Source organism: Cotesia glomerata, linkage group LG5 (assembly GCF_020080835.1).
Source record: "Cotesia glomerata isolate CgM1 linkage group LG5, MPM_Cglom_v2.3, whole genome shotgun sequence".
NCBI lineage: Eukaryota > Metazoa > Arthropoda > Insecta > Hymenoptera > Braconidae > Cotesia > Cotesia glomerata.
In genome coordinates, this window is record NC_058162.1 from 12398452 (window position 1) to 12459399 (window position 60948).

Here is a 60948-nt window from a genome sequence, read left to right on the forward strand (position 1 = left end):
ATTCACTAGTAGAAGCAATGTTGTCATCAGAAGCTGCCTGGAACGCTACCAACACGTTTGCAACAGAAGTCCTTAAAGACTTGCGTTCCACCGAAAGAAAAAGAGCAAATAGCAGAAGATAGAAGGAAGATAGTTAACACCTTAGCCACCAGAAGGAAGAGCAGTAGCTAGATCCTCCCTTCACGAAGTAATGCCTGACGGCGGTTTCCATGAGGGATTAGAGGAAAGAAGGAAAAGGGGTTTAGGGTTTAGTGGGTAGGGGCGTTAGTGTCGAATTAGTATGACGCTGCGTCGAGTCGCCACATATCCAGGCCAAACAGCTATGCCTAGAATCCGTAAAAGGATTCCCCTACAAAAAAACACACACACACACACACACACACACACACACACACACACACACACACACACACACACACACACACACACACACACACACACACACACACACCCTCGCGGGAATAGTCAGGGAATCTTCCTAGGACCTCAAAACGTCGAGATCTGATGAAAACTCGATTTTCGAAAAACGGGGTAAAACCAATAACTTCCAGATTTTTGAAAATTTTCAATTTTTTTAGCTGGAAGTTAAAAAGTTATGAATTTTTCAAAAAAATGGCTTTTTTATTTTCAAATAACCATAACTTTTTGTTTTTGATTGAACTATTTGAAAAAATACACAAAAAAATTAAATATGATCAATTCTATAAAATTATCGGTTTTTTTAAGAAAAATCTTTATTTTTTCAAAGTTCGTCACTTTTTTGAAGTAAAACTTTTTTAGGCGCGACCAGGGACTAACTCAGATTTTTTTTCTGACGGAAGTATTAGGATTATTTATTTTCAATATTTTAAAACGGATCAATTGTGAATAGCAAAGTGATTAAAAATTCAACAGTTTTAAAAAAAAATTATTTTAAATCGCAAAGTTTTTTGAAAATCTCTAGGTATATTTGTTTATTTATTACTTTTGTAATAAATAAATTATTGATAAATTTTCTGACGATTGCGACATTCTATAAAATTCAATTTTGAAAATCAAAAGTTCACGACTCATAATGCTCATTTAATTATGAAATATTAAAAAAAAAAAAACATAAGTCGTTCAAAATTAGTTGCCGAAAAAACAGCTGTACTAGGAAGGTAATGCACAGGCGCCCCTGGTGGAATAAATGTACATAATTTGTATAGATATATCACCATCCATGTAAATTTTACATATATATATATATATACATATATATATATATATATATATATATATATATATATATATATATATATATATATATATCCGCGTAAAAGCTGGATTACAGCTGGTATTATCAAGTCATGCGGAACCAAAGAAAAACTTTATAACAACTGGAAAAAAAATATAAATAATTTAGAACTAAAAATTAAGTATAATAACTATCGTAAGGCTTTAGATAAACTGATAAAAATTGCTAAATGTATTTTTGAAAGAACAGAGGTCAAAAATAGATGTAGTGATAGTAAAAAAATGTGGCAATACATCAATCAAAAAATAGGAAAGCGTATAAATAATAATAATAATAATATTGAATTTTTAACAACTGAAGACAGAAAGATATCTGATCCTCGGGAAATTACTAATGAGTTTGTCGAGTATTTTACCAATATTGGTACTAACTTAGCTTCTAAAATTGATAACAGTAAAGTAGGTATAGACAATAAAATTAACCAGAATACAAAATCTATTTTTTTCAATCCGACTGATACCAATGAAATAGAGGAGATAATAAATAAACTAAAAAATAAAACTGGAGGCACAGATGGCATAAATGCCAAAGTTTTAAAAAGCAATTAGTCATAATATTAGCAAACCACTAGAATATATTTTTAATGTATGTATGCGTGAAGGCATTTGGCCTAATGCTTTAAAATGTGCTGAAATTATTCCTATCTATAAATCGGGGGATAGACATCTCACGACGAACTATCGCCCGATTTCACTTATTTCCAATATTGCAAAAATACTTGAGAAACTCATACATAAACGAATGTATAATTTTATTTCAGGATGTAAAATTATAGCGGAGGAACAATTCGGTTTTATTAAAAACAAATCTACTAAAGATGCACTTGCATCAATAACGGATTTTATATATTCGAATCTGGATAAAAATAATCCAACCGTTATAGTTTTCTTAGATTTGGCAAAGGCTTTCGATACTGTTGACCATAAAATATTACTGGATAAACTACAGAATTACGGTATCAGAGGAGTAGCGAATAATTTAATTAAAGATTACTTAACAAATAGATATCAGGATGTTAAAATGAACATAATCAGAAGTAAAAAGAGAATAGTAAAAATTGGAGTCCCTCAAGGGACGATATTAGGACCTTTGCTATTTGTCCTTTATATTAATGATATATTTAACATTTTTCCATCGAAAACAATTGCGGCATATGCTGATGATACTGTTATCAAATGTGCGGGCAAATCCTGGGCTGAAGTTGAGGGTAATTTAAATAGATATCTAGACAATATTGGAAACTGGTTAAGAGACAATTACTTGTCTCTAAACGTTGACAAAACAACATACATAACATTTGGCTGCAATAGTAATAGCATTCCTGCTGTTTTTGAGTTATCAATTTATAATAAAAAAATAAAAAGAGTTAACAGTTGTAAATACCTAGGGGTAATCTTTGACTGTCATGCAAGATGGAATAGTCACATCACAGACCTTATTAAAAAAACAAAATTTTTCTATTTTTTATTTCACAAATTAAAATGGACTCTTGATAAAAAAACACTAAAAATAATATATCACACTTTGTTTGAAAGTATCATAAACTATGGTATAATTGCGTGGGGAGGATGTTATAAAAACGTATTAACTAAATTAGCTAGTATACAAAATAAACTAATTGATATAATTAAAGACAGAAATTATGAGAATCCCATACCAACAGTTAAAGATACTTTTATCATCGAGTCTATCTGCTACCATTTTAATACATGCAGAGAGTCTTATATAAACTATCAAGGCAAAACTAGAACTAAGCCAATAATCCAACCGAAAATTAACAAAAGCATAGCCTTTAAAAACTCATATGTGGTAGCGGTAAAAAATTATAATTTATTACCAAACATCCTTAAATCCTTACACCTCAATAAAAAATTAATAAGAAAAAAAATAATGAATTGGAAGATGGGTAAATATAATGAACTATGTTAGTATTGAATAAGTGCAATATAGAATGTAGTAACTCTTTTTTGCTATATTATGTACATTGATATAATATGATATCTACTATTTATATCTTTTATATAAGAAGTAAAAATTACTAAATTCTATAATCTTTTCTTTTCTCAGGAAATTGTTATCTTTAAATATATATTTTTTTTTTTTTTTGTCTGTCTATTTAGGGTGACAGGACATAATTATAAATATAATATACTTAAGTTAAAACTAAACCAGGCCTATGCACAGATGATTAATTTTCATCTCTATAGGTGCATACTATATATGTGTATTTTGAGTATTATATGTATGTATGAATGTATATTATCCTGGCAATAAATAAATAAAAATAAAAAATAAAAAATATATATATATATATATATATATATATATATATATATATATATATATATATATATATATATATATATATATATATATATGTAATATATATATATTAGGGTGTGCCAAAATGTAACTTCCGTGGAGAACCTTTTAAAATTGGAATTTTGAGTTCCACTTTTAACAGCAGCTGTGTTTGGGCATTTCCTGAGATATTTCGAGGTGAGAGGATTCATTTGATTAGTTATAGGATTTTTAACAGGAGATTTAATTGGGCACTTCTGGCCAAATTTTGAATTTTCACCGGAAATGTCATAACTAAGCTTCTGTTAAAAATTTCTATGAAAATCAAATACATCGTCTCACTCCAAAATATCTCAGGAAATGCCCAAACGCAGCCCCTGTTAAAAGCGGAACTCAAAATTCCAATTTTAAAAGGTTCTCCACGGAAGTTACATTTTGGCACACCCTAATATATATATATATATATATAAATATATATATATATATATATATATATATATATATATATATATATATATTAGGGTGTTTCAAAAAAAAAAAAAAAAATTTTTTTTTTTAATGGTGTTGAAAAGTTGAAAGTACATTTAAAAACAAAAATTTTGGCGCCTATTAGAGCCCTTAATATTAATATTAAGGTTTGCCTCAATTCATTTGTAATTTTTCTATTTAAATAATACGAGAAAACTTTTTTTTTATGTTTGAATTTTAATTACTTCAGAATGGCTTGTTTACGCAGTATCCCAGAGAGAAGTCTTATAGGAAATTTCACGCTCTACAAAAAACGTTTAAAGATCAAAGTTCCTCAGATCAACCGTTTCAAAGATATTTGCAATAAAAAATAACACTAATCAAAAATTTCAAATATTTTCCAATAAAATTGCAAAAAAAAAATCATACTTTATATTGATATTGTTTTTTTTTGTAAAATCAATTGAATTCTGTTAATTTGAGATTTTAGTTTTTTTTTTTTTTATTTACTCCATACGTAACTCACAAAAGTACAAATACATAAATATAAAGGTTAAAATTATCAAACAAATGATTTTTGGGTCTCTTTTATAACAAATTTATTTTATTTTCTACCAAATACTAATAAATTCTATTAAACAATCAATTCTTTATAACAAAAAACAATATTTAACAACAATTCATAAAATTTTTTCTAACTTGAAAATATTACAGTTTTATAAAATTATTTTTATTGCAATTAGGATATCGTTTTCTGTGTTCTGTCACTACTTGCAATAAATACTGAAGCTGTTCTTCATTTTTCGTTAAGCATCGATTATACTGCTCTATCAATGCCACGCCGCGTTCTGCTACATCATTTACAACTTGAAGTTTCTCAAAATACTCCAAGTTTCTTTTGTAATTTAGATTCTGAGGCCACAAAGTTACATCCTCATCAATGAAATCATACGACAAATCAAACGATTTAAACAGATTTATCGATCTCATAGATACAAATTGACTAAGATCTTTATTTAATAATGACTCTAAATTTTTCTTATCGATTATAAAACGACTCGTTGTAGTTTCATTGGTTTCACAGTTTTTAAAGCATGAACTATTCTTCTTTTTGTTTCAACTGAAACAGTTTCGTCAAAGAGAGATAAAACAGACAACTCGTTATTTAAATACCACAAGTGATCGGCTAATTTTTCTGAGCATGCCCGTGAAATAGTATTATTAAATTTTTATATGAAATTAATTCTTTAATTAAAGTTAAATCATTATTAGGTGCTGCTATAGCGCACGGCGCAGTATACCAAGCTTTTAAATAGAATATTATGATAAATAAACTAAGTTCTCGTAATCCAGCTATTTCTGATTTAGTAAGATGAAATTCATTTCTAAATAAAAAATTTTTAAACTATATATTGCTTTAGCCATCCACCTTGCATGATGGACGGCTCCAGGACGCTTAAATGTAATATTTGTGGTAGTAGCACTCAAAAATATCGATGATAATTGCAGGAGTTCACGGTAATCGTCACGACAATGATCCATCTACAAAAAAAGTTCAAAGTCAAAATAAAATTAATTACATTGCAACCTCAAAGTAAAGAACATTAATTATTATCAACTGATGTGAAGTAAAAGTTACAAAATATTTTACAAATGCAATTGTAATCGTTAATGATGATTAAGAGTGTAATAATCATGTGAAATTGATTTCCAATATTTTTATTTACAACGGGGTTAATTATTAAGTGTAAAATGGATGATTATACGGAACTTCATAAATTTTCATGTTTCACTTTAACATCAGTTGATAATTCTTTAGCGCTGGATTAAAAAATTTTACTTCTATTTGATTATTAACGAATTTCAAAATTTCATCTTTGATTGGTGTTATAACTTCCAAAATACTACAGCGTATTTGACGCTGTAGTATCAGAACACAATGCTTTGATGTTATCAGTATTAATATTCCATTGTTTTACTGTTGTAATAATAGCTGAAGCTTGATTTTGTCCAGTTCCAGATTCTAGTTTGGGGACTCCTAACAGTTGAAATTTACCTGATGATGATAAAATAATAGGAAGCCGGTCAACTTGTTCTATACCTGTAATATCTGACAACAGTTTTCCATCAAAATGTAGCACATAATTATCAGTTTCCAAATTAGTTTTCAGATTTAACGTCGCTTCTTTGCGAAATTTTTCCCGTGCTCGGTGAATAGTCAAATGACTGAAGTTTACGCTTGCACAATCAATATTTAGGCTAGATAATAAAGCAGCAAAAATGTAAGTCGCCGACCTACTACTCACATTAGCTCTATCCAAAGCCGCAGCAAGTTCTGGTGTCATTAGATCAATTTTAGGAACTTGTTGTTTTGGAATTTCATCTTCATAATCAGAGATTATACGAGAAGTATTACTTTCCAAAGATTTCTGGGATAACTTAGATGTTTGACTTGATATTTCATGATTAACAACATTATCAGTCTCAACTGTACAAGAATAGTCAACATTGTCATTACCGAACTCTCCGACATCAAATGTACCACTATCATTATTGTTATTATAATTGATATCAATGTTCTCTTCATTATTGTTATCACTATTACTGTAGTTATTATTTTCATCGCTTACATCAACATCCATATCTTCAACATCTTCTGGAATTGGTTGAGAATTATATGAAATAAAACCACGTCGACTGGAAGATTTTTGTCCCAAATAAAATAATCTTTTTTCTTTATCCAGTAAATTTAGCACATCAGCATAAGCTATATCAAATAGTTTATTTAATTCGTTCCGAAAAAGGGATTCATTTTGGTTTGAGATTTTGACTTTTTCCTCTTACAGTTTTTTTGTAAATTCCTCCATCGATTGTGATTTGAGGTTAGTTTTAAAAAAGCAGATCTTTTCTCTCTTGTCGGGATTTGTGCCACACACCAAATTTCGAAAACTTTGTCGACAGTGGTTGATATGCTTTCTTTCACTGAAAAATTTTTCGTTTTGAGATAATAAAATAAAAGTGACATAACCTCTTTCAATGAAGGTAATTTTTTTCCACCAAATTCACTTAATACATCACCAATCAAGTACACTGTTTTCACCATTGTGATCATAAAATTTATAACTTATATATTTTAATTATAAGCAAATTAAATTAATAATATAACGAATTTAAATAACAATCAGTATCAATAAAGAAAGACAATGACGAGAAGATAGAACAAAGCATTGAAAGCAGAGCAACAAAGAGAAATTGGTACTGAACGACCAAGCTTACCAACACAGAGCTTACTAACTACATTACTCAAATCAAACGAATATACTACTTTTATCGACGGAGCTGAATAAAGCTCATTCAATATTTTTTAAATGAAAAAAATTAATCAAATTTTATAGTTGATTGAATTGATTTAATATATTTATAATTTTTTTAACATTTTTAATAAAATACAATGATGAGTGTTTGTTTAGTTAGTGTGATCAGGAACTTTACATTTTCATCTTACAAAAATTTATAAACTTTATGAAATATAAAATTAATTTGTTATAAAAGAGACCCAAAAATCATTTGTTTGATAATTTTAACCTTTATATTTATGTATTTGTACTTTTTGTGAGTTACGTATGGAGTAAATAAGCAAAAAAAAAATTAAAATCTCAAATTAACAGAATTCAATTGATTTTACAAAAAAAAACAATATCAATATAAAGTATGATTTTTTTTTTTGCAATTTTATTGGAAAATATTTGAAATTTTTGATTGGTGTTATTTTTGATTGCAAATATCTTTGAAACGGTTGATCTGAGGAACTTTGACCTTCAAACGTTTTTTGTAGAGCGTGAAATTTCCTATAAGACCTCTCTCTGGGATATTGCGTAAACAAGCCATTCCGAAGTAATTAAAATTCAAAAATAAAAAAAAAGTTTTCTCGTGTTATTTAAATAGAAAAATTACAAATGAATTGAGGCAAACCTTAATATTAATATTAAGGGCTCTAAAAGGTGCCAAAATTTTTGTTTTTAAATGTACTTTCAACTTTTCACCATTAAAAAAAAAAAATTTTTTTTTTTTTTTTCGAAACACCCTAATATATATATATATATATATATATATATATATATATATATATATATATATATATATATATATATATATATATATATGTTTGTCTAATGGGGCATTCGCCGACCAAATTTTGAGGGGTGTAAAATGTGGTATATATAGCAATTTTATACCCTAATAAGCCTATCTATGCATTCATTTTTCGAATGTATAGTTATTTAATTAATTTTTTTGAAAATTGTCGCGTGGGGTATATATTGCCCATACATGTCGCGTGGGGTTTGAGTTTGATCTTCAAAGCTATGAATTTATGAATGAAATTTACGGAATCTTGAACTTCCAATTGTGCTTGAGTTTAAACTAAATGAGTTATAAATTGCAGGAAATTGTCTTTTCTATAAAATTTTTTTTCTTCTTCGCGCTAAAGTATTTTTCATCCTAATACCGATAGTTTGTATTCTATTGAAGACAAAAAAAAAAATGTAAGAAAAAAATTGCGGGAAATTCACTTTTCTACAAAATCTATTTGTAGCAATTTTCCTGTACTTTGATAGTTTAGTAGAAAAATTCGAAAGTCGTATGAAATAAATTGAAAAGGGAAAAAATTGTTTCCTATTACGAACAACTGTAGTTTTCATTGTATAGGAGGAAAAGGAAAATATCCTTCTTAAAAGTTTTAGGAAATTTACTCTGCAAGAAAAAATGATTCTTACAGTTTTCCGATAACTCCAACCGTATCATAAGAAATCGTCAATTTAGTTTAAAGTAAATTAATCCACAAATTCACTTTTTTTTCTTCTTTACGTTACGGTATTGTTTATCCTAGTACCGATACAAGAAAGTTTTTCAGACAAAAATTGTTGGAAATTTTTTATTCTACAAAAGATATCGTATACAAGATTATTATATAGTCAACAGTTCATATAGAAAACCCAAAATAAGATAAATATACACTCGTACTCCACGCGACCATTTTTTTTTTCTTATATAAGCTGCTGTAGTTTATATTCTATTGGAGACAGAAGAAAAAATGTAATAGAAAAATTGCGGGAAATTTACTTTTCTACAAAATCTATTCCCAACAATTTTCCTGTACTCTAATAGTTTAGAAGAAAAATTTGAAATACGTATGAAATAAATTGAAAAGGGAAAAAATTTTTTTTCTTAATAGTCTTATGAACGTGGACTTGGCGCGATTTTTTTACAGTGAAACTGTTTTTGTTCGGATACTTTTTACATAGCAAAGGTAAACAAACGACTTTATAGATTTTGTTACGATTACTAAAAAAAAAAAATAATTTTTCAAAAAAAAAAACCGAATAAATAAATGAGCAAAAATAAATAAATAAATATAAAAAACTTGAACGTATAAAACTGAAGTAAACCATGTGTCGGAAAACCAAAAGTGTGACGTGAGGTATCGGATAATTTCAATATTGTAATTTGTTTGAACAATACAATTCTATTATTTACATTTAGAAATTTATGACTGGATGTTTCTGGAATTTATGATAATTTATCATTAGTTTCTATTTTAAAATTAGATCAAATATAAATAAAAATACCTATTAAAAAATCAAACAAGAATTCCCCAGCAAACGGGGTCGGATTGAGTCGGATTCAACATCCTATCCGCTTTAACACGATTCAATCCAATTTCTGAAATCTTCGGTTTTCAATCCGTCTTAATACGATTCAATTCGATCCGTCAGTGTTCGATAACTATAGTAAAAATTTTACCAACTTCTAAAAGTTCATCTATACCGGCAACTAAATTAACATTTTCTACTTTATTCAACGACACTGATAATACAGTTTGATGTTGTTATTATTGAAAAGTCAATTTTCTTATAAATAATATATATTAACTATGTATTTAAATATTACAAAATAATTTTAAATATTTAAAAATTTTATGATACTAAAATTAGCCGACGTTTATAATTTTTTTGTCTATTTTTGGTTCATTAAATTAGAACAAAAAAAATTTTTTTTTACATTGCATTTACAGTTTTTCTAATTTTTTATGAATGAAAATTAAAAAAAAAATTTTTTTCAATAATTTTTTCAATAAAAAAAAATTGCAAAAATTTGTAGATGTCAAATAATTAAATTTTAATAAATGTTTTTATTCAGGGTCCTATTTAAATCATTACAGTAAAATGTTATTTAAAATATTTAATTTATTAATAGATAATTTTTATTAATAATAATACACACTTTGTTCATAACTATACAATTAAAAGTAACTTATTATAAATATAAACTAGACAAAAAATGTCTGCGGCAAGTAAATAAATAAATACAATCATTTCATTATATTCTACAGTTATAATTATGTTACATTTTTACTATACAATTTAAATAATTAATTAATGTTATTTTAAACTTTGAAATAATTAATTAACGTTATAATTACTAGGTTGTAATGTTATAAAATCAACATTTTCACCTTTAATATAAATGATTTTTCTAAGAACGTTCTCTAAAGACATTGGTACGGCATTAGTTCGTTGTACTTTTACTTTCCATAAATGAGTCATGTTTATACCGTTAATATTTATTTGTTCAGCGTCTATTAATTTGACAGTTAATAAATTTTTATTATCGCTAAAAAATATTTCTTGAATTCGAGCGAATTCACCGCTTTTAAGTTGTATATAACTATCATCCCATTTGATGCTTTTTTTATAGAACATAGTTGTGTAGATAATTTTTTTATAAACACATTTATTATAATATTTTTTATTTAAAGTACTTTTTGATGATACGCAGTCGGCTTGATTATAAAGTACACCATTACACATAGTACCCGTTAAAGACTCTTCAGTAGTAGAAAAAAGATTTTCACAAAAGGTTTTCACATTTCTATTTGTTATTTTAATATTTTCATCGAATTCCGTTTTCAAACTGTTTATATTAATCGATTTTTTAACAATTTGAAGGTCAACACCTTTAGGACCATTGACAAGCATTTTCAAAAAATGAATATTACCTTCGTGAGGGTATGTATAATTTGCCCATAAAGGGCCACTTTTACGCACCGAATCAACCGCATGCAATAGCAGGTGTACGTTTATTTCCATTAGTTAAAAAAAATTTTTTTTTCATAAATTATGATTTCATTTCTGCTATCTCCAAATGCATAATTGTCTAATATGAATCTATACATATGAAATACACAATACCCCCATGAAAAAAAAATTTTATAAATATATGTTCCGAAATATATAAAAATATTTTTTTAATATATTATAAATCTATAAAAAATATATAAATTATGTATAAGAAAAAAAATTTTTAATAACTAACTTTTGGCCGATTTCCATATATATTTTATATATTTAAAATATATTTTAGATACGTTAAAAATATATTTTTTTATATTTCAGCTATATTTTTTTTATGTATTTTAAAATATATCTAAAATATATGTAAAAATCGGCGAGAAGTTAGTTATTATAAAAAAATTTTTTTTGCATATTTTTTATATATTTATATATTGTTTATACATTTCATTTTTAATATATTTTAAATATGTTTTTTACATATTTCGAAATATATATATATTTTTTTTATGGGAGAAAAACTGCAGCTCCGATTATCATTTAAATTCTACTTTAACCACGGATGATAAATGAGCCGACTAAGTCGGTAAATTGAACTCTGCCTCGAATTTATAAATTTTAGAACGTATTTAGTGTGCGTGGTTGCAAAATATTTTACTTTTAATGAAATTCGTAAAATCTATTTACTACCCTGATAGCCATTGCATACTATAAGTTAACGACAAGTTTACTGGTAAACTTGTTTACAAGGTAGTTTCGGAAATATCCATCAACTTAACTAAAAGAACTTGAATGTCAACTTGGCGATAACTTTACCATAACTTGAAGATATTCGAAGTCAATATGGCTGACCTTGCGAAAAAATCCATTTATCCGAGTCAGTTGGTAATTTACTAGAACTTGTAGGTAAGTTATCAATAAATTTTCCTGTTACGTATTTACCACTAGATGACGTTACATAACAAATTAAGCTATGAATGAAATTTAAATAAATAATAATAATAATTTTGTGGAATTTTAGTGGGAAAAAAATTTTAATTTCTTTTCGTATGCCATTGTGGGTCAATAAACCATTTATAAATCGAAATGTCAATGATGAACAGCTGAACAATGTCTTCGTCATAGCTACGTTATAGTGCATAAATAGGTATATAACTTTTTAACTTTACATTAATTGAAATAATAGTTCCATCCGTTTTTTGTTTTACATTCACTGTTAACGAACTAGTTATGAAATTTGCAATTAGTGAACTAATTGTGCTCGTATGTATTTTAGTTTTTAAAAATCAATTAAATATTTTAATGTTATCTAATGAAATAATTAATATTTGTTAATTTAAATACAAAAGGTATTCACGGGAATTTACCAATGCCAAGGATACTGGCCGAAATAACAGTAATATCTGTTGCAACATCTGGACTTTGTACATCACGATATAAAGCAATATTTCCGTTCCTTGTATCAATTACGCAAATACCGCTATTAATGATTGTATTACGAATAGGTAAATTGATATTGATAAAAATATAAACAATAATAATATTTCATTTAATTTAAAATATTAATTACAGATCAGTTGGCGAGCAAGAAAGATCATTTGCATTAGGAATGCAATTTGTAATATTCAGGCTACTTGGTTACATCTCAGTGCTAATACTCTTCGGCAATTTAATCGACTACACGTGTCGATACACTTAATCCAAGGCTCGATAGACATGACAAATCACTTAAAACTTCTCGGTAATTGTTCGGACCCTAAGCAAGTCGACGACGTTGAATTTAAGCTTCTCTACTGTAAATTAAAATTTAACGATCGTCACGTTAAATGATGATTTCACTATAAACAATAGATTAATTGACTATTATTATAATTAATTTTTTAATTTGAATATTTATGGCTAATTTTTCAATCTGCTTAAAATTAAGCTCAATATTTTTTTTCTCTATTTATTATTATAACTTAAAATTAATCACGGTATTTAGTTGCCAATTATATTCGATGATTAAATACAAACACAATCTGAATCCATATCATTATCACGCAGCCATTTTTTGAGCTTATTCATTTCTTTGATACAAATTAACGCCGCCGTATCGATAACATTTATAAAATATAAATATAAATTAATTAAAACTCAATGTAATTTATTGAAGAGGTTTCATCGCTAATTTTTTCTTAAATTATATGTAAATTATCAATTTTAATTTTTAATATTTTCATAAAATTGATATTTTCTTGAATATTTTATCACAATTGACACGGATAAAATTTGTAATGTTTAATTATCGTTATTCATGATTTATTGCTCTGAATTTATTAATGATACTTTATTTAGAATGAATATTTTAAAAATAAATTCATAATAAAGTCCATCTTTTCTATAGTTGATATTTTTCAGAGGTATGTTTAAATACTCAAAACAAAATTTTATTTGTATACAGCAATAAAACCTCTTTAATGACACTCCGTACTATGCAATTATAACTTATAACATAATTTTTTGAAAGTTTGTTTACGAATTATTACTTTGTCTCGGAAATATTGAGTAATAATAATAATAATAATAATAATAATAATAATAATAATAATAATAATAATAATAATAATAATTATAATTATAACTTTAATAATAATTATAATAAAATGTTATAAAACTATACGATCTTCTGCTTATTAATATAATCTGTTATTTTAATATGTACAAAACCTCATTGTTAATACTATTCGAGTAGTCGAGTACTGACTAATGTGAAGATAGAGCAATTACATACCTTCTAAAAAAATTTAAGGCGCGTACTGTTACCACAATTATAATTTTTTTATTTTGAAAATTCGAAAATTAGCGTATTTCCAATGCTTCTTGAAATAACTTATGAACGCATCGAGACAGTTGATTTCTGTAAAATGCAACTGAAAGCTAAGAAAAAAAGCTTTAATTGACATTTTTACATATATTTCGCGGCTAAATATGTCCATCTTAGGGCAATTTCAACGAAATTTTTTTATTGCATTCGTTTTGGCAATTTTTCTTCCGATTTTTAAGCTTTTTATAGTTATTGGATAAAGTTTGCTTCGAATAACTAGCTTTAGGAGTAATCGATAAATTACTTCTAAAAAACAATAGATAAAACTGTTAATTACGATAAAACTGTTGATTTTTCGAAAATTAAAAAAAAATTCATAAGGGAAATTTATTAACAATCAATTTCTATTAGTGAATTATTATATTTATTTTTTGTTATTTACTTATACCCTTCTTGAATGAATAATTAAAAATAGTTTTATATGATGCTCAAAATTTAGCGTTATCAATTATTTAAAAAATTTCTTTAGAAAAATATTGGCTTCGATTTTATTTAAATTTAAGTGAAGCTCCCGTTATAAACATTTAGCCACAATATATAATGCAATTATTCATAATTTCATTACGTTAAATATGAGATTAGAGTGTAATAAGTAACTTATAGTAAAGAATTCACTGTAAAAAAGTTTTTAGTCAAGTTAACAATAACTTCCGATGAGAAAATAATGACATCTTATGGTTAAAATTATGTATACTACGACATTACTGCAACTTGTACATATGATGCGGCACTACCTTTCCGTCAACTTACTGTGTATCTTTCATGCATATTACCGATAAAAGTCTTATAGTTTAGACTTGTCGAAAACTTGGCGATAACTTGTCGATAAGCCGACTAACTACAAGAACTTTAATAGAAAGCCTGGCTATCAGGGTAGGACTTTAAAAAAATTGAAATACACAATGACGCACACCAAGTACGTTCTAAAAATTTTTTTTTAATTTTTAAATTTACAATAAAATTTTTTTTAATTTCCGAAAATCATAAACAATCATATCGGTTACTTAGATTTTTTAATTTTTTTATTTTGTATCTTTTTGTAAAGAAAAAAAAAAATTTTTTTTTCCTAATAGTCTTATGAACGTGGACTTGGCGCGACTTTTTTACAGTGAAACTGTTTTTGTTCGGATTTTAGTATTTTTTGTAATTATAATGAAAATTTACAATTGATAACAACTTAAATCTCGTGTTGACTGCATTTTTTACTGCAAACTATGCCGTTGAAGCTACAGTTTATGTAGATGTAATTCCAGTGCACCCTGGCGGCCATAGATGCAAGCTACGAATCACTTTTTTTTACTGTAGTTGCGTGTCTATAGGAAGGATTACTACACATATTCATTTTATCTAGTCTGTGGCGCTGATATTCCCCATCGAAAAAAAAGTCAGGATCGAAATTTCTGGGCTTACTATAGTTTGTGCTGATAAAATTTAATAATTTTAAGTGAATTAAGTGTTATAATTGATTATAATTAATTAATATCAGTAAAATAAAGTATAAATTACTTTTATAATATATCATTTTGGAAAAAGGAGAACCATATAATTAAATAAAATTTTGCAACCTCGAAATACCGTTCTGCTTACAGTAAACACAGTCGGTAGTCTGGCGCTCCGTTTACAACGGGATTTTTGAACGGAACTTGGCGCCAAATTCTACCGAATCTGTGGATTTATATGTTGTAATTCCACAATATATCAATTTGCAAGTAAATACTATAAAATTTCAACAATTTTTGAAGTAATGCGTATATATATTATTTATTTTTATGCTTAATAACCTGAAGCGTCTATAAATAAAAGTTATAGCTTATAAATTGAAATTGAAGCATGGTAAGAATAAAATTTGTTGATCGCAACGTTGTTTTTTCTTTATAAAAATATAAAATTCGTATAAAATTTTTGTTTTTATGCAGCTCAAATGTTAAATAATAATTCTCTTAAGAGTTTGTTGATTGAAGATATAGCGCCCCTCGCGGTTTCGGAATCACTGTAAAATCACAGTGAAATTTTAGTGAGATTTAGTAAAAAGATAGTGCGACCATGATGAAATTACGGTGAAATCACCATAATTTTGTGCCATTCGGTTACTGTAGTTTTATGGTCATCTCACAGTGGTAATGCTGTGAGTTTAGAGTGGTACCACTGTGAATTTACAATGAATCCACAGTGAATCTACGGTGAATTCACAATGAATCTACAGTGAATTTACGGTGAATTCACAATGAATCCACAGTGAATTTATGGTGAATTCACAGTGAATTCACCGGGGTAAAAATAATTGTATATAATTATTTCCATGAAAAAAAAAAATATCTGTCGGGAGCAGGAATCGAACCGCGAACCTCATACTCGGAAGACTGACTTGCTACCAATTGACCTAAGAGAACATCGCGAGAAAATATGTTCGTGTGAACTACAAGTCCTGCATATGTTATATAAATGACTATTTTTTTTTTCGTTACATATAATTATATAAGAATCATAAATAATTTTTCGAAATTGCAAAAACCATCTCATATTATTACATATAATTATATATTAATCATATATAATTATTCGAAATCGCAAAAACCATTACATATAATTATGTATAATTATACATGATTATATATAGTTATATATAATTATACATGATTATATATAATCACAAAAACCATCATATATAATTATATTTAAATTAGATGTAATTATATATTAATCATATACAATTTTCTTACCCCGGACCCAATGAGTTCACAGTGAAATTACTATGAATTCACAGTGAAACTCTATCATGAACTAACGGTGTTACAACTATCAGATCATTCTGAAGTCACGGTTAAATCATGGTAAAACGACGGTGAAATCACAGTGAAATTACTATGAATTCACTGTGGAACTATTGTGAACTCACGGTGTTATCTCTGTGAGACTACCATGAATCTACAGTGATACCACCACTAAACCATAGTGACGAAATGGCACAAAATCACTGTGAATTCACTATGAAATTACCGTGAACCCACAGTAGATTTACGGTGAAGACGATTTCACTGTGAATTCACTGTGATTTCATAGTAATTCCGAAACTGCGAGGGAGCATTTCGATATGACTGGAGTGATACCGACAGTGAGGGTTATGACGGAGACACTGAAGAATTATTGGATAATTTTCATAAAATTTTAGTCTTCAAATCTACAGCTGATAGAGATGAGAATAATTTGCAGTTCGTTAGTGATGAAAATTCTTTAAATGACGATAGTATTAGCTCTGAACCATTGACGGATGATGTAATCAATCAGAAAAATGTATCAAGTAAAGATGAAAATTCTGTTACGGAATGTTTTTTTAAGTTTTTTACAGAAGACATTTTGAAGGCAATTGTTGAGTGTACAAACACACATATTGCTGAGAGTAAGAATAATTTTTCAAGAGAAAGAGACTGTCAAGATATTAACATTGAAGAATTACGAGTTGTTATAGATCTTCTCATATTAACTGGGCTATTCAAATTAAATTCAAATTTAGATGATTTGTGGGAAAAAGGTGGTATTGGAGTCGAATTGTTCCGGCTAACAATGAACTTAAAAAGATTCAAATTTATACTACGCTATTTACACTTTTCAATCTATAGTAATTGCGAGTCAATAAAACTGGATAATAATCCAAATAAAATGGAAGAAATTATTGAAACGTTTAGGAAAAATTGTAAAGAAAATTTTGATGTCGGAAAATCTATTACTATAAGTCGAAAACTATTGACACATAAAAGTGATTCAGATAGAGCTGAAAATAAAGTTGATTTGTCTTCGGGTTTAATGATATATTATACGATGGACACAGATTACTATTATATTTCGCGACTGGAATTTTACGATAAAAAAAATTTCAATCGTTTAGAGGACAGCTATTCTAATCACCAAGATGCATTGTACTTCTTATTAAAGTTATATAATGAAAACATTAATGTTGTTTTAGATGAGAGTTGCAAAATGCTTGATCTAATTCTGAAAAATTCAGATTTTGTATGCCATGTTGATACTGAAAAGGTTAACTTATTTATGACTGATGATATTTTAAATAAGTATACTGTCTTTGGACAGACAAAAAAACTTGTATTAAAACTGCTGTTTTTTATGATTGATATAGCGTGTTTAGATAGTTTTGTAATCTATCACGTGAACTTTAACAATAACTTGTCTCGAAAGCAATTTTTAAAAAAATTAGGCTTGGCTCTTGTTATTGATCACATTAAAATGCGAGCTACCAGTCAATATTTACCGAGAGAACTACGAGCTGAGGCTTGTATCCCTAGCGGATCCATTTACACGGTGTGCTACGGTGTAAACGCGGTGTAATAATAATTACACTCAGTTTACACCAAAAAAAAGATCAATTAACACCGTGTATTTGTGAAAAATTTACCAGTTATTGACACTTACAATACACTGAAAGTTTAACTCCTTATTTACATCATATGTACACCGACTTTCCCTACCCGGGAAAAAATGATCAGGACTGATCAGACCTGTTCATATCTGATCAGGCCAGAAATTAGACCTGAGCAGACCTGTTCATATCTGATCAGGCCTGAAATTAGACCTGAGCAGGCCTGTTCATGTATGATCAGGCGTGAAATTATACCTGATCAGACCTGTTCATGCCTGTTCATGTCTGAAGCATTAAATACGCTCAGACCTGATCAGACCTGTTCATGCCTGCTCATGTCTGTTCATGTCTGAAGCGTTAAATTCGTTCAGACCTGATCAGACCTGATCAGACCTGTTCATGCCTGCTCATGTCTGTTCATGTCTGAAGCGTTAAATCCGTTCAGACCTGTTCATGCCTGCTCATGCCTGTTCATGTCTGAAGCATTAAATACGCTCAGACCTGATCAGACCTGTTCATGCCTGCTCATGTCTGTTCATGTCTGAAGCGTTAAATACGTTCAGATCTGATCAGACCTGTTCATGCCTGCTCATGTCTGTTCATGTCTGAAGCCTTAAATACGCTCAGACCTGATCAGACCTGTCCATGTCTGATATCTAGCCAACACTGAGAGACAATTTTATTTAATAGTAATGAAATTTTATTACTATTTAATAAAACGTTTATTTGGCTAATCCCAAATAAAAATTTATTAAATATTAATTAAATTTCCTTAAATACTAATAAAAATTTTATTAAATACTAATAAATGTTTCTTAGTATGTAATGAATATTTATCTACATGTAATATAAAGAAAATTCATTAATCAACTAACTAACAAGTATTGATCAGTAATTAATTGAATAAATAATTAAGTAAAATTGAATTTTGTCGGAACTATATTTTGAAATACAAAGTCTACAACTGTTGTTATCCGAGTGGATGTTAATTTTTATGCACTTAAATTTAAAAATTTCACAAATGAATCGATAAGAGTTAGACATTATTTAATAAAATGAAAACAGAAGCAGAAAACCAGACAATGTAGGGACGCATTTGTTAAAAATAAAGACTATGATTTCATAAATTCAATCGAATATTTATTTATTTTTATTATTTAAAATCTCTACATGTGATTCGTCATGAAGTAAACAAATAGGTTAGGTTAGGATGTCTTGTTAAAAATCTTAATACTATTTATTAAAAGACTTTACTGTGAAAATATATTTGAATATATTATAATTAATTGATGAATATTAATTTTTTTTTTTTTTGAGATTATTTCTTTTAATGACTTAATATTCGTATTAATGACAGCAAACGAAAGCGTCGTTCGTGGTTATTTTAATAAACACATATTAGTATTTAAGAAAATTTTATTAAATACTTATGAAATTTTATTAAATACTAATATAATTTTATTTATATGAAATATAATTTTATTAATATTAACTAAATTTTTTTTCAAGTCCAAATAATTTGTTTTATTACTATTGAATAAAATTCTCTCTCAGTGTAGAACCATATGTTAATGGAGCGAAAAAAAATACATAGCCGTTCCGAATAAATCACTGTAATATATGATTAATTATTAATAATTAATAAATTAGGTATAGAACTCCGTTAACTATAAGGATAAATCATGTATAAAATTTGAATTACTTGAAGTAGCTCGAAAGATACTCTCAAGTTAAGATGAATCATTTGGTCAAGAGGTAAAGTGTCAGTCTGAAGAGCGCGAGGTGTACGGTTCGAATCCCCGTCGGCACCGATTTTTTTTTTTTTATGGACCTGATCGAGTCAGACATGAACAGATCTGATCAGACCTGAACATGCCTGGCCAGGTCTGATCAGACCCGGTCATTTTTCATACCTGATCAGACCTGAAGACTCATGCCTGTTCATGTCTGATCAGATCTGATCATTTTTTCCCGGGTATAGAATGATATTGAATGTATCCACGGAGACTACCTTGTGTGTACACTCGTTATGAATATTCTGTACATCTATAGTAAATGCACGGCTTATTCACATTGTAAGCATAACAAGTATTTACGGTAAAAAATAATTTGAAAATAGTTATTCTGTCAAAATTTTAATCAGATGAATATTAATGTAGGTCTCATGAAATATTTTGAATACTGTTCTTACACTGTGTGTACATCGCCTTTACGCCGCATGTGACCATCGTATTTACACTGTGTGTCTACGTTAACTAAAAATGGCAAACGATTTCATGGAATTCTATTAAAAATTGTACACTTTCAATTTCGAACAAAATTTATTGAATATTACTAATTTCAGTAAATTTTCATTGTTTAAAGAAAACCTTACAAATTTTCCTTGAAACAGGTGCACGGAATCATTTCTATATCAGATTACCCGGGAAAAAATGATCAGATCTGATCAGACATGAACAGGCATGAGTCTTCAGGTCTGATCAGGTATGAAAAATGACCGGGTCTGATCAGACCTGGCCAGGCATGTTCAGGTCTGATCAGATCTGTTCATGTCTGACTCGATCAGGTCCATAAAAAAAAAAAAAATCGGTGCCGACGGGGATTCGAACCGTACACCTCGCGCTCTTCAGACTGACACTTTACCTCTTGACCAAATGATTCATCTTAACTTGAGAGTATCTTTCGAGCTACTTCAAGTAATTCAAATTTTATACATGATTTATCCTTATAGTTAACGGAGTTCTATACCTAATTTATTAATTATTAATAATTAATCATATATTACAGTGATTTATTCGGAACGGCTATGTATTTTTTTTCGCTCCATTAACATATGGTTCTACACTGAGAGAGAATTTTATTCAATAGTAATAAAACAAATTATTTGGACTTGAAAAAAAATTTAGTTAATATTAATAAAATTATATTTCATATAAATAAAATTATATTAGTATTTAATAAAATTTCATAAGTATTTAATAAAATTTTCTTAAATACTAATATGTGTTTATTAAAATAACCACGAACGACGCTTTCGTTTGCTGTCATTAATACGAATATTAAGTCATTAAAAGAAATAATCTCAAAAAAAATTAATATTCATCAATTAATTATAATATATTCAAATATATTTTCACAGTAAAGTCTTTTAATAAATAGTATTAAGATTTTTTAACAAGACATCCTAACCTAACCTATTTGTTTACTTCATGACGAATCACATGTAGAGATTTTAAATAATAAAAATAAATAAATATTCGATTGAATTTATGAAATCATAGTCTTTATTTTTAACAAATGCGTCCCTACATTGTCTGGTTTTCTGCTTCTGTTTTCATTTTATTAAATAATGTCTAACTCTTATCGATTCATTTGTGAAATTTTTAAATTTAAGTGCATAAAAATTAACATCCACTCGGATAACAACAGTTGTAGACTTTGTATTTCAAAATATAGTTCCGACAAAATTCAATTTTACTTAATTATTTATTCAATTAATTACTGATCAATACTTGTTAGTTAGTTGATTAATGAATTTTCTTTTATATTACATGTAGATAAATATTCATTACATACTAAGAAACATTTATTAGTATTTAATAAAATTTTTATTAGTATTTAAGGAAATTTAATTAATATTTAATAAATTTTTATTTGGGATTAGCCAAATAAACGTTTTATTAAATAGTAATAAAATTTCATTACTATTAAATAAAATTGTCTCTCAGTGTTGGCTAGATATCAGACATGGACAGGTCTGATCAGGTCTGAGCGTATTTAAGGCTTCAGACATGAACAGACATGAGCAGGCATGAACAGGTCTGATCAGATCTGAACGTATTTAACGCTTCAGACATGAACAGACATGAGCAGGCATGAACAGGTCTGATCAGGTCTGAGCGTATTTAATGCTTCAGACATGAACAGGCATGAGCAGGCATGAACAGGTCTGAACGGATTTAACGCTTCAGACATGAACAGACATGAGCAGGCATGAACAGGTCTGATCAGGTCTGATCAGGTCTGAACGAATTTAACGCTTCAGACATGAACAGACATGAGCAGGCATGAACAGGTCTGATCAGGTCTGAGCGTATTTAATGCTTCAGACATGAACAGGCATGAACAGGTCTGATCAGGTATAATTTCACGCCTGATCATACATGAACAGGCCTGCTCAGGTCTAATTTCAGGCCTGATCAGATATGAACAGGTCTGCTCAGGTCTAATTTCTGGCCTGATCAGATATGAACAGGTCTGATCAGTCCTGATCATTTTTTCCCGGGTAGCTAGAAATTAATTTTTAGGAGTTTATAATTTAGCGAAAAATTCTCAAAGTGACCACTTTTTATATCTGTTTTTGAGAAAATTTTAAAAATAATGACAGATTTAGGTTTGATTGAATATGATGTCATTTGTTTTTTTTTCTTTCTACCTAAATCGAAAGAAGTCGAAGTAAAGAGTAGTCAATTTGGCGTTAAATACTTCCTATGTTAGATAGATATTATTTTGATTTTCACTTCGAGAATATTTGTATGCTAACATAGTTTTTAAGAAACAACACATGTAAGTTATAGAAGAATTTTTGATTATTGCAGTTATAAACTTTAAAGATCTTGAGGAATTCCGAAAAAAAAAAACATTTAAGATAAATTAGAAAATTTTTCTTCGATTTTCTCTAACGATATTTTAAAATATAAATTTTGTAGATAAAAAAAATTTTTTAAATAAAAAAAATGTTTTTTTAATTTATTTTTCAAAATTCATGATGTCTTCGCGAAAAAAGTTATTTAATTTATGAATTCATTACTTTTCTTTAGTTTTGCAGAAAAAATTTAGTAAATAAATTTTGAGAAACATTATTCAATTTAAAATATAAATTAACTTTGAAATTGACTCATTGGATGAGAATAACTTATATTTTTTTTTTTTGTGTTTGATAGTGAATGATCCGATCATGGAAATTTCTTAATTTGTATCTCTGGATTTATTTAGCTTATTTCGACTGTTGTTAGTAGATCAAATGAGTAGTCATATTACGTTAAGATTAAAGTTTTTGGAGAAATTCCTGTATGTATAGACCGATTGATTACGATAGAAAAATATATGAATGTGTTAGTAACAGAACGTTTATTATTTTAATAAAATTCAATACTGTTTTAGCTTCATGAAAAGATTACGTACTATTAGCATTTTATTTTCGATGTTTTTTTAGTGTTCCAACATACAAAACAAACATAATATATAGATACAAAAGGTACAAACATTAAAATTTATTCATGCAACAGTACAAGACCAAAAAAATAACTTATTTTTAATTTAAAATGACATTTTTCAAATTATTTTGATTTTTTTCATAATCAATAATAGTTTTGTTATAAAGCTTATCGTTATTAATAAATGCATATATAATCCTGTATATATTTTCATTTTTACTTTTCTAACTTGCAAAAATACAAAAATTAAAAAAAATAAAATTTTGATTAATAAAATTTTGCAGCCACTCTAATCTATAATAAACTGTTTGAGAATATTAATAATATAAAATATTTAAGAAGATTTCTAAAAAATTGGATTCGTATTTTATACGAACTAAAAGCACTCAATAATAACTGAAATAAACTATAGAATATTAAAGTTTTTAAATGAGATTATAATTATTTTTAAGGATAGATATATCTAATTTTTTTAACTACGTGGTCAAACAGTTTTTTGGTCTTGTTTATTACTCTTAGAAGACTTCTGTTGTCTTTTTCGACCGCTAACATTGGTACCTCCTTCTGTTGGGGGTAACTTTTGTTGTTCTCGCCACTGCTTTGCTTTTTCATTCCTGACTTTTTTTTGTTCCTCTGTCAGTAGTGGCCTTCTATCATTTTTTAACACTGCATCAATCCAGGATCTTATATTTTCAATACAATTATCTGGATTTTTTTTGTCAAAATTACGTCCTTTCTGGAGCAGCTTACAGATTTCTGTAAATAAAAGATTGAGTTAATTTTATTCTATAATGAGTTCAAATGCAATTTTTCATCTATTTGAGGAGTACCAACTAGTAGTAAATGAATGTGAGTAAATATTTATTATTGAATATTCAACAATGACACGATACAATTTTTTTTTTTTAATATTTTTAATAACGTTATTTTAAAGCCTAGGATTTAATATTACGAAAAAAAACATTCTACATCGTTATAAATCTCAACACCAGTAGTTTCTTACAGTTAATTTTTCTGTGAATTAAAAATTATTATTGATTGTATTATTTTCATTATTATTATTATTATTTTAATTTTATCGTTATGAATTCAAGTAGTTTAAACTTCGATATTTCTTTCCCTAGTTAGAAAAAAGATTTGAAAAAATTTTCTCAATGTAAAGTGCATATCTATATTGTAATAAAAATCAAATCTCTTTTAATTTTTTCAATCGATTTTAATCACTTTAAATGTTTTTTTAATCAGGGTTAAGAACGTTTTCACGATTTCTCGTAGGTAACATTCACTTAACAATAAATTTCTTTTAATAAAGGTTCAAGTCAATTAAAACAAAGAAAAAGCAATAGTTAAATTTGGTTTTTTATAAAAAATTTGCTCTGATTGAATCATTAAATTCAAAATATAATTTATTATCTATTAAATATGAATTGACTTAATTTTTTAGGTCAGTGTCACCATAATAAAAGAAAAATTTTAATAAGTATTAATTGTGGAATATTTATGTCTTTGAAATTTGCATCAACACTACACACTTTTGATCTTTTCAATTTCATCCTGTTGAATTGTAATTCTGTTAGCAGGCTTTCCCGCTCTATCTGACAAAACCAATCTTTTTCGGGTTTCAAGTGGCCAAAATGCTCTCAAAACATTATTTACACAATGTCTCATGGTTTTTACATCTTTAGCTTTGTAAAGCTGTTCAGCATCAAGATCTATTCCAAAAATTTTGATCTGTAAATTTACAATGAAACATTTTAGAGTGATTAATTTATATATTACCGATTCAATAAATATTTGAAATTCGGTAAATACATCACTTAGACAATTATCTTACTTAAGCTCTATCATCTTAGTTTATACTAAAGTCCATTGATTCAATTTTCAATTACTTTCAAATAAACTTCAAGTTTTATATTTGACTTTTTCATAACGTATATTTTAAGTAAGCTACTTTGAATAGCTTATGAGAAAGAAAAAATTTTAAAGAATATATTTTTTTATCAGCACAAAAGTATTTTATGATTAACGATAAAAAATATTATTTATCAACAACAAAATTGATTATTAATTACGATTATTAGGACATCTAAACAAAAATTTTCGATGTTAATATATCGCGTTCCAGATGCCGTAAGGGCGTATACCGGCAAAAGGTCTTGGTGAAAAGCCATAAGGGCGTATAAAAAATTTTTTTTCGGGAATCGACGTAGTTTCGTCTGAAACGTGCAGAAATGCTAAAACTTAATTTTATACGCCCTTATGGCTCCCGGGATCCACCCCGGACGCCATAAGGGCGTATAATAAAAATTCTGTTTTTTTTTTTTAAGTCCAAAAAAATGTTTAGTTTGTGGAAAAATTTTTTTTTGTATTTCTCGACGTTTCAGGTAAAAATAAGTTGAAAAATAAGCCGAAAAAAGAATTTTTTTTATACGCCCTTATGGTTCCCGGGTGCCATAAGGGCGTATAATTTTTATACGCCCTTATGGCATCTGTAACGCGATATTTCCACACACGAAAAAAATAAGAATTTTTCAATTTACTATATTAAAATTTCTGTAAAAGATTTTTTTACAAATTATCATGAATTTTGATTGTTTCTAAAAAGTATCCAAATATTTACCTTATTGTTGACAACCGGAGGTATCTCAAATTCTTCTTCATTATTCTTCGTATCTTTCTGTATTTGTAGCATATTTCCCATGAAATGTTTCCCAAATTCCTTAAAACACTGTTTTAACTGCGTGATACTCACAGTTACTGTTGGATTCTCCTGGTCAACGTTTGAATTATTTGTTTCTGGCCATAAATTAGAAAATAACTGGTCAAAAGGTTGATTATTTGATGTTGAACCATTCTCAGTTAAACCATTTTCAGCGTCATTTGGATCTTCGTTCTGATCATCGTTTAAAGATATTGCAGAATTATCTTCTTCTTCTTCTTCTTCTGGAATAATTGGTGATGATGCATAAATAGTATCCAAGTCAGCATCTACAACTGGCAGCGTTATTTCCAATAACTCATATTCACCATGGCCATCCAAATTATTTTCATCAATTCGCCGACTAGTTCCTGCGTTACTCTGGTCAGCTTGTCCCTCTTGCCTTGCCCGCAAATTTTCCAAATTTTCAAGTATTCTAGAGCCTTCATCTACATTTTGGGTGCTATTTGAACGTTCATCTGCATCATGATTGTCTTCACCATCGCCATCTTCATTGTCACTATGTTCGATGATTCGCTTGTCTACTGTTTTGTTGGAAATAGATCTCGGCTATTAAAAATTAAAGGTTATAATATAAACAATGGATTTATGCAAATTAAAAAAAAAATTATGTTGATTTGTGTAAATGTTTTATGTTACTTTCTAGTCATAGGATATTAAAAATTTTTTAATTTGGTTCAAATTCTATAACTTTTAGATAGCTGCTTGAAATAAAAGTAATAAATTTTTATAAAATTTTTTTCTTTCAAACTAAGTCTTTCTATTGTCCCTGGGACAATGCATTGTGTTACCAAAGTTTCACATAAAAAATATTGTAATCAACTTATCACTATGTGTTTCTATCACTACGAAATTCAGTTATGTAATTGAAACAATTCTATATTATATAAAAAGTAATGTATTAACTTCTAGCTAATTTTTTATGATTGAAACTCACGATTTACCTTTACATAATTCACAAAAGCGCCATCCTCTCGACTGAAAACATCCTTCGTAGCCTGATTAATCTTTTTCTGAAAAAATAAATATTGTTAGTATTTTTTATCTTCATGAACTGTTATAAAAATATAAGCCTTCATAAACTATAATTTTTAAACTGACCTTTTTTAAATTGACATCCTGTTTCTCTGAAATTGTGATTCGCCTTTTTTTAGCGCCATTGCTCTCAGGTCCATCAACGATAGACAAACTTTTTCTAACTTTCAATTTTTTATCTAATTGTATAGATTGCTTTAGAGTTTCCATATCATCTGTGAATAAGAAATCATTGATAAATTATTTTAGTTAGAAATTGTTTGATAACAATAAATTGTTGTTTATTATTTGAACTACTGCTCCCGGAGTGTTTAACTACTGCGGCTTGTCAGAATTGATTGTTCAACTACTACTCCTTTCATAGTCTATCTTAAAAACGTTGTCAAAATATAAATAATCAATCATCAGCGTTATTTTGCGCTTCAATCAATTCAAAATTGCTTATATTTTCGTGAAAATTACTAATTTGAACTAATAATTAAATCTTTATAGATTAAAAGTAGGGTCAAATACGTTTTACTTTGAAACCTGTTCAACTACTGGGTACTTTACCTTATATATCTTACAATTTTTCAGATTTAGGAGTTACTTCAAAACACCACATTCATGGAGTAGTGACTTGAAATATTTGTATTATCTTTCCCATTGTTTTTAATGAGAGTTATAACCTTACAGCGTTCGAAATTTAACATAGATTTTTTTTGGTTGCATAAATCTTTGAATTTTTTAACACGATAGTTAATTATCACGAAAAGCGTGCGAAATATTTTTTATCAGTTTGCTTCAGTAACTTAGAGAGGTTTTATTACGATATATTTAAGTTATATTAAGAAATTATTTTTGGCTTCTTTGCTAGTGTTTTTTGAATACATAAAAGAGTTCAGGATTTTAATGTCCACTAAAAAAAAAATTTAGGGACGAATTTCTTTGAATTTTTTTATTAATTCTATAATTTAAAATATTTATCTCGCGCGCGTGATTAAAAAAAGAGATTTGAAAAGATTCGAAATGGCTCAAAACAATTAAAAAAGATTCAACTTGACGAATATATAGATATACATTTTGCATTGGTTGGATCATTTTCAATATTTTTTTATAATAAGGGGGTTGTTTAATTTCAAATTTAATTTATTATTAAAATTTTTATTGCTCTGTTCTAAATTATTTATGCCTCAATAAAATTGATAAATAATTATTATCTATATTTAATTAGTTCATTGCTTAATTACTGTTTAAATAAATTCCCACAATGCCAACTTGTCAAGAATGTCAAAATGTACTCACATCTATAAAAAGTCTCTTTGTACATATTTCTACGTAGCATCCAGAATCGAAAGATAAGTATGAGCGTGGTTGCCATACAACGTATGATGAGAAAACGTATTTAGGAAATAAACAATCAGGAAACACCCAACAACTTAAATTTCTCTTCACCGCAAAAATTAGTAGCTAAATTGTACAGTCATTGAAGGTTACCATAAAATTTTCTGCAAACTTTAATTAAGGTCATGCAGTGTTTTTTTGAGGGTTCTTTATGAGGAATACTGTAGTCAAAAGTTAACAGCACTCTTAGTAAACTGAAATGCCTAGCATAAGAACAAAAGGAAATTAACGACGTTAATGATTAAAAGAATCCATTTCCGCATATTCATTCTGAATATGCTCTTTTAAATTATTTTAGCAGTCTTGGTACATTTGTAAAGCCGAAATCTTACGCCATAGAACGGACTTTTGTCATCACAAAATCAAAATCGGGCAGTCGAGAAAAATACATAGGAATATGTAATCAGAGTATTCTACATAGAAAGTCATTGAGAAATTTTTTTGGACAAAATTATTTTGAAGTTATTACAACATCTATGTCAAAATTAATGTAAAATTAAAAAATTATTAGAAATTATGTAAAATGTAAACCTTTTAAGCAGAAATTATTAACATATAAAACTGATAATACTGTCTCTCCATTCAACTTAGCTGAAGATGATACAGAACAGAATGACGCCTTTAGTTCTCAGTCAGAGAAAATAATGACACTATATGCTTCAATACCGTTTACCTCCTGAATCCCGATCACATCAATAATTCGTGGGCTCGTATGAAGAGAAATAAAACTAACAGAACTATAAATATTTAATATCCTCTTATTAATGAAATTAAGTATTCAGAAGAAAAAAGAATTGATATACAGACAGACAAAAGTATAAAGCACATATTTTATTTTGGGCTCAATCCAAGATGATAATCTTGGTCCGCACGAGTAACTGTCTTCGTAGAATCCTTTGTGTTAAATAATTACTGCTGATTTTTTAAAATGGATAAAGAAACTTGCAAAACTGCTGTAAATATTCTACCTGGATGGAAATGCACAAAGAAGAAGTACGACTCAGACTTTTTATTAAGTAATATCTCCAAAACCGTCATAAAAGAAAAATGTATCTTCAACAAAAAACAGACTCTTTTCACGCTGTTGAAAATTATAGCATTGATGAAATGCATGACATTAAATAAGGTGTATAGGCAATGATGACTATAAGTTTTTTTTAGGCAGTAACTATTGAAAAAAGTAAATTTTATGCTTTTCCTTTGATCGAACGATCGTTTAATGTAGTTCAATTACGGACCAATTCACAACTTAAACAAGCTCCACCTGATAATAAAAGAAAATTCCAAACTAAAATTGACTGCAACTGAATTTACCAACTTTATTAAATTTTTAGGAATTTCGGTAGAAGATTGAATACCAGAAACTAATCCATACTGGAACTTGTATTCATTACTAAGAGAAATTTTGGATTTTCATTTAGCAAAAAAATTACTATAGAGCAAATATCTAATTTCAACTGTATAAGTCATAACCAGTCACCCGTGATAACATTCTTTATATCAAGTTAACTAATAATTATTTGAAGCCCAAACCTCACTATAGCGAATTATAATTCACATGTAAGTGAACAGAGTGGACCAGTAATTAATTTTTCAGGCATACAACCAGAGTCAAAACATACAAATTTAACATCGTATGTTACTGTCTGTAAATCTCGAGTTGATTAATGTTAGTGTCTCAAAAGTTAACGTCAGTGTCTTTAATTGTGTACACGTTGCAAGCGTTTCCAGAGAATGATAGGTCAACTTTCACAACACAGCATAAGTTGTTGCAGTAACTTTATTAAAATTTATTCAACTAGAAAATCGAGCGCGCATAGCGCGCTTCTGTCAAAATATTTATTATCGACAATTCAACTAATCAATATTTTTATAAATTATATTCATTAATATATAACCGTTGCTATGGTAATCGTTGCAATAGTAACCGTTGTCATGGTAACTGTTGCCAAAGTGGCTACCATAGCAACGAAAAGTGACATCAATGAAAATGTGACATCAACTTTTTAATAAAGGATTTCGCGATATTTGATGAATTTGAATAAAACTGTACCAAGATTTATAAACCCATTAGTATAAAATCTTAGACTAAATATTTTATAAGAAAACAATTATCAAAGCGACACAAATTAAGATTTGTTACGATAAGTATCATTTATGTTTTTTTAATAAAATAGAATTAAATTGAAATAGTTATCTAAAGAAAACTCTGAATAATAATTTAAAATTCGGATAAAGATTTTCGATACGCTTTTACATAACAGCTTAGTATAACAACCAATTCTACTGTAATTAAACTAACAACAAACCCAGCGTTAAATAAAAGTACAGCTTTTATATTTTGACTTCAATAGCATAAATTTACGCCTGAAAAAATGAAAAGAATACTTACTTCTTCCAAGAATCCATCGGGAAGAAGCTGCAGCAATTTATCTTTAGGATACAATTTTCGATGATTTTCTATTTTTTTCTTATTCCTCTTAAAAATAGCTGTCCGTGATTTTCCTTGATTCCCATTCATTATAAAATAAATTAGGTTCCTAAAATAAAATAAAAATTGTTTTATAATTATATTGATTATTATCATAAATATTTATTTAAAATAAATTTAATCATAATTGAGATTAATAAAACTACAGAAATTATGATCACAATTAACTAGATTGATGAAATGAGAAAAAAAAATATATTTCTGCTTTGAGAAAACAACTAAAAAAGTTGAAAGATAGCGATATTTAGCTGTCTCTTATATTATAAAATTTTTATTGTAGTACGAGAAAATCCAAATACACGTATAATCTTGATTATAAGTTTTTGACAATATTTTAAAATAGTTTGACAATAACGGAAGAAAAAAATCACCAGCTACCTTTATGTTCTTAAAATCAAATAGAATTTTTTTATATTGTTGTTCGAGTTTATTCATATATCGCGTTCCAGATGCCATAAGGGCGTATACCGGCAAAAGGTCCTGGTGAAAAGCCATAAGGGCGTATAAAAAATTTTTTTTCGGGAATCGACGTAGTTTCGTCTGAAACGTGCAGAAATGCTGAAATTGAATTTTATACGCCCTTATGGCTCCCGGGATCCACCCCGGACGCCATAAGGGCGCATAATAAAAATTCTGTTTTTTTTCTAAGTCCAAAAAAATGTTTAGTTTGTGGAAAAATTTTTTTTTGTATTTCTCGACGTTTCAGGTAAAAATAAGTTGATTCCAAAAAAAAATTTTTTTTGTACGCCCTTATGGCATCCGAGGTGGGTCCCGGAAGCCATAAGGGCATATAAATAGTATATTACACACCTGTGGCAAGAAAATGAGAAATGTCTCAGAACACATATATGTTGCCCGAGGCGAAGCCGAGGTCGACATATATGTGATCTGAGATATTTATTATTTTCCTGCCATAGGTTTGTATACTATTTTTCTCACCTTCGGGCGGAAAGCGTCAACTTTCGTCCCGCTGCGCTAAACGAAAATGCCGCTTTCCGCCTCCGTCGAGGAGAAAAATTGTATACACACCACGGGCAGTAAATAAGAAAGCCTCAGATTACATGTTTGTTGACCTCGGCTTCGCCTCGGGCAACATATATGTGGTCTGAGATATTTATTATTTTCCTGCCATAGGTTTGTATACTATTTTTCTGTCCGACAGAGGCGGAAAGCGGCAATTTCGTTTAGCGCAGGAAAGCTGCCACTTTCCGCCTGGAGGGCAGAAATAGTATATTATACATCTAGGGCAGTAAAATAAGAAATGTCTCAGATCACATGTAATTGTTGGCCGAGGCGAAGCCGAGGTCAACAAACATGTGATCTGAGGCTTTCTTATTTACTTCCCGAGGAGTGTATACTATTTTTTTGTCCGACGAAGGCGGAAAGCGGCAACTTAGTTTAGCGCAGCGGGACGAAAGTTGCCACTTTCCGCCCGGAGGGCAAAAAAATTATTTTTCTGCCCTCCAGGCGGAAAGTGGCAACTTTCGGCCCGCTGCGCTAAACGAAATTGCCGCTTTCCGCCTCTGTCGGACAGAAAAATAGTATACAAACCTATGGCAGGAAAATAATAAATATCTCAGATCACATATATGTCGACCTCGGCTTCGCCTCGGGCAACATATATGTGTTCTGAGACATTTCTCATTTTCTTGCCACAGGTGTGTAATATACTATTTTTGCCCTCCGGGCGGAAAGTGGTAACTTTCGTCCCACTGCGCTAAACAAAGTTACCGCTTTCCGCCTTCGTCGGACAAAAAAATAGCATACAAACCTATGACAAGCCCTTGGAAAGTAAAAAAGAAAACCTTAGATCACATGTTTGTCGACCTCGGCTTCGCCTCGGCCAACAATTACATGTGATCTGAGGCTTTTCTTATTTTCCTTCTCAAGGGGTGTAATATACTATTTTTTTCGGGAATCAACGTATTTTTGTATGAAACGTGCAGAAATGCAAAAAAAAATTTTTTTTCAAATTAAAAATTTTTTTGGACTTAGAAAAAAAATAGAATTTTTATTATGCGCCCTTATGGCATCTGTAACGCGATATATCTGACGTTTTAGGTGATTAATTTATTATTGTTTAAAGTGTGTACGTTAATAATAAAATCTTATTTGAGATAGATACAACACTGAATCTATAAAAAATAAAAGTAAATAACTAAATTATACTAATAAAATACATTAAATTTAATGCTTTATTAAAAAGTACAAAAATTAGCTATTAAAATTTAAGAAAAATAATTGTCAATGACAAGCCATGTTAGATGAGAAAATTAAAATAAAGTGCATTTAAAACAATTTCATTGTAACGAAACTTGTGTTTAGAGAATTTTATGTAATAATTTTTATCCAAAAGTAAGATTTTTTTTTCAAATTATTCGATTAAAATTGGTAGCTTATAATTCAACTTACCTTTTGATCTAAATTTAATTGTCCAGAATTTTCAAGATGCTTATCACAACTCAATATTTTTCACAATAATAATAATAACTAAAAAGTTAAAATTATGCCACGTTAAACAGTACTATTTCAACGATGGAGAAATTATTCGGATATAATATTTAACATTTAATGAAAACTAAACGTTTTTCAAAATGGCTAACACAAATATCTCTAGACGCGTTCAGTATGTACTACGTTGTACTTCTGGATGGCAGAATAACTTTTGGATTGAGTACTGGTGTCGGGACAAAATGGTTAAATGCGCATGAGCTAAGTTTACTGCGCATGTCGTCGTAAGCATGAGACTTGAGATTGTAGATGTGTTAGTGTTAGTGTATCAAGAGGAATATTCTCGAAGAATCCAGCCATTATTTGAGAGCGCGCAAAGTTGAAGACACTTGGAATTATCTGTTGAATCTGTTAATTATTTATTGCGTTGTAGTGAATTCGTCATATATTTTTAATTAAGTGTTGATTGTAAGTGGTAAACAGTACACATTACTTAATAAAAAAAAAAGTATCGTATCAAAAGAAGGTAAGTTCGTCATGTTTTTGTATTAATATAGTGAATGTAGAAAACAAAAAAAATTTTCTGAATTTAAAATAATTAAAGATATTAAATTTATAGAAAATACGCCCAAAGATTTTTTGATTCTCTGATCATGCATTTTTTTATCATTAATTGTCCAGTATAAAATTATTGAACAATTACAAAAATTAATTAATGTCTACTACATTCAGCCATTTATTATTGTTTGTTGTAACAATCACAACCATACTAGATACACGCATATAAATATTCAAATATATCGCGTTCCAGATGCCATAAGGGCGTATACCGGCAAAAGGTCCTGATGAAAAGCCATAAGGGCGTATAAAAAATTTTTTTTCGGGAATCGCGACGTAGTTTCGTCTGAAACGTGCAGAAATGCTAAAACTGAATTTTATACGCCCTTATGGCTCCTGGGACCCACCTCGGATGCCATAAGGGCGTATAGAAAAAATTTTTTTTTGGGAATCAACTTATTTTTACCTGAAACGTCGAGAAATACAAAAAAAAATTTTTTTTGAAAATTTGATTTTTATTTAGTCCAAAAAAAACTTTTAGTTCGAAGAAAATTTTTTTTTTGCATTTCTACACGTTTCATACAAAAATACGTCGATTCCCAAAAAAAAATTTTTTTATACGCCCTTATGGCTCCCGGGACCCACCTCGGATGCCATAAGGGCGTATAAAAAAAATTTTTTTTCGGGAATCAACGTATTTTTGTATGAAACGTGCAGAAATGCAAAAAAAAATTTTTTTTCAAACTAAACATTTTTTTTGGACTTAGAAAAAAAACAGAATTTTTATTATACGCCCTTATGGTTCCCGGGTGCCATAAGGGCGTATAATTTTTATACGCTCTTATGGTTCCCGGGTGCCATAAGGGCGTATAATTTTTATACGCCCTTATGGCATCTGTAACGCGATATAATGAAATTTATATATAATAATAAGTCTTTTATTTATATATAAATTTCATTATATCGCGTTACAGATGCCATAAGGGCGTATAAAAATTATACGCCTATGGACATAAAACGCTATACGCACCCATAGCGCAAATACTGTTTTCTAAGTCCAAAAATGTTTGGTTGAAAAAAATTTTGCATTTCTGCGTTTCATACGAAATATCCCGTTGATTCCCGAAAAAAAATTTTTATACGCCCTTATGGAATCGACGGCCACGGCGTAAATTTTGCCACTTATGGCATATTTGGAACGGGACTAAAATCAGTATTTCTCGTTTCAGCGAAACTATGGCATCCGAGGTCAAGTCGGGAATGCTACGCGGGCATGCGCAGTGTACGCCAATAATGGTATTTGCTGGCTTAATGATATGGCGCCATGATCAGCGCTGAGGCGTGACCTATAAATTTAATATCTTTAATTATTTTAAATTCAGAAAATTTTTTTTGTTTTCTACATTCACTATATTAATACAAAAACATGACGAACTTACCTTCTTTTGATACGATACTTTTTTTTTTATTAAGTAATGTGTACTGTTTACCACTTACAATCAACACTTAATTAAAAATATATGACGAATTCACTACAACGCAATAAATAATTAACAGATTCAACAGATAATTCCAAGTGTCTTCAACTTTGCGCGCTCTCAAATAATGGCTGGATTCTTCGAGAATATTCCTCTTGATACACTAACACTAACACATCTACAATCTCAAGTCTCATGCTTACGACGACATGCCAGTGCAGCCAGATCGTGGGTAGAAGTTACCCTTTCCCTAGACCTCTACCCACACGCCACACAATGATACACTACTGTATCCGTGAGCGAGCAGCGTCGATGTTGCTCGGAAGGAGCCGAGAGCGACCGAAGTCCGTTGCCCCTCGCGCGCCAAAGTTCCACCACCAAACCGCCAGCATTTACTCCAATACATGGAAGCTGAGCACGTTCGTGAGTCGGCAAGCCAAAAGTGAGGCTTGGAAAAAAATGAAGTCAGCGCGAGGATCCTCGCGTGTGACGTCATGCGTCAAATTTTTTATGTTTTCAGGTTCTTCTTTTATAAATTATAAATTATAATAATAATAATAATAATAATTATTATTATTATTATTATTTATCATTAATAATTGTTATTACGGTTAATTCTTACTTGGAATTCCTAAATGCAAGTTAAATATAAATTACCACTATGTCCCTGTAAGATGCCTTGATAGGCGCGCGGCAAATTTTTTGGCTCGGGTGCCTAAAGTACCGGGTTCGAGAACTCGGCAATTTTTTTTTTTTATTTTTTTTTAAACAAAAATATTTTTTATTTTGTTTTTTTAATACAAATTATTGTTATTACTTGTTTTTTTTGCTTATAATTAAATATTTACACAAGCAAACGTATAAAATTTATTATTAAAATTGTAATTATTGTTTTATTGTTATTCTTACTATTATTATTATTATTGTTATCATTATCATTATTATTATTGTTAATATTATGGTTAATAGTTAATGATAACTTGAAATTCCTAAACGCAATTTAAATATAAGTTTACTCATAGTCAGTAAGCTGCCTTGATAGGCGCGCGGTAAATCTTTTGGCTCGGGTGCCTAAAGTACCGGGTTCGAGAACTCGGCAATATTTTTTTTTTTTTTTTTTTTCAAACAAAAATTTTTTTTATTTTGTTTTTTTAATACAAATTATTGTTATTACAATGCCTTTCAATGATTCGTACCGGTCAAGAATTTTACGGAAAATGGAAACATCAAAATTTGGCCAACTCTAAATAAAGAGATCACTAAGTAAAAAATTTATATAAATATTATATTAGAAATAATAAAAAAATTATTTGTCTAAATAAGGATAATTCAAAATTTCGATATCAATAAAGGTAGTAATGTAAAAATTTAGTCACCAGAAAAATTGGAATTATTTTAAAAAAGATAAGCATAAAATTATAAAATTTAAAAATAAGATATCTATGAAATTAGACAAATCATAAAACAAACAAGTGAAATGACAGATATTTAAAAAAATGGAGAAGAATAAATTTAGACAAGTTAATAAAAAGACAACTGAAAATTTAGAAATATAAAAAAATTGACAGTTTTAATTATTCGTAAACTTAAAAAATATCCATCTCTAAATATAGACCAGTAAATTTAGATATCTTTAATTTTGGACATCTCTAAATATTTACAATTTTTAACAAAGACGATTAAAAACATAGTAATCATACAAAATAAGTACTAAGAAATTTAAAATACAAAAGATAGCTAAAAATTAATTAATTTTCCTGTGACCGCTGCTCCAGGAAGTTATAAAGTTATTTGCGATCAATTGTCCTGTTATTTTTAAAACACACCAAGATTTTGCTTTTAATCTTAGTAAAAAATATTTTCGAGGACTCGGAACTACCAACAGCTCCTGTGACCGCTGCTCCAAGAAGTTGTAAAGTTATTTGCGTTCAATTGTCCTGTAATCTAAAAAATACACCAAGATTTTGCTTTTAATCTTGGTAAAAAATATTTATGTAGACCCGAAACTGCCAACAGCTCCTGTGACCGCTGTTCCAGGAAGTTGTAGGTTATTTTTGATCGATTGTCTTTTAGACAACCTCTTTTAGACAGAGTAAAATCTCTGTCGGTTTTTAAAATTACAGGACAATCGATCGCAAATAACTTTACAACTTCCTAAGGCAGCGGTGAGAGTTTAAGTTTACGAATAATTAAAACTGTCAATTTTTTTATATTTCTAAATTTTCAGTTGTCTTTTTATTAACTTGTCTAAATTTATTCTTCTCCATTTTTTTAAATATCTGTCATTTCACTTGTTTGTTTTATGATTTGTCTAATTTCATAGATATCTTATTTTTAAATTTTATAATTTTATGCTTATCTTTTTTAAAATAATTCCAATTTTTCTGGTGACTAAATTTTTACATTACTACCTTTATTGATATCGAAATTTTGAATTATCCTTATTTAGACAAATAATTTTTTTATTATTTCTAATATAATATTTATATAGATTTTTTACTTAGTGATCTCTTTATTTAGAGTTGGCCAAATTTTGATGTTTCCATTTTCCGTAAAATTCTTGACCGGTACGAATCATTGAAAGGCATTGTAATAACAATAATTTGTATTAAAAAAACAAAATAAAAAAAATTTTTGTTTGAAAAAAAAAAAAAAACCATTGCCGAGTTCTCGAACCCGGTACTTTAGGCACCCGAGCCAAAAGATTTACCGCGCGCCTATCAAGGCAGCTTACTGACTATGAGTAAACTTATATTTAAATTGCGTTTAGGAATTTCAAGTTATCATTAACTATTAACCATAATATTAACAATAATAATAATGATAATGATAACAATAATAATAATAATAGTAAGAATAACAATAAAACAATAATTACAATTTTAATAATAAATTTTATACGTTTGCTTGTGTAAATATTTAATTATAAGCAAAAAAAAAAAAAAACAAGTAATAACAATAATTTGTATTAAAAAAACAAAATAAAAAATATTTTTGTTTAAAAAAAAATAAAAAAAAAAAATTGCCGAGTTCTCGAACCCGGTACTTTAGGCACCCGAGCCAAAAAATTTGCCGCGCGCCTATCAAGGCATCTTACAGGGACATAGTGGTAATTTATATTTAACTTGCATTTAGGAATTCCAAGTAAGAATTAACCGTAATAACAATTATTAATGATAAATAATAATAATAATAATAATAATTATTATTATTATTATTATAATTTATAATTTATAAAAGAAGAACCTGAAAACATAAAAAATTTGACGCATGACGTCACACGCGAGGATCCTCGCGCTGACTTCATTTTTTTCCAAGCCTCACTTTTGGCTTGCCGACTCACGAACGTGCTCAGCTTCCATGTATTGGAGTAAATGCTGGCGGTTTGGTGGTGGAACTTTGGCGCGCGAGGGGCAACGGACTTCGGTCGCTCTCGGCTCCTTCCGAGCAACATCGACGCTGCTCGCTCACGGATACAGTAGTGTATCATTGTGTGGCGTGTGGGTAGAGGTCTAGGGAAAGGGTAACTTCTACCCACGATCTGGCTGCACTGCGACATGCGCAGTAAACTTAGCTCATGCGCATTTAACCATTTTGTCCCGACACCAGTACTCAATCCAAAAGTTATTCTGCCATCCAGAAGTACAACGTAGTACATACTGAACGCGTCTAGAGATATTTGTGTTAGCCATTTTGAAAAACGTTTAGTTTTCATTAAATGTTAAATATTATATCCGAATAATTTCTCCATCGTTGAAATAGTACTGTTTAACGTGGCATAATTTTAACTTTTTAGTTATTATTATTATTGTGAAAAATATTGAGTTGTGATAAGCATCTTGAAAATTCTGGACAATTAAATTTAGATCAAAAGGTAAGTTGAATTATAAGCTACCAATTTTAATCGAATAATTTGAAAAAAAAATCTTACTTTTGGATAAAAATTATTACATAAAATTCTCTAAACACAAGTTTCGTTACAATGAAATTGTTTTAAATGCACTTTATTTTAATTTTCTCATCTAACATGGCTTGTCATTGACAATTATTTTTCTTAAATTTTAATAGCTAATTTTTGTACTTTTTAATAAAGCATTAAATTTAATGTATTTTATTAGTATAATTTAGTTATTTACTTTTATTTTTTATAGATTCAGTGTTGTATCTATCTCAAATAAGATTTTATTATTAACGTACACACTTTAAACAATAATAAATTAATCACCTAAAACGTCAGATATATCGCGTTACAGATGCCATAAGGGCGCATAATAAAAATTCTATTTTTTTTCTAAGTCCAAAAAAATTTTTAATTTGAAAAAAAATTTTTTTTTGCATTTCTGCACGTTTCATACAAAAATACGTTGATTCCCGAAAAAAATAGTATATTACACCCCTTGAGAAGGAAAATAAGAAAAGCCTCAGATCACATGTAATTGTTGGCCGAGGCGAAGCCGAGGTCGACAAACATGTGATCTAAGGTTTTCTTTTTTACTTTCCAAGGGCTTGTCATAGGTTTGTATGCTATTTTTTTGTCCGACGAAGGCGGAAAGCGGTAACTTTGTTTAGCGCAGTGGGACGAAAGTTACCACTTTCCGCCCGGAGGGCAAAAATAGTATATTACACACCTGTGGCAAGAAAATGAGAAATGTCTCAGAACACATATATGTTGCCCGAGGCGAAGCCGAGGTCGACATATATGTGATCTGAGATATTTATTATTTTCCTGCCATAGGTTTGTATACTATTTTTCTGTCCGACAGAGGCGGAAAGCGGCAATTTCGTTTAGCGCAGCGGGCCGAAAGTTGCCACTTTCCGCCTGGAGGGCAGAAAAAATTTTTTTTGCCCTCCGGGCGGAAAGTGGCAACTTTCGTCCCGCTGCGCTAAACTAAGTTGCCGCTTTCCGCCTTCGTCGGACAAAAAAATAGTATACACTCCTCGGGAAGTAAATAAGAAAGCCTCAGATCACATGTTTGTTGACCTCGGCTTCGCCTCGGCCAACAATTACATGTGATCTGAGACATTTCTTATTTTACTGCCCTAGATGTATAATATACTATTTCTGCCCTCCAGGCGGAAAGTGGCAACTTTCGGCCCGCTGCGCTAAACGAAATTGCCGCTTTCCGCCTCTGTCGGACAGAAAAATAGTATACAAACCTATGGCAGGAAAATAATAAATATCTCAGACCACATATATGTTGCCCGAGGCGAAGCCGAGGTCAACAAACATGTAATCTGAGGCTTTCTTATTTACTGCCCGTGGTGTGTATACAATTTTTCTCCTCGACGGAGGCGGAAAGCGGCATTTTCGTTTAGCGCAGCGGGACGAAAGTTGACGCTTTCCGCCCGAAGGTGAGAAAAATAGTATACAAACCTATGGCAGGAAAATAATAAATATCTCAGATCACATATATGTCGACCTCGGCTTCGCCTCGGGCAACATATATGTGTTCTGAGACATTTCTCATTTTCTTGCCACAGGTGTGTAATATACTATTTATATGCCCTTATGGCTTCCGGGACCCACCTCGGATGCCATAAGGGCGTACAAAAAAAATTTTTTTTTGGAATCAACTTATTTTTACCTGAAACGTCGAGAAATACAAAAAAATTTTTCCACAAACTAAACATTTTTTTGGACTTAGAAAAAAAACAGAATTTTTATTATGCGCCCTTATGGCGTCCGGGGTGGATCCCGGGAGCCATAAGGGCGTATAAAATTCAATTTCAGCATTTCTGCACGTTTCAGACGAAACTACGTCGATTCCCGAAAAAAAATTTTTTATACGCCCTTATGGCTTTTCACCAGGACCTTTTGCCGGTATACGCCCTTATGGCATCTGGAACGCGATATATGAATAAACTCGAACAACAATATAAAAAAATTCTATTTGATTTTAAGAACATAAAGGTAGCTGGTGATTTTTTTCTTCCGTTATTGTCAAACTATTTTAAAATATTGTCAAAAACTTATAATCAAGATTATACGTGTATTTGGATTTTCTCGTACTACAATAAAAATTTTATAATATAAGAGACAGCTAAATATCGCTATCTTTCAACTTTTTTAGTTGTTTTCTCAAAGCAGAAATATATTTTTTTTTCTCATTTCATCAATCTAGTTAATTGTGATCATAATTTCTGTAGTTTTATTAATCTCAATTATGATTAAATTTATTTTAAATAAATATTTATGATAATAATCAATATAATTATAAAACAATTTTTATTTTATTTTAGGAACCTAATTTATTTTATAATGAATGGGAATCAAGGAAAATCACGGACAGCTATTTTTAAGAGGAATAAGAAAAAAATAGAAAATCATCGAAAATTGTATCCTAAAGATAAATTGCTGCAGCTTCTTCCCGATGGATTCTTGGAAGAAGTAAGTATTCTTTTCATTTTTTCAGGCGTAAATTTATGCTATTGAAGTCAAAATATAAAGCTGTACTTTTATTTAACGCTGGGTTTGTTGTTAGTTTAATTACAGTAGAATTGGTTGTTATACTAAGCTGTTATGTAAAAGCGTATCGAAAATCTTTATCCGAATTTTAAATTATTATTCAGAGTTTTCTTTAGATAACTATTTCAATTTAATTCTATTTTATTAAAAAAACATAAATGATACTTATCGTAACAAATCTTAATTTGTGTCGCTTTGATAATTGTTTTCTTATAAAATATTTAGTCTAAGATTTTATACTAATGGGTTTATAAATCTTGGTACAGTTTTATTCAAATTCATCAAATATCGCGAAATCCTTTATTAAAAAGTTGATGTCACATTTTCATTGATGTCACTTTTCGTTGCTATGGTAGCCACTTTGGCAACAGTTACCATGACAACGGTTACTATTGCAACGATTACCATAGCAACGGTTATATATTAATGAATATAATTTATAAAAATATTGATTAGTTGAATTGTCGATAATAAATATTTTGACAGAAGCGCGCTATGCGCGCTCGATTTTCTAGTTGAATAAATTTTAATAAAGTTACTGCAACAACTTATGCTGTGTTGTGAAAGTTGACCTATCATTCTCTGGAAACGCTTGCAACGTGTACACAATTAAAGACACTGACGTTAACTTTTGAGACACTAACATTAATCAACTCGAGATTTACAGACAGTAACATACGATGTTAAATTTGTATGTTTTGACTCTGGTTGTATGCCTGAAAAATTAATTACTGGTCCACTCTGTTCACTTACATGTGAATTATAATTCGCTATAGTGAGGTTTGGGCTTCAAATAATTATTAGTTAACTTGATATAAAGAATGTTATCACGGGTGACTGGTTATGACTTATACAGTTGAAATTAGATATTTGCTCTATAGTAATTTTTTGCTAAATGAAAATCCAAAATTTCTCTTAGTAATGAATACAAGTTCCAGTATGGATTAGTTTCTGGTATTCAATCTTCTACCGAAATTCCTAAAAATTTAATAAAGTTGGTAAATTCAGTTGCAGTCAATTTTAGTTTGGAATTTTCTTTTATTATCAGGTGGAGCTTGTTTAAGTTGTGAATTGGTCCGTAATTGAACTACATTAAACGATCGTTCGATCAAAGGAAAAGCATAAAATTTACTTTTTCAATAGTTACTGCCTAAAAAAACTTATAGTCATCATTGCCTATACACCTTATTTAATGTCATGCATTTCATCAATGCTATAATTTTCAACAGCGTGAAAAGAGTCTGTTTTTTGTTGAAGATACATTTTTCTTTTATGACGGTTTTGGAGATATTACTTAATAAAAAGTCTGAGTCGTACTTCTTCTTTGTGCATTTCCATCCAGGTAGAATATTTACAGCAGTTTTGCAAGTTTCTTTATCCATTTTAAAAAATCAGCAGTAATTATTTAACACAAAGGATTCTACGAAGACAGTTACTCGTGCGGACCAAGATTATCATCTTGGATTGAGCCCAAAATAAAATATGTGCTTTATACTTTTGTCTGTCTGTATATCAATTCTTTTTTCTTCTGAATACTTAATTTCATTAATAAGAGGATATTAAATATTTATAGTTCTGTTAGTTTTATTTCTCTTCATACGAGCCCACGAATTATTGATGTGATCGGGATTCAGGAGGTAAACGGTATTGAAGCATATAGTGTCATTATTTTCTCTGACTGAGAACTAAAGGCGTCATTCTGTTCTGTATCATCTTCAGCTAAGTTGAATGGAGAGACAGTATTATCAGTTTTATATGTTAATAATTTCTGCTTAAAAGGTTTACATTTTACATAATTTCTAATAATTTTTTAATTTTACATTAATTTTGACATAGATGTTGTAATAACTTCAAAATAATTTTGTCCAAAAAAATTTCTCAATGACTTTCTATGTAGAATACTCTGATTACATATTCCTATGTATTTTTCTCGACTGCCCGATTTTGATTTTGTGATGACAAAAGTCCGTTCTATGGCGTAAGATTTCGGCTTTACAAATGTACCAAGACTGCTAAAATAATTTAAAAGAGCATATTCAGAATGAATATGCGGAAATGGATTCTTTTAATCATTAACGTCGTTAATTTCCTTTTGTTCTTATGCTAGGCATTTCAGTTTACTAAGAGTGCTGTTAACTTTTGACTACAGTATTCCTCATAAAGAACCCTCAAAAAAACACTGCATGACCTTAATTAAAGTTTGCAGAAAATTTTATGGTAACCTTCAATGACTGTACAATTTAGCTACTAATTTTTGCGGTGAAGAGAAATTTAAGTTGTTGGGTGTTTCCTGATTGTTTATTTCCTAAATACGTTTTCTCATCATACGTTGTATGGCAACCACGCTCATACTTATCTTTCGATTCTGGATGCTACGTAGAAATATGTACAAAGAGACTTTTTATAGATGTGAGTACATTTTGACATTCTTGACAAGTTGGCATTGTGGGAATTTATTTAAACAGTAATTAAGCAATGAACTAATTAAATATAGATAATAATTATTTATCAATTTTATTGAGGCATAAATAATTTAGAACAGAGCAATAAAAATTTTAATAATAAATTAAATTTGAAATTAAACAACCCCCTTATTATAAAAAAATATTGAAAATGATCCAACCAATGCAAAATGTATATCTATATATTCGTCAAGTTGAATCTTTTTTAATTGTTTTGAGCCATTTCGAATCTTTTCAAATCTCTTTTTTTAATCACGCGCGCGAGATAAATATTTTAAATTATAGAATTAATAAAAAAATTCAAAGAAATTCGTCCCTAAATTTTTTTTTTAGTGGACATTAAAATCCTGAACTCTTTTATGTATTCAAAAAACACTAGCAAAGAAGCCAAAAATAATTTCTTAATATAACTTAAATATATCGTAATAAAACCTCTCTAAGTTACTGAAGCAAACTGATAAAAAATATTTCGCACGCTTTTCGTGATAATTAACTATCGTGTTAAAAAATTCAAAGATTTATGCAACCAAAAAATCTATGTTAAATTTCGAACGCTGTAAGGTTATAACTCTCATTAAAAACAATGGGAAAGATAATACAAATATTTCAAGTCACTACTCCATGAATGTGGTGTTTTGAAGTAACTCCTAAATCTGAAAAATTGTAAGATATATAAGGTAAAGTACCCAGTAGTTGAACAGGTTTCAAAGTAAAACGTATTTGACCCTACTTTTAATCTATAAAGATTTAATTATTAGTTCAAATTAGTAATTTTCACGAAAATATAAGCAATTTTGAATTGATTGAAGCGCAAAATAACGCTGATGATTGATTATTTATATTTTGACAACGTTTTTAAGATAGACTATGAAAGGAGTAGTAGTTGAACAATCAATTCTGACAAGCCGCAGTAGTTAAACACTCCGGGAGCAGTAGTTGAACAAACAAAATATATGGCAATGGGCATACCATAAATTTTCAACGTTTCATTCAAATATCAAAAGAATTATAACACATTATTAATTAATATTAAAAATAATGCTGTGAATATTTAATATATTCATTTGAAAATGAGAAATATTTGTATTTAATTTTTTAATTACATTTTTTATGAATGACAAAGCAAATTTTCAATTATAAATATAAAAAACTTAATTCAAAACGTTCAATAATTTTTGACTACATTAATTTTTAGCTATAAAACTTATTTAATTTGCAAAAATGAATACAAATGTGAATACATGTGAAATGAATACAAGTGCTGTTAAAATTATACGGCCTCAGTTTGTTCAAGATCTGGGTACCGCTTGGAAAATTTGGAGGTATAGTTGATCGCTAAAATTTAATATAAAGATTTTAGTTTGTCTTTGCAAAAAATATATAGTATTTAGAAAAGACTATTTCATTGGGTGGTACAATTTTTTAACTTCCCGCTAAGAAAATCGAAGATTTTCAAAATTCGGGAAGTTATTGGTTTTACCCCGTTTTCCAAAATCCGGATTTCAACGGATCTCGACGTTTCGAGGTCCTATGAAGCTCCCCTGACTATCCCCGCGAGGGTGTCATTATGTCTGTATGTATGTATGTATGTATGTATGCGCGTGTGTATGCGTGTGTGTGTGTGTGTGTGTGTGTGTGTGTGTGTGTGTGTGTGTGTGTAAACCTCTCATAACTTTCGAACGGCTTGACCGATTTGATCACGGTTGATGCCATTCGAAAGGGTTTGACCAAACTTAGATTTTGAATACAATTTGGACCGATTCGGACCGGTAGATTTTGAGAAATCTTAAAAAAACTCCGAAAAAAAAATTTTTAAATGTGGTTTTTGTGAAATAACTTTCAAACAGCTATACCGATCAATTCCAAAAACTAATCAGCTCTTAACATTGAAAAACCGCGTCGATCGCCACCAAGCCAGTCAAAATCGGTTGACTCGTTCGTGAGTTATCGTTGAAGAGAGAAAACTGAAAAAAGTGTTTTTTCAGAATTACTTCGAAACTCCAAGTTCAATCTATCTAAACTTAAAAATTCTTCATGAGGCTCAAAAAACTGCGTCGAATGCCGCCAACTGCGTGAAAATTGGTTCATTCATTCAAAAGTTATTGTGGTTTGAAAATTTAAAAAATAGCGTTTTATTATACTTCTACCAGACTTTTGAGCTCGGAGAGCTCAAAATGATACGAAAATTATATTTTGAGCTCGAAGAGCTCAGAAACGTAACAAATGCAATTTTGAGCGCTTAAACATGGAATTAGCGGGAAGTTGCAGGGATGGCCTTTAGGGTCAACCGTTTTTCTAATTGTTTTTTACTTCAAATGATCTTGCTAGAACGTCTGCTGTCAATGCATTTTTTTTCTCGGAGGAAACCCATGTCACTCTTTAAAGTGTCATACGACAGTAAACTACTATTGAGATCACTGCACTTATTTGATTATTTAACCTATAATCGCGGGTTCTAATGTAGTCGATAAGATTGCGTATTTAAATTTTTACACGGAAAAAAGTAAACTGTATTAATTAATAGTCGATTTATAATAAGTAATGATCAACTTCTAAAAATTACCATTTCAAACAGTAAAATCGTGATTTAAATAATCACTATGTAATATTTACCATTTAAATGCTACAATTTATTCTTTACAAGGAAGAAAATACTATTTCAAACAGTAATATTCGCTATGTGAATGTCTAAAATGTTAAAGTATAATAAGTAAGAAGTCAGACTTTGATATTTATCATTCCGTACCTAAAAAATAATCTTATGATGTGTAAAAAGTATAAAATAAAGTTAGTAAATTTCTAATACAAGCAACGTCAATATTTACAAAGTAAAATGGTACATTTTAAACGCAACGCTAAAAATCAAACTGTAATTATTGAGTTGCTTGAACTGGTAAAATGTATATTTTAAAAGTATAATTTTTACCGTTTCAAATGTTAAATTCTCCCAGAGTGAGACTCCCTTCTTCTCATCTGAGTTCCCCCTTCTCCTTATAGTATGGACTATATATTGAAACGGCAATTTTTACTGTTTGAAACTGTAATTTTTTAAGATGAGAGAGTCTTTATTTACTATAGTGACAGCTACTTATCACTGATTTTCGATATTAAATTATAAATTGTGGTTTTTACACTTTCTACATTAAGTTCTGTAATATTTATATTTTTGCCACCCCGATGTCCGCTTTACTGTTTGAAACTATAAAAATTAACCGGAATCTGAGTGAATTTTACAGTTTATTTTTTCCCGTGTACTATTCCGATATCCGTATTTAAAAAAAAGTTTGGAAAATCCAAAAGTGCACGACTCATAATGCTCATTTAATTATGAAATATTAAAAAAAAAAAAAAAAAAAAAAACAAGTCGTTCAAAATTAGTTGCCGAAAAAACAGCTGTACTAGGAAGGTAATGCACAGGCGCCCCTGGTGGAATAAATGTACACAATGTACATATCACCATCCATGTAAATTTTACATGGATATATATAGATATACAGTCTTCTGACTTTTTTATTTTGTTAATTGTACATGAATGACACTGAATTACCTAACCATTCGCAATCCGTGACCTACAATTCTCCTTAAGAATTGAAAAAAAAAAATTTAACTTAATTGATGCATTTTTTCGCAAGTTATAATGTTTTCAGAGTTTCATACATGACGGACAGGAAAATTTTTTGACTTATTTTGATGTTTTTTTCCATTTCTAGTACTCTAAATCAATTTTTGAAAAGTGCAAAATTAATTTCCATTAAATTATCTTTACAATAGTATGCAAAATATCTTGATTCCGGAAACTAACAAGACTATAATAATGGAAATAGTCGCCGAAATGAGGCGAAAAAAATCATGAGTCGTGCAATTATTCAAATCTATATCTATGACAATATAGTTTTTTTTTTTTCGAACGCGCATCACGTAAAGACTGCTGAATATTTAGACATCAAATTTGTGCCATCATATTCAACGTGTTTCAGAAAAGTTTTTAGCTAAATATTATCATTATTTTGATGATAGAAACTATTATATTTTAGGATGCTGTCATTATAAATTTTGTAAATTTTCGATCATCTTTTTTTTCGTATAAAATAAACGAAAAATAATGAATGAATATGTCTGTTTTGTTTACATAATATTATCATTTTAGGGCAGTGTAATAGTTATAAACATTTGCTCGTAAATGTGAATTTTATAAGTTTCTCTGGAAACAAATGTCTTCTTTTTTCTTTATTATAACGCGTTTGACGAGACATTCAATTTTACCTGACATATAAAACTAGAAAAACGTACTAATTATACTGAATAAAAAAACTGCACATTTAGTAACTATTACTGTTTTAATTCTGTTGTTATTATTTATAATTTAGAAACATATTCAATTGTATTTATTATAATATTAAAAAAATTGTTCTTGGTAACTGAGTTGAATCCATTCATAGACTCTTTCAACTGCAGGATCTTTTTTCCAACAAAAAAGATTAGAATTGATCATTTTTTTTATTTTATTAAATTATTATTACCAATTATTTTCTCCTACCCGCAAATAGGGTAGATTCTGCTAGTATGAAATATTTGAATTCAAATCTGTAGATTAGAATATAAAAAACATTCAACAAAATTGACTTTTTTTCTGTAGAGAACATGTTCACCGTCAACATCATCTGTATCATCATCAGTTTCGTCATTGCCAGTATTCGAAAATTTATCAGCTCACGTCGATAGTGAAAGGTATAGTAGTACATTGTAATTATATTAAAAGTTGTTACATATTTAATTCTAAATCATAAAAAATTTATAATTTGTTATTCAAAAATTTAAATGTGGTAACTAGGTTTACAATTGATTACAAATTTTCATTAACGAGCATAATTTCAAGTAAAAGTATAAAGCTTGATAGAATATTGATCAAGGTGCATGTATTGCACGTCTCACAAGCAAGACGTTGGTTCTCTACTCTCGCCTTACCAAAGTCAGACAGTTTGGTGAATTAAAAATGCATGTGTTCTTTTTATAATGTACTTACAAAATTATATATATGAACGGATGGCAAGAAAAAAAAGTTGGGAAAACGGTTGACCCTGAAGGCCATTCCTACAACTTGCCGCTAACTCCATACTTAAGCGCTCAACATGTCACTTATTTTGTTTTTCCTCCATACTTTTGCGCTTAAAATTGCAATTATAATGTTTTTGAGCTCAAAAATACAATTTTTGTGATATTTTGAGCTCTCTCAAAAACTTTTATTAAACACACACACACACACACACACACACACACACACACACACACACACACACACACACAGTGACACCCTCGCGGGGATAGCCAGGGAAGCTTCCTGTGATCTTCAAATGTCGAGATCTGAAGAAAACTCGATTTTTGCAAAACGGGGTCAAACCAATAATCTCGATTTTTGAAAATCTTAGATTTTCTTAGCGTGAAATTAAAAAAGATAACATAAAGTCAATATGAAAATTGTTTTACTAAATTTTTTGGTACAACAGTTAAAACATGAAACATACTTACACAGCTCTAGTCATAACATGCGTGTTATGTCAAGAAATAAAAAATAAATATTAATCTTGAATAGCTTAAAAGAAATAGATTACAATCTATTTCTTTTGAGCTATTAATCCAAATTCGCGAATTATATAATTGTTTTCAATTATTAAATAATTAGAAAAAATTGGTGCATCTGATGTTGCTGATAAAATCAAAAATTGAAAAACTGCTTGGTCTTGAGTGACTCATACAGAGTGGGTCTTTATATTATTAACTATCGACAATTAAACTCTTTTTTTTTAAATTAAAGTTTATTTGCATTGAAAGTTGCAGTCTCTTTTAAAAGATATATTGAGTGTAGAGATAAAAAAAAAATTACCGTAAGTTTCTCCGGTAATAACGCTAGTTGATGTTTCGTATGCCCTTGAAAGAAAGAAAATATTGACAACGGGGCCGGTCTTGGTACAATACTGAGCTACCCAGGCTCGACCAGCCAATGTTGGCCCGGAACCCGACCAACATTTAATTGACAAGCCTTGAATTGTCAGTCTTGAGCCAAGATTTCGTGGACGGACTGTTGACGAGCCTCGGCTTGTCATTCTTGGGCTAAGATTTCGTCAACGGTTTATTGATGAGCCTCGGATTGACAGCTTTGGGCCAAGACTTTATCAAAGGTCTTTTGACGAGCTTCGGTTTCTGAGTCTTGGATCAAGATTTCGTAGACGGATTGTTGACGAATCTCGGTTTACTAGTCTTGGGCCACAATTCAGCCAACGCTAAAATAACGAACCTTAGTTGGACAGTCTTGGGGTAAGATTTTGTCGACAGTTGGTGTTTATCATATAGGGTTGTGGGGGGGGGGAGGCAAAATGGAGTACTTAAGGAAATCTTAAGTTATTGGAGACTAAAATACGCTGAATCTTATTCTTTTAAGCTGTTTTCTAAGTAAATAACAAAAAAATTTAGTTACTACCCAAAATATTTTTTTAATTTTTTGGGGTAAAATGGGGTACCCCCTGAAAAAGTGAAAAAAAAAAATTCATTAACCAAAAATGAAATATCGTTAAAAAAATAACATTTTCTTATCGATAAGTCAACAAAAGAATCCAGAGAGATAAACAAGTCACCCAAAAAAAACATTGTTAGTTGAAGCAATATACTTCTAATAAAAATTGAGGCAGCCAAAAAATTTTTAAACTTTTTAGTAATTTTTGACGGGTTTCACTTGAGTAAAAATAATGTTAAGATAAAAAAAAAGAGTTCTGAGAAGATTCTAGTTTTTGAATCTCTCGGTGAAAAATTTTTTAGACTCATAGTTCTCACGCAAGTCTAAGCAATAGCACGAAAAGTTCGTGCTATTGTCAAGTTGAATAATCTTGTAGGCTTGAAGACCTGTTTATCAATCTTCAAAATCAGTTTTATAAAGTTTCTTTACATCCATTTTTCGCGGAATTATTTGAGTCGTTGAATTATAAAAATTTTCGTATTCTTAAATAATGGAATTTCAATAACCACTAGTCGCACGAAAGTTAAAAGACAGTTTTAGAAATCGAAATAAATTATCCACAAGATTCTTCCAGTATTATGAATGATATTTTTGAATTATTAGTGAACTTAATATATATAAGAAAAATTTTGAAGTTATGTTAAAAGAAACTTCTTACTTTTTAAATTGAATATCTTACAAGCGCACCAAATGATTTTGATGAAATTGGCGGCCTCTAACGTAATTTTCTGAGCATTGATAGTTAAATTATGACATCAAAAATGATCCGAAGATAAATTTCGAAGTTATTTGAAAAAGACACTCTTTTGGAATGGTTAGTTTACGATTTCTCTTCAACACAACACTCGATTTTGATACGATTTGCAGCAATCAATGTCGTTTTCTAAATTTAAGAGCTGATTAGATTTTGCAATTAATCGTTACATCTGTTTAAAAGTTGTAAAAAAAAAAGTTATTTTAAATTTATCAGGAAGGCTAAGTTTCGCTGAACCCTATCAGATAACGAAAATGTCGTTCAAATCAGTGGAGCCGTTCAAAAGTTACGAGCGGTTTACACACACACACACACACACACACACACACACTCGGGGCAGAAGAGATACTGCTACCGGGCGCGTCTCCCCGAGCGGATGGGAGAACGCTCGCTGTCCTTGGATGACACTTAATCTCTTAGTTGATGAGGTACAGCGGGTAGGAGCCAAGCAAAATAACCAAACAAAATAAGCTCCCGTGGACAAAACTCCCCTTTAATGGGTTGGTCACACTAACTGACCTAGCAAGACGATTGGTTCCTGCTGTAACTCACTGGGAGTGTCCGGAACCTGTATCGTAGTTTCCGACGATGCAGGCCACGGCTGATGTGAGCTTGCTCTGCCGAGGTGAAAGTTGCAGCAGTGGATCAGGAGCCAGCCACTTCGGGCCTTGATCAGGAAGTACGCAGTGAGTGTTAGAGATCGGAATCTTCACCGCTCCGAGCGAGTCTAGTCCGTCCGTGTATTCCGGGACTGGCTAAGTGTCGGCTAGGCCTCAGGGAACTGGGGTAGGAGTACTATCTCCGAGGGTACACCCGTTCCTAGTTATGGCAACCCGCTCCACTCCGTACGATGCGCTGGTAAATCAAAAAAGTATGAGTACGTTACAGGAAACAAACATGAATAGAAACGGGCTTCATGCTCAACAAGCAGCGATTGAAGCAAGCGCTGACATGAAGAGAACGCAAGCGTTGGAGCGCCTTGAGAAGCTGACCATTGAGCTGCAAGAGTTTGTCCAAACTAAGGTCAATATCCACAAGGAGATAAAGACCAAGACAACCGGTGTAGTCAATGCTCTTGGAAGATTCAAGAAACTGGACGAAGAATGGCGCTCATCATTACACCGCACCCCTTGTGCTACATCGGAGAGAAACAGTCAAGTGGTTGTTGAAGAAGCGATGGACACTGGAGCCGAAGGTGACGGAGAATCAGTCGCTGAAGAAGAAAGTGAAACTATCACAACGGCAGAGACTGAATCCTTTGACCAAGACGGCCGCATCCTGAGGAAGTTGAAAAGAAAAATTCGTTCTCCCGAAGGCGGAGCTTTTCATACTCCCAAGAAGCTGAAAGACGTTGGACCTGGTCATCCCATCAAGAAGCAGGAAGTGGTTAAGGATCTTCCACAAAACTCTTGTGAACAGAACAAGAAGCCAGGCTGGGAAAAGGTGCAGTCCAGAAAGGACAAGAAGAAGGAGCGCAAGAAACTGCTCCCAGAAAAACCTCTGGTGCCTCCACCGAAGCCGAACCAGAAGCCAAGAAGAACAGCAACGAGACCGGAGGCACTTATTATCCGTCCAGCGAACAAAGATAAGTATTCTGAAATACTTACACGGATCAAGGCGGACGTTCGCCCAGATCAGGTCCGCAACACAGTCGAGAAGATACGCAGGACCGCGACAGGGAACATTCTCATCACGCTGTCGAAAGGCAGTAGTGATAGAGGTAAAGACCTGCAGAAGACTATCGCGGGAATACTTAAGGAGGACGCAAATGTCATTAGTACAGGACCTGAAGAAGACCTGGAAATTCGCGATATTGACGATACTACAACTAAAGATGACATTCTAACAGCTTTACAAGAGGCAGCTGGAAACGATTGTGGTATAACAGTAGAGGCCATTAAAATTCGTAAGGTCTTACGTAGCAGAACACAAATTGCGTCGGTGACTCTGGCAGCAACGGTAGCGCAGAAAGTGGTAGGAGAACACGGTAAGATTAGGATCGGCTGGACCAATTGTCGTATTAGAACAGTACTAAGACCAGTCCGATGTTATAAATGCTGGCATTTTGGACACCGTGCGGTTCAGTGCACAAGTAAAGTCGACCGCTCCAAACTTTGCATTAAATGTGGAGAAGAGGGACACAAAATCGCCGAATGTAATAAGCCTGCTAAATGCGCACTGTGTGCGGATCAATCCGGTACAGAGAATAACGCCCATCATGCCGGCACAAGCAGATGCCCAGTATACCAAGAGGCACTCAAGAAGATAACTGATAAACGAAAATGAGAATACTGCAGCTAAACATCAATCACTGTGAAGCGGCACATGATTTGCTCATGCAGACAGTACGTGAACAGAAGCTTGACCTTGTGCTTATATCGGAACCGTATAAACACCTCGGCGGCCAACCATGGGAAACTGACTGCACCAAAAAAGCTGTCATATGGTCCTGTCGCAAGCTCCCCTTCCAGAGTGTCGTTAACAATGGCAGCGCCGGCTTTGTAGCAGCATCGGTAGATGGCATCCACTTTTACAGCTGCTACACACCACCTAGCCTCACTATTGTTGAATTCATGGACTTTCTGGATCGACTGACGGAGGACGCGAAGCAGTACTACCCAGTGGCAATAGCTGGAGACTTCAACGCCTGGGCAGTGGAATGGGGCAGCAAACACACCAACGCTCGAGGTAAAGAACTACTGGAAGCTTTTTCTACGTTAGATGTAGTATTGTTAAACAGCGGCGATGCGCCGACGTACACTAAAGGAGACGCAAGTTCTATTGTGGATCTTACTTTTGTCAGCAGCAGCCTCATCAGAGGAAACTACGACTGGAAGGTGATGGAGATCTACACGGCCAGCGATCACAATGCGATTCTCTGGGAAGTATCAAAGGACCAGAATCCTAGAAGACCGGCTAAGAAACTTGACATCGTTGGGTGGAAGGTGAAATCCTTTGACCCAGGTGCTCTAGTAGCTGCCCTAAATAGTGAACCGCTTACTACTGGATCTGCAGAAGAAATGACCAAGGACTTGATGAAGAGAGTGACCCAGGCTTGCGACACCTGCATGCCTCGTAAACGGGGCATGAACCAAAGACCTTCGGTGCACTGGTGGAACGAACACATCAGCTTCCTACGGAAAGAGTGTCTCAAGAAAAGAAGAATATCTCAGCGTGGTTATCGGCGGCCTGACTCAGCGGAACTAGTCGCAGAATACAAGAAAGCTCGTCGAGACTTAAACAAAGCCATCAAGGATAGCAAGAAGAACTGCTGGAAAGAGCTAATCAACGAGGTGGACAAAGACTTGTGGGGCAGACCTTACAAGGTAGTCATGGCAAACTTGAAATACCAGCCAATGCCGTCTCCTACGTGTCCTCAACTCCTACAGAAGATCGTGACTGCACTGTTTCCACGACAGCGCGTTTTCAACTACCTGTTGACACAAGACGAACTGAATGATATCCCACCTGTGACGAAAGAAGAACTGATGGAAGCTTGTAACCGCGTCGGGAATAATAAAGCGCCGGGATTGGACGGAATCCCTAATATTGCCTTGAAAACATCTATTAAAGCAGCGCCAGCGTTATTCCTCGATGTCTACAACATCTGCTTGAAGGAAGGGATTTTTCCTCGGAAGTGGAAACAACAACGGCTGGTACTACTTCCTAAAGGAAAAAAGCCACCGGAAGAACCGTCATCTTATCGTCCACTCTGCATGTTGGATACAGCCGGTAAGATACTCGAACGTATAATCCACCAAAGGATAGAAGCAGTTGTCGATCCACTATTAGCAGACAATCAGTACGGATTTCGAAAAGGACGATCAACCCTGGACGCAATCAACCTGGTTGTCGGTATAGCCAAAGACGCAATCGCCGGTACCAGATGGACGGGTGGAACGAAGAAATATTGTCTGGTGGCAACCCTAGACATTAAAAATGCCTTCAACTCCGCCAACTGGGATCGCATCATGCAAGCTCTTCAAGAGATGAACGTACCAGGATATCTACGAAGGATAGTCGCTAGCTACTTCACGAATAGAGTCCTTAGATATGACACGAAGAATGGTCCAAAGGAGTATGATGTTACTGGAGGCGTCCCGCAGGGTTCTGTTCTCGGTCCACTTCTCTGGAATATCATGTACAACGGATTGCTGAGACTGAAACTACCAAGAAATGTCAAACTGGTAGCGTACGCGGACGACGTAGCCGTAGTAATCGTCGCCAAGCATCTTGATGAGATAAAACATATGTTCGCTATCACCTTTGAGCGAATTAACCAGTGGATGGACACAGTAAATTTACAACTGGCTAAACAGAAGACCGAGGCTGTACTTATCACTAGCAGAAAAGTGGTGGAAACGATCAATCTAAACGTCGGAGACCAAGAAATCACATCCCAACCATTCATTCGATATCTGGGAGTGATGCTCGATGCCCGACTTAACTTTAAACAACAAGTTGAACACGTGACCACCAAAGCATCAGCAGTAGTAGCCAACCTAGTACGATTGATGCCCAACATCGGTGGCCCGAAGCAGACAAGGAGGTTATTGCTATCATCAGTAGTTACATCGGTCCTCACGTATGGGATATCCATTTGGTCCGACGCACTTGAGACCCAAGAATCATGGAGGAAAGCATGTCCGGTTTACCGACTGAGCGCGCTAAGAGTAGCCAGCGCCTTCCGAACAATATCAGAGGAAGCAGTGTGCGTCATTTCTGGAACTCTGCCGCTTAGAGTCTTAGCTAAAGAAAGACGGGCCCTTTACCATCGAAAGAGGTCAACTACACTGAGCGCTGAAGAACTAAGAACAGAAGAACGGCAGCACAGCATCTCGCGATGGCAACTTGAGTGGGACGCCGCAGGAAAAGGAAGATGGACACACCGCCTCATACCAAAGATCGACGTTTGGCTGAGCCGAAACCATGGTGAAGTCAACTATTACCTAACGCAGATGTTGTCAGGACATGGGTGCTTTCGAGAGTATCTGCACCGCTTTAAGCACGACGATTCTCCGGAGTGCCCGTCTTGTCCAGGGGTTATTGAGGACGCAAGGCACGTTTTCTTTGTGTGTCCACGTTTCGATCCTCAGCGTGAGGAGTTAGAGAGGATCCTGAACTGGAGAATCCAACCAGAGACAATAGTAGATGCAATGTTGTCGAATCAAACTGCTTGGAACGCTACAAGCACTTTTGCCACAGAAGTGCTTACAGAGCTGCGTTCCATTGAAAGAAAAAGAGCAAATGACAGAAACTAGAAGGAAGGAAAAATAACACCTTAGCCACCAGAAGGAATAGCGGTAGCTGGATCCTCCCCTCACGAAGTAATGCCTGACGGCGGTTTCCATGAGGGATTAGAGGAAAGAAGAAAAGGGGTTTAGGGTTTAGTGGGTAGGGGCGTTAGGGTCGAGTTTTAGTATGACACTGCGTCGAGTCGCCACATATCCAGGCCAAACAACTATGCCTGGAATCTGTAAGAAGGATTCCCCCCCCTAAGATGAAAAATTAAAAAACACACACACACACACACACACACACGCCGACAGACATCCTCGTAAGAACTACTTTCTAGAACCTTAAAACACAGTAAAAAATATTGTATTGACTGGATAATTTCAACTCATGGATAATTTTGAACAGTTGTTTTATATTTAGTATTCAGAACTGAACTCTTGGAAGATTTAATAACTAATTGTTTTTGAAATTTATAGAAAGTATACAATATCGATGAAATTCCATCAAGCTATATATTGATTATTAATTGAAGTAAAAATCTCTGAGTGCCATTTTATTAACCGATTTTAAAATGACATTGTGTTATTTGTAAGTTATAATAACTCGATAATGTAATTTTTAAAGTTATTCCTGTAAATTTTCACATATTACTTTATTTGGCGTTGCTTCACATATTTAAAATGTTCGGAATGCATGTACTATGTGTAAATTTAACAATAACATGATGTGTGCATACATATTTAGCGTAAGGTTGTGCTACCAAAAAGACAATCGATGATCAAAAATATTCTTACCCACTTCAAAACAAATACTTGAATTAGTATTCAAACTCATAGTTCTCTTAATACGAAATAAATAAAAATATCAAAATTTGTATGAGTGTCTTGAGTTCACTCTTAAATTAAGATTCTTAATAATTTCAAACAACAATAAGTTTTTAAGTTTCCTAAATTCCTCGGTTTTTTTATGTTTGCAAGAGATCTTTGATATTTGGCTTCTGTAAACAAATTCATTGTTATTTATAATAATTATTTATATCGAATAAGTATATGTATTATTCATATTTACTAATTATTTTTTTTTTAGAAATCGATGGACAAGAAACAATGATCAACCTTTACTCCTCGAGGGGGGAGGAGTGGAGGAAAATTTAGAACATAGTCAGCCTATGAATTCAGAAGAAACTCATGAGGTTATTGCTGATGATACAGATTATCCAGACAATTTTTCGGATAGTTCTGAAGAATTCAATAATGCTGAACAGATTGAAAACAATAATAATGGAAGTGCAATTAATCTTGACAGTGATAGCGAAGATAATAACGACGATAATAGTGACAGTGACTCTAATGATGCAAGTAGTTCAAACAAAACTTTTTTTAGTATCAATAAATCAGTATTTACCTTTCCATTTGTATCTAAATCTACTTTTAATGAAAATGATCACTTGTTGGCTATAATTGCAATATCTATGCGCAATAACCTTTCCTTTGAAGCGACATTGTCCATGCTTACTTGGATGAAATTAACTCATAGTAATAATAACCTTCCAACAACTAAAAAAGCTCTATGGAAAGCATTACATCGTGATGAATCATTGATTACCCGTCATCTTTATTGTGGTATCTGTAAAGAAAATCTTGGAACAGGGACAACGCCATATAAAAATTGTAGTTGCCAATCATGTGGTCCAAAAAAAAATTCAGAAAACGTCCATTATTTTCTTCAGCTAAACTTAATTAGCCAATTATCTGATTTATTTAAAATCCCAGGTATTGAGAAGTCATTGAGTTATCGATTTACGAGAGAAAAAAAAGATTCATCAGCTATGGAAGACATCTTTGATGGACAAGTGTATAAAAATTTGAGTTCATTTGGCAATTTCTTGGACAATCCATCAAATTATTCGTTCACAATCAATACAGATGGCTGTCAAGTAGCAAAATCATCAAAAGCTAGCGCATGGCCTATTTACTTTCAGATTAATGAATTACCACCACATCTACGTAAGAAGCACATGCTTTTGGCAGGAGTTTTTGTAGATACATGTCATCCATCTTTAAACCTCATGTTAGATCCAATAGTGAAGGAATTACAAAAATTGAACGAAAGTGGAATTGCTTGGAAAACTTCCGAAGGTCAAAAAATTGTATCTAAATTTGCTGTTACAACTTGTAGTGTTGACTCTCCGGCAAGATCTCTTATTATGAGAATGAAGCAATTTAATGGCTACAACGGATGTTCGTTTTGTTACGCAGCAGGAGAATATCATGGACATAAAATCGCATATCCAGGGAGTCATAGTTATGTAAATTTGCGCACCGATGAAGAAATAAGAAGAGATATGCTCATTGCTTACGAATCCAAAACAGTAACTAATGGTATAAAGGGAATTTCTGCTTTAGCTGCTTTTCCAGAATTTGATTTGAGTAATGGACCTGCTGTTGACAGCTTACATGCAGTTTTTTTGGGAGCTGGACGACAACACTCAAATTTATTTTTTACAGCTACAGATACTCCATATTACATTGGTGATCCAGCTAGTCAAGGAATAATTAATAATCGCTTGTTATCTATAAAACCTCCATCACGTCAAAGTCGTTTACCACGAAAATTAGAAACATTTAACAATTGGAAAGGCTCAGAATTAAGAAACTGGTTGGATTACGCTGCACCGTGCTTGGATGGTATATTAGACATAAAATATATCAAACATTTTACTCTCCTGTCTCAAGCTGTGCACATTTTCAATAACGATTCTATATCAAGAACTGATCTTGAGCATGCTGAAAATCTTATAGAACAATATGTCACACAGTTTGAAGAATTATTTGGGTTAGATCAAATGAGTTTCAATATCCATTTATTAACTCACTTGGCGAGAACAGTTAAGAATTTAGGTCCAATGTGGGTACATAACGCTTCCATTTTTTAATCTTGGAACAAGAAAGTTATGGACAAAGTAACGAGTCCTCATGGAAGAGCTGATCAAATAGTAACCAGATTTTTAATGACCAAATTCATAGAATCCACAGTTTATAGCGATGTTATTTCTCTTGAAACAAAGCAATTTATACGTGACACTATGAAGATGCCTAACTTAAATGACGGAACTGTAATTAACAAAAATTTTCAAAGTATGAGCAGCTCTGAAAACACAATACTTAACGAAACCGAACTCAATATACTTCAAGAGATGGGTTATAATCCAATTAACTGTTCGTCATCATACGCTAAAATTCGAGTAAACGGAGTTGATTACAGCAGAAAGAACGATAATGATAATAAATTCTGTAATTCCATAATATTTTGTAACAATACATTTGGAGAAATACTATCTATTATTGAATTTAAAAATGGAGATAATCATAAAATTCAAGGCTTTTTTGTGAAAGTTTTTAATATAAAAAAAGGCCATTCGGCAGCCGAAATGGAAGTAGATTTCACATAAAGTAAATTTTCATTATAAATATTAATAATAATTTATTTATTTATTAATTATATAATGTGATTCAAAAATGTGGCAAAATGTTCAAATGATTGAAATAAGAGTAAATTCGAATGTTATTCATTCAATTACTAATAATTCTCAAAAAGAGAGCAACTATACTAATTTTCAGAGAAACACTACAATTATCACTGAAACGTTATCAAAGAAAGCAGAAGTAATTTTAAATCAAATTTATGGCAGCAAATCAAGTATCGAAATTAATGATATCGTGCGGAACTATCAAAAAACCATTTTAGAAATCAATAATAATTTTAAAAATATTTAT

The 60948-nt window shown here is 30.9% G+C and overlaps 4 protein-coding genes and 1 long non-coding RNA gene across 11 annotated transcripts; 3 read left to right on the top strand and 2 right to left on the bottom strand.

Annotated features, from left to right (window-relative positions):
* Window positions 1–5444: 5444 nt before the first annotated feature.
* Window positions 5445–6805, bottom strand: LOC123264733 (uncharacterized protein DDB_G0275275-like). The gene is made up of 2 exons (XM_044728174.1): window positions 5886–6805; window positions 5445–5587 (listed from the first exon to the last, which is right to left on the bottom strand). Exon 1 carries the CDS (start codon window positions 6685–6687, stop codon window positions 5950–5952), a length of 738 nt encoding a protein of 245 aa, XP_044584109.1. The 5' UTR covers window positions 6688–6805; the 3' UTR covers window positions 5445–5587; window positions 5886–5949.
* A 4915-nt stretch (window positions 6806–11720) lies between these two features.
* LOC123264738 lies at window positions 11721–13337 on the top strand. Of its 2 annotated transcripts, XR_006509414.1 has the most exons (4): window positions 11721–12081; window positions 12197–12322; window positions 12525–12680; window positions 12748–13337. It is a non-coding gene; the product is annotated as an uncharacterized LOC123264738 (long non-coding RNA). The 2 variants fall into 2 exon arrangements; XR_006509413.1 differs by lacking the exon at window positions 11721–12081 and having other exon boundaries at window positions 12167–12322.
* Window positions 13338–15857: 2520 nt separating this feature from the next.
* Window positions 15858–18382, top strand: LOC123265491. Its single transcript, XM_044729280.1, has 2 exons — window positions 15858–16009; window positions 17125–18382. Exons 1-2 carry the CDS (start codon window positions 15963–15965, stop codon window positions 18380–18382), a joined length of 1305 nt encoding a protein of 434 aa, XP_044585215.1. The 5' UTR covers window positions 15858–15962.
* A 5656-nt stretch (window positions 18383–24038) lies between these two features.
* Window positions 24039–34231, bottom strand: LOC123264731. 2 transcript variants are annotated; one of them, XM_044728172.1, is made up of 8 exons: window positions 33902–34231; window positions 33670–33747; window positions 31159–31306; window positions 27450–27598; window positions 27293–27361; window positions 26250–26897; window positions 25162–25360; window positions 24039–24385 (listed from the first exon to the last, which is right to left on the bottom strand). In XM_044728172.1, exons 4-8 carry the CDS (start codon window positions 27591–27593, stop codon window positions 24114–24116), a joined length of 1332 nt encoding a protein of 443 aa, XP_044584107.1. In that variant the 5' UTR covers window positions 27594–27598; window positions 31159–31306; window positions 33670–33747; window positions 33902–34231; the 3' UTR covers window positions 24039–24113. The 2 variants fall into 2 exon arrangements, with proteins under 2 accessions (XP_044584107.1, XP_044584106.1); XM_044728171.1 differs by having other exon boundaries at window positions 33861–34231.
* A 5071-nt stretch (window positions 34232–39302) lies between these two features.
* LOC123264730 lies at window positions 39303–60573 on the top strand. 5 transcript variants are annotated; one of them, XM_044728169.1, is made up of 5 exons: window positions 39303–39386; window positions 39541–39618; window positions 41985–42132; window positions 49309–49400; window positions 58259–60573. In XM_044728169.1, the coding sequence occupies exons 3-5, from the start codon at window positions 42004–42006 to the stop codon at window positions 60105–60107; spliced, it is 2070 nt and encodes a 689-aa protein (XP_044584104.1). In that variant the 5' UTR covers window positions 39303–39386; window positions 39541–39618; window positions 41985–42003; the 3' UTR covers window positions 60108–60573. The 5 variants fall into 5 exon arrangements, with proteins under 5 accessions (XP_044584104.1, XP_044584103.1, XP_044584102.1 ...); XM_044728168.1 differs by having other exon boundaries at window positions 39304–39446; XM_044728167.1 differs by having other exon boundaries at window positions 39304–39427.
* The last annotated feature ends 375 nt before the right edge of the window (window positions 60574–60948 follow it).

Bases quoted from the DNA above. Each gene is read 5' to 3' on its own strand.
- LOC123264733 (XM_044728174.1), bottom strand. From the start codon at position 6,687: ATGGATGTTGATGTAAGCGATGAAAATAATAACTACAGTAATAGTGAT.
- LOC123265491 (XM_044729280.1), top strand. From the start codon at position 15,963: ATGTTAAATAATAATTCTCTTAAGAGTTTGTTGATTGAAGATATAGC. The intron at 16,010-17,124 runs GCCCCTCGCGGT...CTGCGAGGGAGC, and splicing joins TTGTTGATTGAAGATATAGC to ATTTCGATATGACTGGAGTG.
- LOC123264731 (XM_044728172.1), bottom strand. From the start codon at position 27,593: ATGGAAACTCTAAAGCAATCTATACAATTAGATAAAAAATTGAAAGTT. The intron at 27,362-27,449 runs GTCAGTTTAAAA...TTATTTTTTCAG, and splicing joins AGGATGTCAATTTAAAAAAG to AAAAAGATTAATCAGGCTAC. The intron at 26,898-27,292 runs GTAAATCGTGAG...AATTTTTAATAG, and splicing joins CTTTTGTGAATTATGTAAAG to CCGAGATCTATTTCCAACAA.
- LOC123264730 (XM_044728169.1), top strand. From the start codon at position 42,004: ATGAATGGGAATCAAGGAAAATCACGGACAGCTATTTTTAAGAGGAAT. The intron at 42,133-49,308 runs GTAAGTATTCTT...TTTTTTCTGTAG, and splicing joins CCGATGGATTCTTGGAAGAA to AGAACATGTTCACCGTCAAC. The intron at 49,401-58,258 runs GTATAGTAGTAC...TTTTTTTTTTAG, and splicing joins GCTCACGTCGATAGTGAAAG to AAATCGATGGACAAGAAACA.